The 72,089-nt window shown below is 47.5% G+C and overlaps 1 protein-coding gene across 1 annotated transcript; it reads left to right on the forward strand.

Annotated features, from left to right (window-relative positions):
• The first annotated feature begins 7,599 nt into the window (after window positions 1–7,599).
• On the forward strand, window positions 7,600–55,171 carry LOC141057359 (ubiquitin carboxyl-terminal hydrolase 34-like). The gene is made up of 3 exons (XM_073553943.1): window positions 7,600–8,267; window positions 51,228–51,315; window positions 53,061–55,171. The coding sequence occupies exons 1-3, from the start codon at window positions 8,225–8,227 to the stop codon at window positions 53,518–53,520; spliced, it is 591 nt and encodes a 196-aa protein (XP_073410044.1). The 5' UTR covers window positions 7,600–8,224; the 3' UTR covers window positions 53,521–55,171.
• The last annotated feature ends 16,918 nt before the right edge of the window (window positions 55,172–72,089 follow it).

Consider the following 72,089-nt stretch of genomic DNA (forward strand, 5'->3'; position numbering starts at 1 on the left):
GGAGAAAACAGAGTCCACACCTGCGTGCAGCTGTCCAGAAACAGAGTCCAACAAATGAGTCCAGCTATTCTGCAAAAGAGTCCAACATTTTGAGTACAGGTTTCCGCAACCGAGTCCAGCATCCTGAGTGCAGCTCTACACCATAGCTGCCACTCCACCAAGCAATGCCAGCCCTCCTTGCAGACACCATAGCTGACACTACACCAATCCATGCCAGCCCTCCTTGCAGACACCATAGCTGCTTCTCCAGCACTCTGACTGGGCTGCCAGTGACTCTCCTTCAGCTCCATTATTTACCCAGGCTTGCTTGCAAATGAGGAACTATCACCAACAGTGATTAACACACCTGATACTCTTTTATAGAGCAATCACACCTGTTACATAATCACGTGCACAAACTAAGGTAACCAGAGTGTAATGACCCTAATGGCCACCGGGGGGGAAAACTAACTGAAATCACCACAGTGCAATGACCCTAATGGCCACCGGGGGCAAAACCACCTTTGGCATATAGCCAAAGGAAAAAAAAAAAGGTTACTTTGTGCACTTAATCTGTCAGATCCAACTTAGATCAAGACAGGTGGCAGTGGACAAAGTGGCTACAGCCACTGCAGTAACATCCACAGCTATGGTTGTGCGCTAAAGAGCCGCCAACCTACCCTTCAGCTGCTGGATGTACCACTGTAGTCGCTATTCATCTACCATTACTAGCAGGACCCTGGCGCTAATATAATGTAAGGGCTGGCGGGACGCACCAAATAATAAAGATGATAGTAAGGTTCGCTTGCAGCCCGGGGTCCACCATGCAAAGGTGGCAAACTGCTGCTTGGTAATGGCAGATGCTATATGGCAGGTTACTAGTCACCCGATGTGTACTGGAGCGGACTCTGTTACGTCACAGAGCCGCACTACCGCGGAACATAAATGCCGGAGTCTGTTAGAACTCACAGAGCTCGGCAAGGGAGCCTACAGAATGCGGTCACAGAACTCTGCCCCAAGGACACGGGGTCAGAGTCCCTCTAGACCTTCTGAGCCCCTCTAGACCTTCTGAGCACGCGGCGTTGCACCTGCGGACGCCGCTATACACGCTGACTATGGTGGAGTGTCGAGCAAGTGTACTGTGTTGTGTAGAGCCACCGGTGGACACTGATGCCAGTCTCTGACTCTGCCTCTACCTACACCTAGGTGCTTAACAGGCTAGGCTGCACAACACATGCATACCAAGGGTAGGGGTTTCTTAATGAGTCATTCACCAGAGACATTCATACATGCATACAACACTCACTCCATATGGTCTAATCTTTGTCTATATTTGCGCACGGCCATGCGATCCTTTTAGACGCAGCCTTCCGGAACCATCCTGATAGCCCAATCCGAGCTGCAAAGGACCTGAGCATGTGACCTCCGACCTCCAATGAGAGGTCATCCCACGGGCATGCTCAGTAGGAGAAAAGCAGGACTTAGTCCCAGGAGCGTCTGCTCACCGCTGACTCATGCATGGTACAATAGCTGAGCCTAGAGTGGCAACCAGATGCCTAACATTAGCCTGGGCAAGACGCTGGGACCGACGTCTCTGCTGAGCAGGAACCTCTGTGGCCGTAGAGGAATGGGACACCGCAGAAGACATGGCTTGAGATTCCCCCTGTGCAGTGGGAGAACCTCGGCGCCTAACATTACCCCCCCTCCTTGGGCCTTGCTTTGCTCAAAAGCTACAATGAGCTGAGGAGCACGAATGTGCTCAACAGGTTCCCAGGTCCTGTCCTCTGGGCCATAAGTCTACCAGATAGAACTTTTTACCTCGTACCACCTTGCACCCAACAATGGCGTTCACCTCATAATCGCCCCTAGATGAGCCCGATGTCTCGGCATATGACTCGGAAAACCGGGACATGTGAACGGCTTTTAGGAGGGACACATGAAAAGTGTTGGTGATACTGAGGCGTGGTGGAAGAGGCAGACGGTATACCACAGGGTTAACCTGTTCCAGGACCTTGAAGGGACCTATAAAACGAGGCGCAAACTTAGTGGACTCGACTCACAGCCTGATGTTACGGGTGGAGAGCCACACTAGATCGCTAGGAGCAAAGGTCGGAGCGGGGCGCCGGTGAGCATCGGCGGAAACCCTCATTCTCTCCTTGGAGGCCCGGATGGCATCCTGTATGCGGTCCCAAATGTCACGTGGCTCCACCACCCAGTCTGCCACCCTATAGTCGGTGGAAGACACGGGCATTGGCAGAGGAACCCGCGAATGCTGGCCGTAGTTAATGAGGAATGGGGTTTGTGTTATGATTGGGTCACCGAGGAGGAAAGCAAAACCAAGCTAAGCCACAGAAAACCAGAGAGGTTGGTAACTAAGCGGATTGCAGACCCCTGATCCTATCCACACAACTAGCAGTAGCCGTGGAGCGTACCTACGATGAGTCTAGACGCCTCGACACAGCCGGAGAACTAAATAAGCCTAAAGCAAGAAAGGAGAAATATAAACTGCCTCAGAACAGACCCCAAAGGAATAGATAGCCCCCAAACATATATTGTCGGTGAGACAAGATGAAAACACAAACGCAGGTAGGAAAATAGGCTGAGCAAACAATGGGGCCCAAACTAGACAGGACAGGAAAGACACTGTCTGCAATCACACAAAACTGAAATAGACAAAACCAAATCAAATGTGAACATTAGCAAAAGAACACTTAGCTTGAGCAAGCAGGGACTGAGCTGGAAACTAAAACCTCAGGACGCAGGAAAAAAATCACCAGCAGGGATAGAGGGAGTTGGCTGTCTTAAATCCAATCAAAAGATGTCCAATCATCCTCCTCATTATCAGGTGGCAGACCTCTGTTAATTAGATCAGCTCCATTACCTGCTGTAACCACCAGAGGAAGCCCGGATTGAGAACTCGCGACCCCTCTGTCAATACAACCAGCTCCACTACCTTCACTAGCAACCAGAAGTAGGCCAGAAAGTGAATTCACAACAGGTTTGTCCAGTGGAATCGGCTACGGCGTTGTTTAGCGCCAACTCTGCCCACGGCAGCAAGGACGCCCAGTCATCCTGCCTGGCCGAAACAAAGTGTCGCAGATACGTGACTAGGGTCTGGTTGGCCCTCTCTACCAACCCATTCGTCTCGGGATGGTAAGCTGAAGAGAGATTCAGCTCTGCTAAGCAGACGATAAAGCTCTCTCCAGAACCGAGACGCAAACTGGGGACCCCGGTCATTGACGATTTTGTCAGGCATGCCATGTAGGTGGAAAATGTGCCTAATGAACAACGCCGCCAAGACCCGTGCAGAAGGCACCCACGGAAGAGGCACCAAGTGCACCATTTTGGAGAAATGGTCGGTGACTACATAAATAATGGTGTAGCCACGAGACTTGGGTAAGCCCATCACAAAGTCCATCCCGACCATCTCCCAGGGCCTGTCTGCCACCGGCAGAGGGTAAAGTAACCCAGCAGGCCATTGCCGAGGAGACCGATTCTTGGCGCAGGAAACACACACCCGAATATAGTCTCCGACGTCAAGGGCCATATGCGGCCACCAGTACGTCCTCGCCAGGAGCTCAGATGTATTCTTGGTCCCAAAATGTCCACCCACCCTGGACGAGTGAGCCCAACAGGGAACCTCCGGTCGCAAATTAGGTGGAACAAAAGTCTTGCCCGGGGAAACAGACTCTAGCGAAAACGGGGCCACAGTTCTCAGGCTCTATGAAGGGACAATTAACCGAGGCTCCTCCTCCTCTGATGACACTACGGAGCAAGAGAAAGCATCGGCACAAATGTTCTTCTCCCCAGAAAGAAAGTGGAGGTTGAAGTGGAACTGGGAGAAGAACAAGGACCATCTAGCCTGGCGAGAATTTAACCGCTGGGCTGTTTGTAGGTACACCAGGTTTTTGTGGTCGGTGTAGACTTGGAAGGGATAGCGAGCCCCCTCCAGGAGGTGTCTCCATTCTGAAAAGGACAACACATGCATACCAAGGGTAGGGGTTTCTTAATGAGTCATTCACTAGAGACATTCATGTGGAGTGAGTGTTGTATGCATACAACACTCACTCCACATGACTCGTGCATGGTACAATAGCTGAGCCTAGAGTAGCAACCACACGCCTAACATTAGCCTGGGCAAGACGCTGGGACCGACATCTCTGTTGAGCAGGAACCGCTGTGAGAGGGATGGGAGACCGCAGAGGACATGGCTTGAGATTACCCCTGTGCAGTGGGAGAACCTTGGCACCTTACACAGCATGGGCAAGGTGCTGGAATCTGTGTGGAGCAGTCATCCCAGTGGCTGAGTCTGAATGGGAGACCACAGCACCAGTCAAGGCCTGGCATCTATCCCGTGCAGTGGAAAAATCTCGGCGCCCAACAATTTCTTCCTTTTTAGCATATGTTTAAGTTCAGTGTTCATCCATCCTGGTTTCCTTAAATGCTTTGTATTCTTCCCAATTTTTGGAATTGTTAACAATTGTGCTTTGAGAATCTCATTTTTCAAGATTTCCCATCCTTCCTGGACATTTTTGTCCTTAAGGATATGCAGCCATTGGATGCCACAGACCAGCCCCCCCCCCCCAGGCAGTAGGAGAGGTATGACACAGACCAGTCCCCCCAGGCAGGAGAGGTATAAGCACAGACCAGGCCCCCCAGGTAGTGGGAGAGATATGGCACAGACCAGGCCCCCCAGGCAGTAAGAGATGTATGGCACAGACCAGGTCATCCAGACAGTAGGAGAGGTATAGCACAGACCAGGCCCCCCAGGCAGTAGGAGAGGTATGGCACAGACCTGGCCCCCCCAGGCAGTAGGAGAGGTATGGCACAGACCAGGCCCCCCAGGCAGTAGGAAAGATATGGCACAGACCAGGCACCCCAGGCAGTAAGAGATGTATGCCACAGACCAGGCCCCCCCCAGGCAGTAGGAGAGGTATGGCACAGACCAGGCCCCCCCAGGCAGTAGGAGAGGTATAGCACAGACCAGGCCCCCCCAGGCAGTAGGAGAGATATGGCACAGACCAGGCCCCCCAGGCAGTAAGAGATGTATGGCACAGACCAGGCCATCCAGGCAGTAGGAGAGGTATAGCACAGACCAGGCCCCCCAGGCAGTAGGAGAGGTATGGCACAGATCTGGCCCCCCAGGCAGTAGGAAAGGTATGGCACAGACCAGGCCATCCAGGCAGTAGGAGAGGTATGGCACAGACCAGCCCCCCCAGGCAGTAGGAGAGGTATGGCACAGACCAGGCCCCCCAGGCAGTAGGAAAGGTATGGCACAGACCAGGCCCACACAGGCAGTAGTAGAGGTATGGCACAGACCAGGCCCACACAGGCAGTAGTAGAGGTATGGCACAGACCAGGCCCACACAGGCAGTAGTAGAGGTATGGCACAGACCAGGCCCACACAGGCAGTAGTAGAGGTATGGCACAGACCAGGCCCACACAGGCAGTAGTAGAGGTATGGCACAGACCAGGCCCACACAGGCAGTAGTAGAGGTATGGCACAGACCAGGCCCCCCAGGCAGTAAGAGATGTATGGCACAGACCAGGCCATCCAGGCAGTAGGAGAGGTATAGCACAGACCAGGCCCCCCAGGTAGTAGGAGAGATATGGCACAGACCAGGCCCCCCAGGCAGTAAGATGTATGGCACAGACCAGGCCATCCAGGCAGTAGGAGAGGTATGGCACAGACCAGGCCCCCCAGGCAGTAGGAGAGGTATGGCACAGATCTGGCCCCCCAGGCAGTAGGAAAGGTATGGCACAGACCAGGCCATCCAGGCAGTAGGAGAGGTATGGCACAGACCAGGCCCCCCAGGCAGTAGGAGAGGTATGGCACAGACCAGGCCCCCCAGGCAGTAGGAAAGGTATGGCACAGACCAGGCCCACACAGGCAGTAGTAGAGGTATGGCACAGACCAGGCCCACACAGGCAGTAGTAGAGGTATGGCACAGACCAGGCCCACACAGGCAGTAGTAGAGGTATGGCACAGACCAGGCCCACACAGGCAGTAGTAGAGGTATGGCACAGACCAGGCCCCCCAGGCAGTAAGAGATGTATGGCACAGACCAGGCCATCCAGGCAGTAGGAGAGGTATAGCACAGACCAGGCCCCCCAGGTAGTAGGAGAGATATGGCACAGACCAGGCCCCCCAGGCAGTAAGAGATGTATGGCACAGACCAGGCCATCCAGGCAGTAGGAGAGGTATAGCACAGACCAGGCCCCCCAGGCAGTAGGAAAGGTATGGCACAGACCAGGCCATCCAGGCAGTAGGAGAGGTATGGCACAGACCAGGCCCCCCAGGCAGTAGGAGAGGTATGGCACAGACCAGGCCCCCCAGGCAGTAGGAGAGGTATGGCACAGACCAGGCCCACACAGGCAGTAGGAGAGGTATGGCACAGACCAGGCCCCCCAGGCAGTAGGAGAGGTATGGCACAGACCAGGCCCCCCAGGCAGTAGGAGAGGTATGGCACAGACCAGGCCCACACAGGCAGTAGGAGAGGTATGGCACAGACCAGGCCCACACAGGCAGTAGGAGAGGTATGGCACAGACCAGGCCCACACAGGCAGTAGGAGAGGTATGGCACAGACCAGGCCCCCCAGGCAGTAGGAGAGGTATGGCACAGACCAGGCCCACACAGGCAGTAGGAGAGGTATGGCACAGACCAGGCCCACACAGGCAGTAGTAGAGGTATGGCACAGACCAGGCCCACACAGGCAGTAGTAGAGGTATGGCACAGACCAGGCCCCCCAGGCAGTAAGAGATGTATGGCACAGACCAGGCCATCCAGGCAGTAGGAGAGGTATAGCACAGACCAGGCCCCCCAGGTAGTAGGAGAGATATGGCACAGACCAGGCCCCCCAGGCAGTAAGAGATGTATGGCACAGACTAGGCCATCCAGGCAGTAGGAGAGGTATAGCACAGACCAGGCCCCCCAGGCAGTAGGAGAGGTATCGCACAGATCTGGCCCCCCAGGCAGTAGGAAAGGTATGGCACAGACCAGGCCCCCCAGGCAGTAGGAAAGGTATGGCACAGACCAGGCCCACACAGGCAGTAGTAGAGGTATGGCACAGACCAGGCCCACACAGGCAGTAGTAGAGGTATGGCACAGACCAGGCCCCCCAGGCAGTAGGAGAGGTATGGCACAGACCAGGCCCCCCAGGCAGTAGGAGGTATGGCACAGACCAGGCCCCCCAGGCAGTAGGAAAGGTATGGCACAGACCAGGCCCACACAGGCAGTAGTAGAGGTATGGCACAGACCAGGCCCCCCAGGCAGTAGGAGGTATGGCACAGACCAGGCCATCCAGGCAGTAGGAGAGGTATGGCACAGACCAGGCCCACACAGGCAGTAGGAGAGGTATGGCACAGACCAGGCCATCCAGGCAGTAGGAGAGGTATGGCACAGACCAGGCCCACACAGGCAGTAGGAGAGGTATGGCACAGACCAGGCCTCTACCTTTTGGTAGCTGTTGCCCTAATTTCTCCATTCTGCAAGGAACCACAAACTCCCCTGTACGCAGGAAGTCTGGCACACACCCCTATTCTGTCACAATGGACCAGTCCATCTGTCGCCCCAGGTCTATTGGATGGAGGGAAAGGTGAAGGGAGGGTGCAATACATCAGATGGTCTAAGGCTGTTGCGGACATTTTGCAGGCGGGCAGGTGGAACACGAGAACGGAGAGCTGATCTATGCTGAAATGTTTTCTCTGAAGGGTCACAATGAGACACACGCTATACTATTCAGCAGTAACTCGGGTCGGTCACAGGCCGCGACATAAAGCATTACTGGTCAGTCACAAATCTCCCAGCATGCCTCAGTCTGGGACACGCTGGACGATCCGAGCTCAAAGGCGACAGTCCCCGCTAAGCCCCGCCTCTTTTAATTTGGTCATGTGACCTGAGAGCTTGGCCTTTGGGCGGGATCTCCGAGCCGAACAGCCGAATCACTTCCGGAAACTGCCGAGCTGAACCGAGCATCCCCAACCAAAATGGCGGCGGCTGTGGTGCTGATGGCTCGGTGAGGTAGTGAGTGGCTCCGCTTGTCGCCGCCTCGGTCACATTTGGGGAAAATAAACTCGTCGTTATTCCTTCAACTTCGCCCCTTCTCGTCGTCAACATCCAATCACAGCGCGCCCCTCACGCCTGCTCGTTCCCGGGCCTTTCAGCCACAAGCGGCGCCGAATACACCGGCTGACGGGCCGCGGCAGCACCAGATCCATGCTCGGGAAGCGGCTACTTCATGAACGATGTGTGAAATCTGCGCAGACCTGGTGGAGGTGTTAAATGAGAGTAAGTGACCGAGCCGGGGCTGGAGAGGAGGACCGGGGCCTGGAAGCCGGGGCTGGAGGGGAGGACCGGGGCCTGGAAGCCGGGGCTGGAGGGGAGGACCGGGGCCTGGAAGCCGGGGCTGGAGAGGAGGACCGGGGCCTGGAAGCCGGGGCTGGAGGGGAGGACCGGGGCCTGGAAGCCGGGGCTGGAGGGGAGGACCGGGGCCTGGAAGCCGGGGCTGGAGAGGAGGACCGGGGCCTGGAAGCCGGGGCTGGAGGGGAGGACCGGGGCCTGGAAGCCGGGGCTGGAGGGGAGGACCGGGGCCTGGGAGCCGGGGCTGGAGGGGAGGACCGGGGCCTGGGAGCCGGGGCTGGAGGGGAGGACCGGGGCCTGGGAGCCGGGGCTGGAGGGGAGGACCGGGGCCTGGAAGCCGGGGCTGGAGGGGAGGACCGGGGCCTGGAAGCCGGGGCTGGAGAGGAGGATCGGGGCCTGGAAGCCGGGGCTGGAGAGGAGGACCGGGGCCTGGAAGCCGGGGCTGGAGAGGAGGACCGGGGCCTGGAAGCCGGGGCTGGAGGGGAGGACCGGGGCTGGAGGGGAGGACCGGGGCCTGGGAGCCGGGGCTGGAGGGGAGGACCGGGGCCTGGGAGCCGGGGCTGGAGGGGAGGACCGGGGCCTGGGAGCCGGGGCTGGAGGGGAGGACCGGGGCCTGGGAGCCGGGGCTGGAGGGGAGGACTGGGGCCTGGGCTGGGGAGAAGGACCGGGGTCAAGGATGGAGAGGTCGACGAGGACTGGGGGCTGGAGGGGAGGACCGGGGCCTGGGAGCCGGGGCTGGAGGGGAGGACCGGGGCCTGGGCTGGGGAGAAGGACCGTGGTCAAGGATGGAGAGGTCGACGAGGACTGGGGGCTGGAGGGGAGGAGCGGGGGCCGGGGCTAGAGAGGAGGTGCGGGGGCCGGGGTTGGAGGGGAGGGTGAGGACCGGGAGCCGGGGCTGGAGGGGGAGGACGAGGACGGGGAGGACCGGGGTCAAGGATGGAGAGGACGACGAGGACTGGGGGGCTGGAGGGGAGGGCGAGGACCGGGAGCCGGGGCTGGAGGGGGAGGACGAGGACCGTGGCCTGAGGAGCCTTTGGCTGGTGAGGAGGACTGGGAGTTGGAGGGTTGGACCGGGGCCTGGGATGCTGTAGGCCCGGGTTTTGTGCGGACTGACCCCATAAAATCCCATCCACTATGCTGTAACATCTGGGCGCTGCGGATGTACGCAGTGTCCAATCCGCAGTAAATACGCCAAGTGGAAACATACCCCTAATAGTTCATCTGTTTGCCAACCAAGTCCAATTGTCATCTATAGAAATCTGTGTAACCACAAGCTGAGGTGATGTCTGCAAGGGTCAGGGAGACCCCACCATGCCCCAGAGGGTGCTGGTCTGTGAGTGGGATTACTGTTTTGGCAGCACAAGACCAGTTGATTCCAGTAAGAGTCTGTTCAGTTAGATTGCGGACTGTGGATTCCTGCATCGGCCTATTTGAATGCGGACAGCTGCGTTGAGGATCACAGGCTGTCCTCGGACGTGTGAGTTAAAGGGAATCTGTCACCCCTGGGATGTACATAACCTATTAATGTGGACATACAGGTGATAGAAATGTTACAGCAGTCCTATCTGTATGCCTGATATTTTCTATCTTGGTGAGAAATCCTCTCTTATTTCTCTTTTCTCTATGCTAATGATTTCTTCCAGGCATGGGGCATGCGGTGCCGGCCTCCTGCCTTCATTTGCGTACCAAGCTCCCTCCCATCAGCGTCACAGTGCGCTGTGACGTGTAATGGCCCCGGAAGCGTGATTATACAGTACCTGTTATGTCCTCCTATGGGCATTGGCTTCAGCATTCTTCTGTGCCGGCAAGTCACTGATACTTCCATTGCAGTGACCCCCCGGCGTGCGCAGCAATAAGGTGCTCTCCCCACCATGTATACCTGGTGACAGGGGCATCAGAAATTGTATAGTTCCTATCTATGCAGGGAGAAAGGAAGTGGGAGAGCACCTTATTAATGCACATGCCTGCGCAGAAGAATGCTGGAGCAAACGCCCATAGGACGACAGAATAGGTTCTGTATAATCGTACTATTGCAGGCGCGGGATTCTGGGGCCACCATTACACGTGATAGGGCACTGTGATGCTGATGGGAGGTGGGGTGGTACCCAAATGAAGACAGGAGGTAGAGATTTCTTCCAGGCACTGCAAGCCCCCAGAGCCTGGAAGAAATCATTAGCATAAAGCACTAATATATAATTTCTTAACAAGACTGCAGATATGAGGCATACGGGTAGGACTAGTGTAAAGGTCCCGCTACACTAAACGACGCACCAGCGATCCCGACAAAGATATGTCCTGGTCAGGATTGCTGGTGCGTCGCTACATGATCGCTGATGAGCTCTCAAACAGGCAGATTCACCAGCGATCAGGACCAGCGAGGACGCTGGTATCCAAGGTAAATAGCGGGTAACTAAGCATGCGCTGTTTGACGCCGACGAGCGACCTTGTTGGCGATGCAGAACTCAGGGACGCAGGCGTGAGTCGTCAGAATAGCTGCTGTGACAACGTCCCAACGACCGCCGAGGTCGTTATACAGATCGCCGTATCGTTGCTGCGTCGTTGAATAGATCTGCCTGTTTGACAGCTTACTAGCGACCATGTAGCAACGTTCCAGCGATCCTTACCAGGTCGTATCGTTGTCGGGATTGCTGGAGCGTCGCTATGTGTAACGGAAACCCTTAGAAAAGTCTCCAGCTGTGTATCTGGTCAGACTTTTGCCAATAATGAGCGTCAAACATTGATATGAGAAGTTGATCAGTGCCCATTCATTGTTGTGGCCTGATAGTCTGTATGGGGTTGCAATTAATGCGGTTGTCCATGACGGTGCTATTGATGATACATTTTTGCTATAGCACATCAATATCAGATAGTGGGGGTCTGACAAGCGGCAGCCCTTAATCAGCTGTTACCGCCACTACCAGCTGCCACATGTAAATATTGATCAGAACAGCACAGCTCCATCCATTGTGTAATGGCTGTTCTCAAGTACTACATAATTTCTCTTTGAAGTGAATATTTGGATGACCAATCCTAAGTAATGGTCATATCTTGGGCAGGGAAAACCCTTTTGAATAGTTTGGCCTCTATATTGTCTACTAACAATTTACTAGGAGTTGTGCTACCAAGAACAATTATTTTTAGTGTGTATAAAAGATGCCATCGGCCGATGAATGAGCATTTTCTCATTTATTGTCTGTTCACTGCCATGTTTGTGTGCCAATGAACTGTTGGGTGCTGGCCTGTGTTAAAAATCCTTAAACAGCTCCCACTTTAACCTGGTGATAAGTACCCACTGGGCTGAGCCTGTTCTTGGGTGTGAGGAACCTCAGTATTATTGACTGCTCCTGTCTATAGGTCATGCAGAGAAAGCCTTTTATGGCCTACTTTATGCTCGTCCGCTTTTTTTTTTTTTTTAAAAAAACCTTTTTTTTAAGAAAATGCAATGGTTTTCAAGTGTTTACCTGCTGTTTGTTGCAAGGACAGGACAGAAAAAACCACCACACCCAAGACTTGCTACATATAATAAAAACTAATAACTAAACGCTGTGTATAGACTTTTCTATAACCTGTAGCTGCAATGCTACTTTCACCAAAAAGTTAGAAATACATTGCAAATTTTTTTTAGAGTCTGCTGTGGATCTGCACAAATATTAGCTCCATGGTTTGCTGGTGACCAGAGTGAACATGTTCATTCTTATCATGGATCTGTATGTTTTCTGTGCCGCAGTCTAGAATTTGTCTGGATCTGTATGGCCTGAACCTTACTGTACTTCAGGTACAATATCCTTCACATATAGCAGTTGGCTCTACCATGTGTAAGGTTGCTTGGTTTAGGGCTTTTTCACACAACCGTGTTTTCGGTCTGAGTGCTGTCCATGAGAGAACGGACCACACTTGGACCAATGTTATTCAATGGGGCAGTGCAGATGAGCATTTTTTTTTTTTTTTCCTTATCGAAATTGCATGTGAAAAAAAATTGCAGCATTCACTAGTTTATTCTGTAAATATAAGACCTACGGTATATACTCGTGTATAAGCCGAGATTTTCAGCCCGTTTTTTGGGGGCTGAAAGTCCCCCTCTCGGCTTATACACGAGTCATATACTGGGGGGGATCGATGGGGGAGCGGGGGTGTCAGATCTTACTCGCCCTTCTCTGCAGCCCCCTTGCTTGTTCCATGTTCTTGGCGCCCCCTGTTCTTCCTGCTTCAGCGGTCACGTGGTACCGCTCATTAAACTCATGAATATGTGCATATACATGAGTTTAATGAGCGGTACCACGTGACCGCTGAAGCAGGAAGAGCAGCGCCGAGAACATGGAACAAGCGCGGGGGGCTGCGCTGCAGAGACAAGCGCCAGGACGGGGTTGAGTATGAACGGGGGGGGGAGACATATTCACCTGTCCCTGCACGTCGCTCTGCTGTCTTGCGTCCTCTGCAATGACAATCAGGTCAGAGGGCGCGATCAGGTTGTTTTTTTTTTTTTTTTTTGGTAGGAGGCAGCCGCAGCTACATGATGGGGCCCACACACTGTGCAGCATTATCTGGGGCCCACACACTGTGCAGCATTATCTGGGGCCCACACACTGTGCAGCATTATCTGGGGCCCACACACTGTGCAGCATTATCTGGGGCCACACACTGTGCAGCATTATCTGGGGCCACACACTGTGCACCCTAGGCTTAAAGGCCCTTTTACATTTAGCGATGCACCAGCGATCTGACCCGGTCAGGATCGCTGGTGCATCGCTAAATGATCGCTAGTGAGCTTTCATACAGAAAGATCTCACAGCGATGCAGCAGCGACGCAGCGCACGATACTCACCTTTCACACACGGCGATCCTGCGTCCTCCCGCCCGCGTCCACGCGTCGCTCGTCGTCACAGCAGGAAGCGCCCGACGAGAAATGGAGCCGGACATTCTCGCGCGATCATCGATGGACAGTGGGGGAACCGGTCAGAGGTAAGTATCACACATAGCGATATCGCTAGCAATATCGCTATAACGTCACAAAACCAGTGACGTTTTAGCGATATTGCTAGCGATATCGCTTAGTGTAAAACCCCCTTAAGGTACTGTCACACTTAGCGATGCACCAGCGATCCCGCCAAGCGATATGACGCGGTCAGGATCGCTGGTACATCGCTAAGTGGTCGCTAGTGAGCTGCCACACAGGCAGATCTCACCAGCGACATAGCAGGGGACGGGGGTCGCTACTTACTTGTCAGACGAGGCGATCCTGACGTCCTTCCGCCCGCGTCCACGAGTCTCGTCGGTGCCACAGGAAGCCCAGCAGGAAGCTGACGACGAGAAACAGTCCAGGCCGTTCTCGCGCGATCAGCGATAACCAGCGGGGGAGCCGTCGGTGGTAAGTATCAGACATAGCGATATCGCTAGTAATATCACTATAACGTCACAAAACCAGTGAGGTTATAGCGATATTGCTAGCGATATCGCTTAGCGTGACAGGCCCTTTAAGGCCCTTTTACATTTAGCGATCCGACCAGCGATCCGACCCGGTCAGGATCTCTGGTGCATCGCTAAATGATCGCTAGTGAGCTTTCATACAGAAAGATCTCACAGCGATGCAGCAGCGACGAAGCGCACGATACTCACCTTTCACACACAGCGATCCAGACGTCCTCCCGCCCGCGTCCAGCGTCGCTCGTCTCACACAGGAAGCCCCAGCAGGAAGCAGACGACGAGAAATGGAGCCGGACATTCTCGCGCGATCAGCGATGGACAGCGGGGGAGCCGGTCGTTGGTAAGTATCACACATAGCGATATCGCTAGCAATATCGCTATAACGTCACAAAACCAGTGACGTTTTAGCGATATTGCTAGCGATATCGCTTAGTGTAAAACCCCCTTTATACGCAAGTCAAGTTTTCCCAGTTTATTGTGACAAAATTAGGGGGGTTGGCTTATACATGGGTCGGCTTATACACGAGTATATAGGGTATTTCAAGTTTATGGGTGCCCCCCAAAAATCCATTCAAAGCCACAGTACAACATCGAAGTTTTACAGATACATTGCAATTCTGTAACAAAATAAACTGTAAATAATATTGTAAGAGATTAATAGCGGCTTACTGTAAAAAATGGATTGTCTACAGACTGCACACGGATGATAAGTGAGAAAAAAATTGTTCATCTTTTCTGGATGAAACTTGTTTTTTAAATTTTTATACGTAGGTTAGGTTCACATGAGTGAAAATTACATATCTGTCAGTGATCCCACACCTGATACTTATTTTGAACAAGTTAGTGGTTTGTGTTCATTAACTAGTGACTTTATTTTTTGCTTTCCTGTCATTTTCTTTTATGTTTGCATTAGAAGACTCGCTCTTTGCGAACATTGATATCCTGCTGTTGCTCATTCATTTTAGTCCTGGTTCTTAGTGTTTCTGCTAATGCAAATATATCTGGACATATTTAGAAATCTTTGAATATTTGCTGTGTTCTGGTATAGCCTCTGTTCAGGTCGTGTGTCGCTTTGATGGATACCCACTGCCTCACTCCTGTAATAACCGAAGCTGCCGGTGGCTGATCCGGGTGACACCTGCAGGGGCGACTTTTCCTGGTTACTTCTTGTAGTAACAGTATGTCCTGAACAGGTTTGAGTGGCATTTGATTTGTCCCATGTATTTTCTGGATTGCTGCATTTAATGCCCTTGTCAGTGTAATTATTGACAGCATTGGATGTACTCTTGCTTTAGTCATTCTGATGCAGACGTTGTGAATGGTCTGGTCGTGTGTTTTATAAGATTTCTAAAATGCATCAGTATGTGACTAGTTGTCTTCAGTAGTTTGATAGGGTTACACACTAGGATATCACTATCACCTTATTACTGGTGAGGGTTCACTCTATAGGATCTCACTAAGGCCAAATTCAGATGTCTGTGTATCGCGGTCCGAGTACAGACCATGATGCATGGACTCACCGTAGTTGAGGTTTTATATACGCCTATGATGCTTTTATGTTCAGGCCAGAAGACGCATGGCAGTCTGTTAGACCGTGATAAATGATGTCTGAATTTGGCCTTAGGGTCCGCTCACATTGCCAAGTAGCCAGCTTATAACTTGGACGAGTGCTCTCCGTGACTTTCATTGAAGTTTATAGCAAGTGAGTCTTGGAAACTTAAAAACATTTGTGACTGTGTTGCAGCGCTTGTGGAGCGGTGTCACAGGGGGTGTTCGGTGGTCCGGCGATATGACTCCCATCCCAAGCTGGTGCGGCAGTTCGGTGGCCTTGGGGAAATCCCATCCCAGGCTGGTGCAGCAGGTTCGGCGGTGGTGCTTAGGGCTCCGCCGCCATCTTGTCAAAGCCCGGATGCCCCGCATATCCATTGCTGCAATGCGGTGGCCTTCGGGAGAATGGCTGCCTGGGGCGTCGCATTCTCCGATTGTGATCTTGGCAACGAGATTTCGGGACGAGATCTCGTTGCAGAGATCTCAATCTGAGTATGCGCTACCCCTGGCAGCCATTTTCCCTGAGGCCACCGCATCACAGCAATGAATGTGCAGGCTTTCACAAATTGCCGGCAGAGTTACCCCCCAGTACCACCGCCAAACCTGCCGCACCAGCCTGGGAAGGGAGTGTGATCATCGCCCGGCAGCGTCAGACTGGGACCGCCGCAGAATCGCCCTACTCTTGACACACTGATAGCAACACCGCAGAAGAAGTGCTAGTCTGAGGGGGTCAGATTCCTTGTAGGAATGCTTGGACCTGACACCCATAATGTGGTGGTGCACCATCTTCAGTGCATAAAGAGGGCAACACATCATATAGCAATTTTAGATATCCAGTGGCATTGAGGTTTCCATTGATGAAGAATGGCCCCACTATCTTTTTACCCCATATAACATAGTAACATAGTTTTGAAGGAGACCTTATGTCCATCTAGTTCAGCCTATTTTTAGTGCAGCTGTTCTGCATTGTTGATCCTGGGGAAGGCAAAAAATCATATCATCAATTTTGGGTGTCAGGTCCAAGCATTCCTACATAAAGTTTCCTGGAAAGTGGCTTGGTCGACGTGGGCCAGCTGAATGGCCACCAAGGTCACCCGATCTGACCCCCTTAGACTTTTATTTTTGGGGTCATCTGAAGGCAATTGTCTATGCTGTGAAGGTACAGGATGTGCAGCATCTGAAACAATGGATGCTGGAAGCCTGTGCTAGCATTTCTTCTGTGGTGTTGCTATCAGTGTGTCAAGAGTGGGAGAAGAGGGTTACATTGACCATCCAACACAATGGATATTACACAGAATAAACAGAGTACACGTCCAATATAAATAGAAATACAATTTATTAATCGCATCAAAAATTATTCTGACATAATGTATAAAATACACGAATAAAGGATCCGGTAATAGAAGCTGCTTTTGTCCAAAACAAAATATATTTAAAGTGCTTAGTGCATTCATTAATGATGGGCCGATTATTAAAGCCTCTAAAGTTAGGAGGTCACAAACAGGTGCGCAATCTGGTATGAAAAGACCCCATTATCAAGCGCAATTGTGCTTACCCATCTTCAATCAAGCAGGACAAATGCAGCGCCGCCACCGACGCGCGTTTCGCCTCTTTCTCAAGGTGCGCCTTGACAATACCCCATAGATTCTGTATGGGGTTAAGGTCAGAAGAGTTTACTGGCCAATCAAACACAGTGATACTGTTGTTTTTAAACCAGGTATTGGTACTTTTGGCAGTGTGGTCAGGTGCCAAGTCCTGCTGGAAAATGAAATTTCCATCTCCAAAAAGCTTGTCGGCAGAGGGAAGCATGAAGTTCTCTAAAATTTCCTGGTAGACTGCTGCGCTGACTTTGGTCTTGATAAAACACAGTGGACCTACACCAGCAAATGACATGGTTCCCCTCCCCAAACCATCACTGATTGTGGAAACTTCACACTATTCCTCAAGCAGCTTGGATTATGGCCAAAAAGCTTGTCGGCAGAGGGAAGCATGAAGTTCTCTAAAATTTCCTGGTGGACGGCTGTGCTGACTTTGGTCTTGATAAAACACAGTGGACCTACACCAGCAAATGACATGGTTCCCCTCCCTAAACCATCACTGATTGTGGAAACTTCACACTATTCCTCAAGCAGCTTGGATTGTGGCCTCTCCACTCTTCCTCCGGACTCTGGGACCTTGATTCGAACCCAGGACTCCAGCGCTGCAAGGCTGCAGTGCTATCCCCTGAGCCACCGTGCTGCCCTAATCAGCCATTATCAACATTAACAGAAATAAACACGTGAAATAGATCACTCTGATTATAATAACTCTACATAATGAGTTTCACTTTTTGTATTGAAGACTGAAATAAATTAACTTTTTGATATTCTCATTTACTTAGAAGCACTTGTATCTGTACTCCATGCTGGAATTGGATATCTGCTGCTTTGCATATCATTTACAACTTTACTATGACTTATTCTTAATATGGAAGTACATGTTGTGAAATAGAGTTCCACGTCGGGTGCTACATGTAAGGCTAACCTGACGTATGGCATTAAGCATGCTGCTTTTTTTGTGTGTATTTTTTTATAAATTTGATTCCATGTCTTCCATGTTATTAGGGACCTTTTGATGTATTGAGTATCTGTATCATCAGTATACATAAGGACAGAATCCAGTGTTAATGATATGTATTATGTGTATACTGATGGTCTAATTTGATTTGACATTTTTACCATAGTGAGTTTCTCACATAGGTGGTTGTTTTTGTTGATTTGACATTGGGCTTATCACACTGGGCAGTATCTGGCCATTCAGCTTGTACTTTAAAGAGGTTAACCAGCTTTCGAATGTTTTAAAAATGTCTGGAAATGGTATAAAATAACAAAATATCCATCAATACACATTCTTAACTGCAGATATTGGTCTCAGCCCTTCAGTGTACCATACTACTACTGTCGCCACTCAGTGACGAGTCTTAATGTTGTTAGTACGCCATGTGTCCTCTGCAAGTGACATGCTGACCACTTAGCTAGGCATGGAGGACCGCCGGAGCCTGAGTGCTGACCTGCTGGGGGAAAAAGGTGAATGCTGTTGATTTGCTTAGATAGACTATTTGTCACTTTAAAAATGTGTTATCCAACTTTTTTTTTTTTTTTTTAAAGGGTACAAAAAATTTGAATGCAAAGCGTTGGTATATATTTTACTCTGAATTACTAAAGTGTTAACTTTAGCATAAATTGACACGCTGTGGACTTAAAGGGGTTTTCTGTTTGGCATCAAAATAACATGGTTGGGGCACTGCGCAATTACTACCACAACATTGTCAAAGGAAATTACTTGAAGAAAACGGTTTCAGAATACCCCTCCCCTGGCTACAGATTTTATAAAACAAATATCTAACTTGTTCTTTACTTGTGTCCGAGTTGAGTTTCTCACCACCTGTCCTGGTGTCTATTATCTGCAGCGCTAACATCCCTACCGCTGTGCTGTGGCTAGTCACTACGCTCGGCGGTTTGTGTGATCTATTCTGCTGATCTCTTATTACCTGGAGTGCTGCTGATGATCCCAGACACATGGAGCAATGGTGGAGACTTCATACTGAATCAAGGGAGAGCGAGTGAAGCACCATGTTGTTTTTAACAGATTCACGCATGGTAGATGTTTTTTTTTTTTTTTAATTACCGTCACTGCGTTGTGTGTTTGATATTTTGCAATCTTATCCATTTTGCTCTCGATTACATTCTTCAGATCTTCTGCTCAGAAGGCCATGTGTGAACACACACTTTGGTTTTATTCAGACTTCATTGCCATGTTGTGTATTTTGCCAAAGGGTTCACTTTGTTCTAGCATTTGTTGGGGGGGCCCCTGCAGTTGGACCCCCTGCCATTTCCTATGTGCCAATATTTGCTGAGTTGGGATAACCCCTGTAGATAGTTTGTAGAGGCACCTGTCCTACGACAGGTGCATTGTCTCCATGTCCTTGCTGTAGCAGTCAGTTGTGTTTTTTTTTTTTTTTTTCTGGAGGTAACCGGAGATATATCTTACAAAGTGCTACATCACGAAAGACAAGTGTTTTGGCAATAGTGTTTCACAAGTTCATGGACAGACCTTGTATTTTGGGGCAAAATGAGCTTTAATCTGCCCCCTTTCGTACTGGGTTTCCCCAAAGCTGCACCTTATTCACATCAGTTGAGTAGTTTTCTGGTTGTAGTGACCCAGGGATGTTCTGCAGCTGCACATTGTCATATAACATTGGAAGATGTTTGTGAGCTGTTTATATTCCTAGGAGACTAGAAGAAAACTAATGTGAACCATGCAGTAATGAACAGTGCCCTGGTAAACGAGTCAGGAGAAGATGCGAAGGCTAGGAGGTGCATGAAGAGATTACTGTACATGAGATGGATTTAGTTGAGGAATGTTGACTTCTATAAAAATAAGATTTGGTAAATGCCAAGCTATTGAACCATATGTAGAGAAGTTAACCATGTACAGAGATGTTTAACAATGAAGTTTCCTGGCTTGTGGTGGACATGTGTATGGGGGATTCCTGTGTTTGGTTATGTTCTTTAAAGGGAATCTGTCACCTATTTTTTGGTATATAAGATGTGGCCCCTGATGTAATCTGAAAGAGAAAAAAAACGAGTTATACTCACCCAGGGGCGGTTCGGGTCCGGAGGGTGTCGCGGTCTGGCGCCTCCCATCTTCTTGAGATGATGTCCTCTTTTTTTTTTTTTGCTTCCCATCGCGGCTCCGGCGCACTGCTCTGCCCTGTTGAGGAGGCAGAGCAGAGTACTGCAGTGCGCAGGCGCTGGACCTCTTCTGGCGCCTGCGCACTGCAGTACTCTGCACTGCCCTCAACAGGGTAGAGCAGTGAGCCTGAGCCACGACGGGAAGCAAAGAAGAGGACGTCATCGTTAGAAGGTGGGAGGCGCCGGACTGGACCGCCCCTGGGGGAGTATAATATAACTTGTTTTTCTTCTCTTTCAGGTTACATCGGTGGCTTATCTACAGCATTACAGAATGCTGTAGATAAGCCCCTGATGGCGGTGGCCGCATCTTATATTCTAAAAAATAGGTGATAGATTCCCTTTAACCCCTTTACGACCAATGACGCCACATAGGCGTCATGAAAACTGGTGCAAATCTGACCAGTGACGCCTATGTGGCGTCATGACTTTAAAGCCCCACTGCGGGTCGGGTGAACTAGGTCACTGAAAGGTCACCCGACCCGCAGATACAGGGGGCTTTGTTCCTTAGGGGGTCTAGTTTCCAAAATGGGGTCACTTGTGGGAGGTTTCTATTGTTTAGGCACATCAGTGGCTCTGCAAACGTAACGACGACCGCAGACCATTCCATCAGTCTGCATTTTAAAACGTCACCACTTCCATTCTGAGCCCTTACGTGTGCCCAAACAACGGTTCCCCCAATATATGGGGCACCAGCGTACTCAGGACAAACTGGACAACAGCTTTTGGGGTCTAATTTATCCTGGTACCCTTGTGAAAATAAAAAATTGCGCACTAAAAAATTTTTTGAGGAAAATTTTTTTTTTTTTTTTAATTTTCACGGGTCTGCGTTATAAACTTTTGTGACGCACTTGGGGGGGTTCAAAGTGCTCACTATGCATCTAGATAAGTTCCTTAGGGGGTCTACTTTCCAAAATGGGGTCATTTGTGGGGGAGCTCCAATGTTTAGGCACACAGGGGCTCTCCAAACACGACATGGTGTCCGCTAACGATTAGAAGTAATTTGCATTTCAAAAAGTCAAATGGCGCTCCTTCTCTTCTGAGCCCTGCCGTGTGCCTAAACAGTGGTTCCCCCCCACATATGGGGTACCAGCGTACTCAGGACAAACTGGACAACAACTTTTGGGGTCCAATTTCTCCTGTTAGCCTTGTGAAAATTAAAAAGTGTGCTAAAAATCATTTTTGAGGGAAAAAAAATTATTTTTTATTTTCACTGCTCTGTTATAAACTTTTGTGAAGCACTTGGGGGGGTTCAAAGTGCTCACTACACATCTAGATAAGTTCCTTAGGGGTCTAGTTTCCAAAATGTGGTCACTTGTGGGGGAGCTCCAATGTTTAGGTACACAGGGGCTCTCCAACCGCGACATGGTGTCCGATAACGATTGGAGCTAATTTTCCATTCAAAAAGTCAAATGGTGCTCCTTCCCTTCCGGACCCTGCTGTGCGCTCAAACAGTGGTTTATGACCACATATGAGGTTTTGGTGTACTCAGGAGAAATTTTTTAACAAATTTTAGGATCCATTTTATCCTGTTGCCCATGTGAAAATGAAAAAACTGAGGCTAAAAGAAAATTTTAGTGAAAAAAAAGTACTTTTTTTTTTTTTTTACAGATCAATTTGTGAAGTACCTGGGGGTTCAAAGTGATCACTATGCATCTAGATAAGTTCCTTGGGGGGTCTAGTTTCCAAAATGGGGTCACTTGTGGAGGAGCTCCAGTGTTTATGCACACAGGGGCATGACAACCGCTAAATATTCCAGCATATTTTCCATACAAAAAAAATAAATAAAGCTCCTTCCCTTCTGAGCCCTGCCGTGCGCCCAAACAGTAATTTATGACCACATATGAGGTATCGCTGTACTCAGGAGAAATTGCCCAACAAATTTTAGGATCCATTTTATCCTGTTGCCCATGTGAAAATGAAAAAATTGATGCTAAAAGAAAATTTTTGTTGGAAAAATTGTCCATTTTTTCTTTCCATGTTGCTTTAGTTCCTGTGAAACACCTGAAGGGTTAATAATCTTCTTGAGGCTGTGTGCACACGATGCGTTTTTTTAAGCGTTTCCGCAGCGTTTGAGCCGGCTCAGACGCTGCAGCAACGCTTAAAAGATGCATCAAATTAATTAGCATGCGTTTTTGGCTTTCTGTGCCAATGCATGCGTTTTTAACCACTCAGGAATCGCTTAGCGGCTAAAAACGCAGCATGCTCATTAATTTCCGCATTGCTGAGCGTTTTTAGCCATCCCCAATGATCCCAGAAATCGCGTGTCAAAAAACGCGTCAAAATCGCGTCAAAAATCGTGCAAAAAACAGCGCGGAAAAAGACGCGCGATTTCTGGAAAGGGGATCCTTTTCCTGAGCGTTTAAAAACGCTAGCGTGTGCACATAGCCTGAATGTAGTTTTGAGTAGCTTGAGAGGTGCAGTTTTTAGAATGGTGTCACTTTTGGGTATTTTCTGCCATATAGACCCCTCAGTGACTTCAAATGTAAGGTGGTCCCTAAAAAAAAATGGTTTTGTAAATTTTATTGTAAAAGTGAGAAATCGCTGGTCAACTTTTAACCCTTATAACTTCCTAACAAAAAAATATTTTGTTTACAAAATTGTGCTGATGTAAAGTAGACATGTGGGAAATGTTATTTAGTAACTATTTTGTGTCACATAACTCTCTGGTTTAACAGAATAAAAATTCAAAATTTGAAAATTGCGAAATTTTCTAAATTTTCGCCAAATTTCTGATTTTTTTCACAAACGCAAAAATTATCGACCTAAATTTACCACTAACATGAAGCCCAATATGTCAGGAAAAAACAATCTCAATCGCTAGGATCCGTTGAAGCGTTCCTGAGTTACCTCATAAAGGGACACTGGTCAGAATTGCAAAAAATGGCCTGGTCATTAAGGTCAAAATAGGCTTGGTCATGAAGGGGTTAAGGAAAACATGTTGGCTGATTCATTCTGCCCAAACCACAGGCAACATGAATTAGAGCCTGGCTGCACAATTACAGTCAGGTATGTTTTTCTCTGAAACATTCCATAAAAAATATATTTCTAAGATCTGTCTGGGGAACAGATGAGAATAGTCCGATTCCGCCCCTGGATCACTTTCCCCTGTTTTTCTAGAGGTGATTGATCAGTCTCTCCCATATAGGGAGACCTTTCAATCAATTGGAGCAACGCTGGGAAAGCAGTCCAGGGGCGGTACTGAACTATTTTGGTCTCCGGCCAGATCTTCTAACTATATTTCTTTCTGAAACGCTGGTGTACTGTAGAGAGCAAATGGTGACAGGTCATCGTTTAACAGGCATGCTTGGAGAGCTGAGAGGCCCTCATTAATTAATCCTAGTGCTAGGATCATACAGAGCAACTTGGTTCAGATTTTGGATATTTTTTTTGTGCCTGGAGGACTCTGTTCACAGTTGCAGATTCCATCGTGTGTGCATGCAGCACTTATACTTTGGCTTAAATAAACAACACACAAAAACCTTTGAATTATCTTAAATAGCAACCGGCAGGCAGCTCTAAACAACCGCAGGTCATCAACTTGTGTAGTTTTCAGTTTGTACATCACTTTGTGTCTTGGTTGCCTGGGATTCCCAGCATATTGTGCTCTATTTTCTTTTTCTTATACAACGCGCAGACCAATAGATTGGTACTCTTGTCGATATGGTGGGCATAACAGGTACAGCTGGCAGGCATCCGCTTCATAAACATTGCAGTAGCTTCCGCCTCATTATTAGACATTTGCAAATTGCTTGAACTTTAGACATGCTGTGATTGCTACATAGGACCTCACCCTCATGCTATGAAGGGACACCCAGTCGTTATATTCATATGTTTCTAGGGGGAATAACAAAAGAACAGCAAAATTCAGAATTATGAGAAAAGATGCCCCAGAATTGTTTAGTACAAGTATTTTTACTAAATCAGACTTCTTTACACTTCCATTTATTGGAAACTTGTGATTTTCCCCCCCCCCATTAGGCGAAGTTCACAATGGGCCTTTGTTGCTGCCAATAAAGTCCTTTATTTTAAATAATGACAGTCGTTTATTGAATCTGAATTAAACCATGCTCACCTAAAGCCTAATCCACTGAAGCCAACGTCTCCTGTAACAAAAATAAAGCAATAAACCACAATATTCCTCACCTGTTCGCAGAGACTGTGATCCATATTGTCGCTACGACGATCCTCATGAGTTTGAGAGCAGTTGGCTACACACTGACACAGGAGGTAATCACTCCTGCAGTGTATAGCACTGAGCTGTGGTGAGAGAGTTCACCAGAGGTCATTAGCTCCGGTGATCTCCCTTACGGCACCACTGCTGCGTGAGAAAGTTCTCACACAGCGGTGGTGCCGCAAGTCACGGCAGCTCAGAGATATACACTGTGGGAGTGATGACGCTCCTGACAGTGTGGCCGGTTAAAGCAGTCACATCTCCCGATGTGACTGTTCTACAAGTGAGATAGCCGTGGGACACTCTGGATTATGTGGACTACGGCGGACAGGTGAGTATATGGTGGTTTATTTTTGATTGTTTACAGGAGACATGGGCATTGGGGATTTGCTGGTAGGTGAGTATATTGTTTCGTTTCTTTTATTTGAGTATGTATTGTAAGGTAGCGCTCACTGAGTGTATTGGGGGACACACACTTGGCTGCAGATAAACTAGGTCCGGCACAGGCTTTTCAAATAACATAGTCCATACGGTTTATTGTATACGGCATGAAAAGAAACGATAACAGTCTTACAGCATACCAAACAAATGTTCATAGTGGAGCTCCGCTCTCTTAGCCCTGTGTTCACACAGGCTGTGCTTTGCTTAGCAATCGGGCTCAACAGTTTCTCAGTTAATTCCCACTGTCGGAGTTACCTCTTAGGAGCTCCTGCTCCAGATGCCGACTCGCGGTTAGTCCTTTCTCTCAGGGAAGCGGCCGCACTGGGCTCACCGTTCCGGACAGTGCCTTATTCACTAGGCCGCCTCACGGTTCCAGAACCACAGCCGGGCAGTGGCTCCCCAAACGCAGTCTGTCACAGTCGCTGCTCTCACGTGTGGCCTTCCGGGACCTTTCAGACGGACCAATCAGATCCATGCCCTCTCCCCCATGTGACCTACCCTGGTCACCTTATAGTGTCTGTAGCCACGCCCACCGGATCACATGGCTATGACCTCATCACAGGTCCTATTCAAACACCCAGCCATTCACACACACATACAGCTTTTACTATGGGAGTTCAGACACGCCCCTGGGTGGATTTGTAGGTGACTGGTCCCGCCCATCTCACCAATCCACCTGAAAGCCTTCCCTGATGCATAGTAACAAACACTCAGCATTACCTCTGCTGATTACCACATATTCAAGCTTCCATCCCAGGACCACCCACCCTGGGATACGTAACGGTCATCTACCATCCTATCTCCCTTTCCCCCATGGATATGCCTGTGTGCATGACCCATACAGCGCCCCCTAGCTGTCACAAGGGTCACTGCATCACAGTATTTAATTATTTTACTTGTGTTTTTTTTTTTTTTTGGGGGGGTGTTAACCCCTTAGTGACAGAGCCAAATTTTAAAAATCTGACCAGTGTCACTTTGTGGTAATAACTCTGGAACGCTTCATCAAATTTCAGTGATTTTGAGATTTTTTTTTTGTGACACATTATACTTTATGATAATAGTAAATTTAGATTGATATGTTTTGCTTGTTTATAAAAAATACCAGAAATTTGACAAATGTAAAAAAATTTGCAATTTTCAAACTTTGAATGATTATCCCTTTAATTCAGATAGTCGTACCATAGCAAAACATTAATAAGTAACATTTATCACATGTCTGCTTTACATCAGCATCATTTGTAAAATGTTTTATTTTGTTAGCATTTTAGGAGATTTAAAATTGTAGCAGCAATTTTTCATTTTTGCATGGAAATTAACAAAATTATTTTTTTAGGGACATATCCAGGTTTGCAGTGACTTTGAGTGTCCTACATATTGGAAAACCCCCCAAAAGTGATACCATTTTAAAAATAACACCCCCTGACATTCTGAAAACTACTGTCAGGTAGTTTATTAACCCTTCAGGTGCTTTTCAGGAATTAATACAAAGTGGCATGATAGAAATGAAAAAGTGTATTTTTACCACCTAAATGTCAGTAATTTCTAAACAGACCACTATAGCTGTGAGACTCTAAGGCCATTATTTGGTTATGAATTGCCATGGCAAACATCAGAACTACACAATCATCTCAGGGTGCTGATGGGGATAAAGAGGGAGCCCCCACGCTCTTTTAACCATTTATATGATATAGTCATTATTGACAGCAGCATCGAAGGGGTTAAACAGATATGGACGATGCCAACAATGACCGTGGCTGATACAGCAAGTTGTCAGCTATAGTGTACAGACAACAGCCTCTTGATTGTCACCTGTATGGGGGTGTTATTCTTTTATGTCTCAGGTCAGTTAAAAGACATATCGGCGGTCATTAAGGGGTTACGTGTGAGCATAGGCGTCGGCTGCTGTGAGACTACTTCTCTCATCAGCAGCTCCTGCGATCACGGTCATTAGTGACAGCAGTCGTAGCCTGATGGGAGGATTAGTCTCTCATCAGCTGACGCCTGCTGACGTGCTGTAAACTTTTTACTATGGTTCACAGATACAGGGTCAAAGTAACTCTGCGGGGTCACGCTGCCATCTGACAGCATGACCCTGCAGCGCTCTGACTGGCGGTAGTGTAACCGCCGCTCCAGTGTTTCCCATTCTATCGCACAGATGACAGAGGGAAACACGTAAAAACGCAAACAAAAACTCAGCAAATCTGCAAATATTTTTATACCTGCATTTTTGCTGTGGATTTGACTGACTCAACTGAAGGCAATGGGTGCAAAATGCTAAAAATCCACACAAACAATTGACATGCTGAAGAAATAAAACACCTTCAAATACTCAAAGAAAATTGCTGCTCATGTGCACAGATCTTCAGGATTGTCATTGAATTAATTGGCATAAGGGTTCCATAGCGTTTTTTGGCCAATTTCCTCGTGGAGAAAAAGCACCGCGAAAACACACCAAAAATGGACTTTGTGCTTCCTTTCTGGGTTTGAGGTAAATTTCTGCAGTCACTGGATGTATTACGCACACTGAGGATTCCCCGCAATTGACAGATCGAGCAGCTGGTTATGTGACTGCCAGAATGCAATCTTCATACTGGCAGTCACGTGTGGCGACTAGCTTCTTAAACACTTTTCTCAGAACATTGAAAGAAATGGATGAGTGTCTAGTCGATACAGGACTGTCTGCATGTAGATTGCATTATGGCAGTCGAACAGCTTTCTGCTCAATCTGGCAATTAAGGGAAATCCTGACACTGCAAAATTCTCTGTCAGGATACAACAATCTGCAGTCACATGGCATGACTACAGAAACGCTCCTAAAGCCCAGACCACATTAATAATCATTACTTTTCACTGATATATTGCTGATATTTTCCACATGTATAATGCACAATACTCCCATATTCCAGTCTCTGTGCACTAAGGCTTCAGGAGCTTGATGCGGTTTTTGCTTGTGGCAAATCAACAACGCCTTGGCCCACAAATCTGTGATTAGTCCACCGCAATTTCTGTTACATGCACATTTTGCTGTGTTGCTACGGAAAGAATCGGATGAATGAACAAAATGCATCTTCTGGTGTGATGACTTTTGTCATTGTTATCTGCAGCACATTAACCCCTTAATGACAGTCAATACGTCTTGAGATATAAGAGAATATCATCCTCCTACAGGTGACCATCCAGCATCTGTCAGTTGTGCACTATAGCTGACAACTTGCTGCATCAGCCACGATCAGTGTTGTCACCGTCCATATCTGTTTAACCCCTTAAATGTTGCTGTCAATAGTGACTATTTCATCTAAATGTTTTAAAGAGTGTGGCTTCTCCCTCTTTATCCCATTTGGCACTCTGAGATCATGATTGTGTGGTCCTGATGTTTGCCATGGAAATTCATGAGTAAATAGCGTCCTTAAGGCCCTTTTACATTTAGCGATGCACCAGCGATCCAACCCGGTCAGGATCGCTGGTGCATCGCTAAATGATCGCTAGTGAGCTTTCATACAGAAAGATCTCACAGCGATGCAGCAGCGACGCAGCGCACGATACTTACCATTGACACACAGCGATCCAGACGTCCTCCCGCCCGCCTCCACGCGTCGCTGGACGTCACAGCAGGAAGTCTCAGCAGGAAGCGCCCGACGAGAAATGGAGCCGGACATTCTCGCGCGATCAGCGATGGACAGCGGGGGAGCCGGTCGCTGGTAAGTATCACACATAGCGATATCGCTAGCAATATCGCTATAACGTCACAAAACCAGTGACGTTTTAGCGATATTGCTAGCGATATTGCTTAGTGTAAAACCCCCTTTAGAGTCTGCCAGCTACACTGACCTGTTCAAAAGTCAGCAACATTCAGGTGGTAAAAATCAACTTTTTCATTCCTATCATGCCATTTTGTATTAATTCCTGAAAAGCACCTGAAGGGTTAATAAACTACCTGACCGCAGTTTTCAATAAGTCAAGGGGTGCTGTTTTTAAAATGCTATCACTTTTGGGATTTTTCCAATACATACGACCCCCAAAGTCACTTCAAACCTGGAGAGGTCCCTAAAAAATTTTTTTGTAAATTTCCATGAAAAAAATGAAAAATTACTGCTACATGTTTCAGCCTCCTAAAATGCTAACAAAATAGCATTTTTCAAATGGTGCTGATGTAGAGCAGACGTGGGAAATATTATTTATTAAAGTTTTGCTATGGTATGACTATCTGAATTAAAGGGATAATCATTCAAAGTTTGAAAATTGCTATTTTTTTTTTATATTTTTGTCAAATTTCTGATATTTTTATAAATAAACACAAAACATGTGAACCTAAATTTACCATTTTGCATAATTGGCATAAAGTATAATGTGTCACGAAAACACAATCTCAAAATCCCTGGATTTTGTCAAAGCGTTCCAGAGTTATTACCACATAAAGTGACACTGGTCAGATTTTTAAAATTTGGCTCTCACTAAGGGGTTAAATGTGCTCGTGAATCGAACCTGGCTCCGATGATATGATATTCTATGGGCATGGGATTGGCACATTCTTGTGCCAAGTATTATGAGAGTGAATTAGTTGGATGTCAGCATGTAAGTGATGATTTGTACGTGTTAAAGAAGGATCCTTATCTGGCATGTGAGTGGCTACATTGGGTAAATGTTTACTCTTGAAGGTCATACTAAAACTTGGTGATGTAGTTAACCTTGGACTAAAGATATTGAAGCCCGACTAAAGCCCCCGTCACACACAGCGATCTAGCGAGATCGCTGCTGAGTCAAGTTTTGTGACGCAACAGCGATCTCACCAGCGAGATCGCTGTGTGTGACACTTATCAGCGATCGGCCCCCCTGCCGGCTGTCGCTGATTGTGTTCGAATGGCCTGGACCTTTTTTTGATCGTTGGTCTCCCGCTGGCCAGCATGCATCGCTGCGTGCGGCCGGCGGTTGATCAGCGAGCTGGTAACCAAGGTAAACATTGGGTTCCTAAGCGCCATGCGGCGCTTAGAAACCCGATGTGTACATTAGATACCAGCGCGCTTGTGCAGGGAGCTGATAACCAAGGTACACATCGCTTTGAAACTCGATGTTTACCTTGGTTACCAGCTCCCTGCACCAGCGCGCTGGTATCTTAACGTACACTGCGGGTAACTAAGCAACGTGCGTCGCTTGTTACCCACGTGTCGCTGTCCTGATCGCTGCTGAGATCTGCCTGTTTGGCAACTCACCAGCGATCATGTAGCGACTCACCGGCGATCCTGACAAGTTCATATCGTTGTCGGGATCGCTGGTGAGTCGCTGTGTGTGACGGGGCCCTTAGACTTAAAAAGTTAATGTTTAAATATGGTCAGCCTCTAAATACACATTTCCAAAAGGATGTATAGGGGGTGGATAAGAAGATACAATAAAAACTCTCCAATGTAACAGACTGGGTTATACAGGGGCAGATGTCTGTAGGTTGTACTGTGTTTCACACATCACCTTACATTTTTTTTTTTTTTTTTTTTTTCTTCCCTGAGAATATGCTGTCCATTGTATTGTGAATTCTGCAGGTGTGAACAGAAGTTACCATGCACAAGTGCCTCTTGGGCAGCATTCATACATCCCTTTGTGATCTGTAATAGGTGGACTGGCTGTAGGTCTACCGACCCAATCTTAAAGTGGTTGTCCACTACTCTGAGAAACCCTTCTTAATCACTATATTTCCCCCTTTTAAAATGACAACTATACTTGCCTCTGGTGCCACCACTCTTCCAGAAGTGTCAAGTGATCACTGCTGCCAATCAGTGCTGCATTCACTCTCCCCACCATCCGAAAAATCTTATACATAAGGGGGAATAGAGAGCTTTTGCTCTTTAGCAGCCTATTGAGCATATGAGTCTGAGTTTGGGCCAGGAACCTCGTGGTCGGTCCATGCATCGCGGTGTGAACTCACTGTGACACTAGGATGTGTAAATCCTACCTTAATTATCACCTTCCCTCCCTTCATTAGGCTGCATCACATTTTGTTTTTCTATATAATCGAGAAAGTATCAGGGGCTTCCGTGTGAAACAATGAAAAACTGAATTGAAGCAGGAGTCTTTGTCCTCATAATGGCCTCCCGGCATAATTGGTCATTTTGGGATGGACACAAAAGCCTTGAGCCAAATAATTGTGGTGTTGTGACACAAGATGCCAGATGCCACATTGCAACCTACTGATATTGCGACACTGTCTTGGATTTCTATCACTGGATGTAAGGCTATGTTCACATGTTGTGTTTTATGTTCCGCAGGTAAAACCCACTCTTGGCAGTAAGAATATTGCTTCAAAAAAGCACTTTTTTCTTAGTTTTTGTTTTATTCCTGTGTTTTTGTCAGTGTATATTTGACTCTTGTGCATACTGATAAGTTTAGTTCATAAAAAAATGTGATTGTATTTCATCTGGTTTTGGCACAAAAAATGTAGCAAAGGCTGATACTTGCATTTTTGCACTACCCAGGACCAAGCTGTGTGCATAAGATTTGTGAAATCTCAAACTTTGCTGGTACTAGAAAGTGCAGTTGAAAATTTTGCATGAAAAAAATGCTACGTGTGAACATAGCCTTAGTCACATGACTAATTTGCCATAGATTCCAATGCAAATCACACACGACTGCAACTTATCTGAAACGTGGCTTTTGCTTCCAACAAAATTTCAGCTGTAAAATAGTCTGAACGGTTTTCGTCCTATTCTCATAAGGCCAGTTTCACTCGTCCAGATAATTCCGGTACCGGTAAACATGGTACCGGAGCTATCAGTGTCTGTGTGTCCACGTAGAACATCCGTGTGGCACACATGTGCCATCCGTGTGGCGCATCGGTACCACACGGACGGCTGCCGGGAAGAAGCGCTACAGTAAGCGCTGTTCCCGGCAGTTGGTGTTGAACGTCGCTGTCATTCTGCTCTCCTGCTCTGCTGGCAGCAGCGAGCAGGAGAGCAGAATGAATGAAAACCCGACGTGGGGCCCCCCCCCCTGTTTGTGAACCAACCAGACGAAACTTACAGCTGGGGACTGCAGCCCTCAGCTGTCAGCTTCATCAAGGTTGGTTTTCAAGAATCGAGGGGTCCCAACGCTGTTTTTTTAATTATTTAAATAAAATTAAAAAAAAAAAACGGCGTGGGGTCCCCCCTATTTTTGACAACCAACCTGACTAAAGCCGACAGCTGAGGGCGCTCAGTCATGTCCCGCGTCGTAAATCCATCTCTGGGGTTAATCAGTTTACAGGGGGAGCGCTGCTAACACAGCGGCTCTCTGCTGTAAACTACTGGGGAATGAATGGAAGCAGCTGGCGCAGACTCAATGATGAGCGGTGACGTTACTGAGCATGCGCTGGATGCTTCCATTCTACTGTGGTTGACAGAGCGGCTGTGTTAGCAGCGCTCCTCCTGTAAACTGTTTAACCCCCGAAATGGACTTATGCCATGGGACATGACTGAGCGCTTGACAGGTAAATGTATATTGTTGCTTTTTTTATTTTCACCTTTTATTTTACAGGAGATCTAGGGAGTCGCAATCGAATTAGCAATGTAATTAAGATTCTAAAACTGTGTAGTGTATTCTTTCATTAAAATATTTTGCTCTTATTGTGTGTGTTTAACCCTTTAATTACTATAGGATTAGTAATGGAGAGGTGTCAATAAGATACCTCTCCATTACTAATCCAGGCTTAATGTCTGTCACCTTACAATAGAAAGGTGGCATTAACCCCTTATTACCCAACTTGCCACCACTACAGGGCAAGTGGGAAGAACCTGGCAAAGCTCCAGAATAGGCTCATCAAATAGATGCGCTTTTTCTGGGCAGCTATGGGGGGCCAATATCAATGGCCCCTTACCAGCCTGAGAATATCAGCCCTCAGCTGTCAGCTTTAGTCGGGTTGGTTGTCAAAAATAGGGGGGACCCCATGCTGTTTTTTAAATTATTTATTGAAATAATTAAAAAAGGGCATGGGGACCCCTCTATTCTTGAGAACCAACCTTAATGAAGCCCTCAGCTGTAAGTTTCGTCTGGTTGGTTCACAAACTGACCGGGACCCCACGTCGGGTTTTCATTCATTCTGCTCTCCTGCTCGCTGTTGCCGGAAGAGCTGGAGGGCAGAATGACAGCCGAGTTAAGCACCACATGCTGGGGAACAGCGGCTTACAGTAGCCGCTTCTTCCTGGCAGCCGTCCTGAACACGTAGGACAGTGTGAATTGTTCTCCTTGTGCAGCACGTGTTGCGGGCCTTGTTAAAACGGACAAGTCAGCATATTTTGCACACGGACACACGGTCCGTGAAAACACGCTGACGTGCATAGACCCATTGATTTGGGTCTACTTGTGTCAGTGTCTCTGGTACGTTACGTGAGAAAACTGTCACTACACGTACCGGAGCCACTGACGTGTGAACGAGGCCTAAAAAAAGTTTCTCTGCACTTTAAAAACATCACACAGAATTTTCAGGATTTCACTGTATATTGCCATGTTTTTGCTTGTTTTTTTTTTTTCTTTTCTCCCCAGGTGAAGCACATTGAACCTTTTTTTTTTTTTTTTTTTTTCTTTTTTTGTTCAGCTATGATGGCTGAAAATGGCATTCCAAAACCGCACAAATAATGATACAAAATAAGCAACAAGTGGTTCTATGTTTGTTTGTTTTTTTCTGTGCAGTCAAAACATCTTGAATAAATATATCCTAAAAATGTCTTTCAAACTTGGGATGCATTCACACATTCGTTATCTGAGTAAGACTGTTTAGTTGAAACGCGTAGATCGTTCCTGCTGGTGTGCTCGGTGTTTTTTTAAAAGCACATATATCTATTTTTAAGTTGTCCAATAAAATTTTGTAAAGCTGTAGCTGCCTTGTCCTGAGCTGGATCAGTTTTTTTTTTTTTTTTTTTTTTTCCCCTTTTCCTAAATTCATTGGTTGCTTTAAATTTTTGTGGAAATACAAAAACTGAAAAGTGGGGCGTGCAATATTATTCTGCCCCTTTAACTTAATACTTTGTTGCGCCACCTTTTGCTGCGACTACAGCTGCAAGTTGCTTGGGGTATGTCTCTATCAGTTTTGTACATCAAGAGATTGAAATTCTTACCCATTCTTCCTTGGCAAACAGCTCAAGCTCAGTGAGGTTGGATGGAGATAGTTTGAACAGCAGTTTTCAGCTCTTTCCACAGGTTCTCGATTTGATTCAGGCCTGGACTTTGACTTGGCCATTCTAACACCTGGATATGTTTATTTGTGAACCATTACATTGTAGATTTTGCTTTATGTTTGGGATCATTGTCTTGTTGGAAGACAAATCTCCGTCCCAGTCTCAGGTCTTTTGCAGACTCCCAACAGGTTTTCTTCAAGAATGGTCCTGTAATTGGCTCCATCCATCTTCCCATCAATTTTAACCATCTTCCCTGTCCCTGCTGAAAAAAAGCAGGCCCAAACCATGATGCTGCCACCACCATGTTTTCCGTGGGAATGGTGTTTTCAAGGTGATGAGCTTTGCTGCCTTTACGCCAAACATATCGTTTGGCATTGTTGCCAAAAAGTTCGATTTTGGTTTCATCTGACCTGAGCACCTTCTTCCACATGTTTGGTGTCTCCCAGGTGGCTTGTTGCAAACTTTAAACAACACTTTTTATGGATATCTTGGAGAAATAGCTTGCTTATTGCCACTCTAACATAATGGACAGATTTTGCAGTTTACGACTGATTGCTGTCCTATGGACAGACTGTCCCACCTCAGCTGTAGATCTCTGCAGTTCATCCAGAGTGATCATGGGCCTCTTGGCTGCATCTCTGATCAGTCTTCTTGTTTGAGATGAAAGCTTAGAGGAAAGGCCGGGTCTTGGTAGATTTGCAGTGGTATGATACTCCTTCCATTTCAATATGATCGCTTGCCCAGTGTCTCCTTGGGATGTTTAAAGTTTTGGAAATCATTTTGTATCCAAATCCAGCTTTAAACTTCTCCACAACAGTATCATGGACCTGTCTGTTGTGTTCCTTGGTCTTCATAATGCTCTCTGTGCTTCAAACAGAACCCTGAGACTGTCAACAGAGCAGGTGCCTTTATATGGAGTCTTGATTACACACAGGTGGATTATATTTATCATCATTAGTCATTTAGGACAACATTGGATCATTCAGAGATCCACAATGAACTTCTGGAGTGAGTTTGCTGAACTGAAAGTAAAGGGGCCGAATAATATTGCACTCCCCACTTTTCAGTTTTTGACTTTCCACAAAAATTTAAAATAACCAATAAATTTCGTTCAACTTCACAATTGTGTCCCACTTGTTGATTCTTCACCAAAAATTTACATTTGGTATCTTTATGTTTGAAGCATCATATGTGCAAATAGGTTGAAAAGTTCCAGGGGGCCGAATACTTTCGCAAGGCACTGTATGTGTGTGTTTGATTTTCATTTTTGTTTTATTTTCAATGGGGCTAAAGGGGGGTGATTTGAACTTCTATATTTTTTTTTTTTAATACTTTTTTTTTTTTTCTTTTGCCACGCTTCAATACTTTCCATAGGAGACTAGAAGCTGCCACAACTCGGATCAGCTCAGCTACATAGAGGCGATGAGCAGACCCCCTCTATGTAGCTGAATTACTGACTTGCTATGAGCGCCGACGACTGGGTGGCGCTTAAAGCAATCCGGCACTGACAACCATAGTGGTCTACAGGAGACCTCGGCTTGTCATGCTGACACACCGAAGACAACCCGAGGTGGTTGGCAAGGGTAGTTGCTGATCGAGGAGGCAAGAGTGGAGCGTTGCCGCAGGCTGGGATGAGGGGGTGTTCGGACGTGTGAGGCACCGCTGCGGGTGTCCGGTGCTGCTGCAGGGGCTTTGCTGACATTTTGGGAAAGGCCGAAGCCCCCACAGTGCCATGGTCTCCTATGCGGTGGACTCGGGGAAATTGGCTGCCGGAGGTGGCGCATAAGCCAATGGAAAATTTCGGGAGTTGAGATCTCAGTGCTGAGATCTCATCTCCCGAGATCTTGGTGCTGAGGCCTCCATCTGTGCATGCGCCTCTCCCGGCAGCTGCTGAGATTTCATCTCCCGAGACCTTGGTGGAACTTTGGGGACTCTGGCCTTTTACGAAATGTCGTCAGAGCCCCCTGCAGCAGCACTGGACACCCGCAGTGGCGCGCTGCACATCCGAACACACCCTCATCGCAGCCTGCAGCAACGCTTCACTCTTTCCTCCTCCAGCTGGGACCCAACTCCACCACGGCCGGTAAAGTATATCCGCATTATAAGACGCGCCCCCATTTCATCTTCAAGTGTTCACACTAACAGTAATTTTTTACTAGAGGTCCCAAACTTTTAGATGCCTCTGTACTTATTAACTCCTTGGTGACTGAGACAATTTTGACCTTAATGACCAGCCAATTTTTACATTTCTGCCCACTGTCACTTTGAGGTTATAGCTTTGGAACGCTTCAACAGATCCCATTGATTCTGAGATTTGTTCGTCACATATTGTATTTCATGTTAGTGGTAAAATTTCTTCGATATAACTTGTGTTTATGAAAAAAATCGGAAATTTGTCAAAGTTTGAAAATTTTGCAATTTTCAGGCTTAATTTTTGTGCCCTTAATTCAGTCGTGTGACATAAAATAGTTAATAAATAACATTTCCCACATGTCAACTTTACATCAGCACAATTTTGGAAACAGTTTGTTTTTGTTGGGATATAAGTGTTAAAAGTTGACCGGCGACTTCTCATATTTCCAACAAAATTTACAAAACTTTTTTTTTTTTTGTGACCACCTCGCATGTGAAGTGAGTTGGGGGGCGGGGGGGACAATCAATATGACAGAAAATAGCCCAAAGTTACACCATTCTAAAAACTGCACCGCTCGCAAACAGGTGCGTAAAACCAGTTTAATCCCTTCAGGTGCTTCACGACAACTAAAGCAATGTGGAAGAAAAATGAGCATTTTACTTTTTTCACAAGTAATTTACTTTAGACCCCAACTTTTTTATTTTCACAAGGGTATCATGAGAAAAATGGACCACAAAATTTGTTGTACAACTTCTCCGGAGTACGCCGATGCCCTATATGTGTGGGTAAGCCATTGTTTGGGCGCATGGCAGGGCTCAGAAGGGAGGGAGCACATTTTGACTTTTTGAACGCAAAATTGGCTGGAATAAATGGCAGTCACCATGTTGTGTTTGGAAACCCCCTGATGTACTTAAACAGTAGACACCCCCCAGAATCATAGAATCGTAGAGTTGGAAGGGACCTCCTGGGCCATCTGGTCCAACCCCCTGCTCAAAGCAGGATTCGCTAAATCATCCCAGACAGATATCTGTCTAACCTCTGTTTGAAAACTTCCATTGAAGGAGAACTCGCCACTTCTCGTGGCAGCCTGTTCCACTCATTGATCACTCTAAGGCTGAGTTCACACGTGGCGTTTTTTTCGCGTTTCCGCGGCGGTTTTATCCGCGAAAACGCGAAAAATAAGCATCCCATGCATTCCTATGGGATTCCGCAATGCTGTGCTAATGCTGCAGTTTTTACCGCGGCGGAATCGCTTTGCGGTAAAAAACGCAGCATGCTCATTAATTTGCGGAATCGCGGCGATCCCGCACCCATAGGAATGCATTGTTCTGCTTCCCGCATGTGGCTGTGCACACCATGCGGAAAGTAAGCAGAACAATTGCGGATGGTACCCACGGTCCGGAGGAGAGGAGACTGTCCTCCGGGCTTTGGGTACCATATCCCTGTGAAAAATAGAATTTAAAATAAAAAATATTGTTATTCTCACCTTCCGGCGTCCCGCGCAGCATTCCCGCCTCTCTCCACGCTCCCGTTCCCAGTAATCCTTTGCGAAAATGCCCGCGATGGCGTCCGTTCTCGCGGGATCGCGAAGTCTCGCGGTCATTTGCGCGACGTCATCGCGAATTACCGCGAGACATCGCGATCTCGCGAGAACGGACGTCATCGCAGGCATTTTCGCAAAGGATTACTGGGAACGGATGCGCAAGACGTCGGAAGGTAAGAACACCATTTTTATTTTTTTTACATTCTATCTTTTACTACTGATGCTGCATAGGCGGCCTCAGTAGTAAAAAGTTGGTCACACTTGTCAAACACTATGTTTGACGAGTGTGACCAACCTGTCAATCAGTTCTCCAAGCGATGCTACAGATCGCTTGGAAAACGCTAGCATTTTGCAAGCTAAATACGCTTGCAAAATGCTAGTTTTTCCGCGGGAAAATCGCGGGAATTTAAAATGCGATTTTCCCGCGGAATGGAATTCCGGAATTCTCACGGTAATTTCCGCGAGAGTTCCGGTACGTGTGCACTTAGCTTTACTGTCAAAAAGTTTTTTCTAATATCTAATCTGTGTCTCCTCCCATTCAGTTTCATCCCATTGCTTCTAGTCTTTCCTTGTGCAAATGAGAATAAAGTTGATCCTTCTACAATGTGACAGCCCTTTAGATATTTGTAGACAGCTATTAAGTCTCCTCTCAGTCTTCTCTTTTGCAAACAAAACATTCCCAAATCCTGCAACTTTTCCTCATAAGACAGGGTTTGCAGACCGGTCACCATTCTGGTCGCTCTTTTCTGAACTTGCTCCAGTTTGTTGATGTCTTTTTTAAAATGTGGTGCCCAAAACTGGACACAATATTCCAGATGAGGTCTGACCAAAGAGGAGTAGAGGGAAATAATGACTTCATGTGATCTAGACTGTATGCTTCTGTTAATACATCCTAGAATTGCATTTGCCTTTTTTGCTGCTGCATCACACTGTTGACTCATATTCAGTCTGTGATCTATTAGTATACCCAAGTCTTTTTCACAAGTGCTGTTGCTTAGCCCTATTCCTCCCATTCTGTATATGCTTTTTTCATTTTTATTGCCCAGATGTAGTACTTTGCATTTCTCCCTGTTAAAAACCATTCTGTTAGTTGCTGCCCACTTCTCCAGTTTATTTGTATCTTTTTGAATCCTCTCTCTTCTCTAGTATTTGCTATCCCTCCTAGCTTTGTGTCATCAGCAAATTTAATCAGTTTACCCTCAATTCCTTCATCTAAATCGTTGATAAAGATGATGAACAATACAGGGCCCAGGACAGAGCCCTGTGGTACCCCACTTGAGACATTCTTCCAACTGGATGTGCAGCCACTTACGACCACTCTTTGGGTCCGATCACTAAGCCAGTTATGAATCCACCTAACAGTTGCCTTGTCCATTCCATACTTTGTCATTTTTTCAATAAGGATTGTATGAGAGACTTTGTCAAATGCTTTGCTAAGTCAAGATATACTATATCTACAGCATTTCCTTGATCCACCCAATCAGTGATTCCGTCATAGAAGGAAATTAAGTTAGTCTGACATGACTTATTAGTTACAAACCCATGCTGACTCTGTTTAATCACTTCATTCTTATCCAGGTACTGACATACATGTTGTTTAATAATTTGTTCAAAGACCTTTCCTGGAATAGAAGTCAGACTCACCGGCCTATAGTTGCCTGGGTCCACCTTCTTCCCCTTTTTGAAGATAGGAACAACATTTGCTCTTCTCCAGTCTTCTGGCACTTCTCCTGTTCTCCAAGAATTTTCAAAGATTATGGAGAGGGGTTCAAATATTTCTTCTTCTATCTCCTTCAGTACTCTGGGGTGTAATTCATCTGGACCTGGAGACTTGAATTCATTTAGGTTAGCTAAGTGTTTCCTCACTATCTTTCTGTTTATAGATATCCTGGATTCTTCTATTCCCTTAATAGGACAGTGAAGAACAGTTGATGTTACATTTCCTTCCTGAGAGAAAACAGATGCAAAATAGGAATTTAAAAGTTCAGCCTTCTCAACATCCTGTCTTACCATTTCATTTTCATCCTGTAAAAATCCTATAGCATCTTTGACTTTTCTTTTACTTTTGACATATCCCCAAAATCCTTTATTATTGCTTTTGACATCTCTTGCAAGCCTCCATTCATTTTCAGCTTTAGGTAATCTTATTTGTGCCCTGCAGGTTCTGCAGACAGCATTATATTCTTCTTTAGATATGCCTCCCTCTTTCCATTTTATAAACATTTTTTTCTTCCTTTTTAGCATGTGCTTAAGTTCTGTGTTCATCCATCCTGGTTTCCTTAAATGCTTCCTATTCTTCCCTCTTTTCGGAATTGTTAACAACTGTGCTTTGAGAATTTCATTTTTCAAGATTTCCCATTCTTCCTGGACATTTTTGTCTTTAAGCTTATCCAGCCATTGGATCCCTCCAATTCTCTTTCTGAATCCCTTAAAATCTGCCTTTCTGAAATCTAACCTTGACGTCTGAGTCTTCACAGGTCTTCCGCCTCTAGTTATCCAAAATTCTAAAATAGCATGGTCGCTACCTCCTAGGGTCCCAGCCACTTTTACCTCCTCAACCATTTCCTCCCTGTTTATAAGGATTAGATCCAAGGTAGCAGTTCCCCTTGTTTTCTCCTTTACCTTTTGGAAGATAAAGTTGTCAGCAAGAGAGGATAAGAATTTCCTTGACCTGTTAGTTTTGCCTGAGCGAGATTCCCAACAAATGTCTGGATAGTTGAAATCTCCCATGACAACTGTGTCATATTTTTTGGAGAACTTGGCCATTTGATGCATAAAGAGTTCATCCATATCTTCAGCTTGCACAGGCGGCCTGTAGTAAATGCCTACAATGGTGTCCTTTCCATTGTTCAGTCCTTGTATTCTTACCCAAACAGTTTCCACAGAACTCAGTCTCTGAAGCTTCAATCTCTGTGCAGATATACGCATTTCTAACATACAATGCGACACCTCCTCCTCGTTTATCAAGTCTGTTTCTTGCAAATAAGTTGTATCCTTCTAGTCTTGTATTCCAATCATGTGTATTGTCCCACCAAGTTTCAGTGATTCCAATGACATGATATTTCTTTTCCTGTGTTAGTAGTTCCAATTCTCCTTGTTTGTTGCCCATGCTTTGTGCATTAGTATAGAAACATTTTAGTTTGTGATTGGTTTCTCTTTCTCCAATATTTTTATTAATTAGATTCTTTCGTCTTTGTTCTTCCTTTCCACTTCTAATAGCAGAGTTCTCAATAGCATTTGTCAGGTGTATGGCTTTTTCTGGTCTTTTGCTTCCCATCCCATGTTGTTCTAGTTTAAAGCTTTCCTTACAAGTGTAGCAAGGCGACTTCCAAATACATGCTTTCCAGTCTTCGTAAGGTGCACCCCATCTCTAGCAAGTAGTCCATCGTATAAGTAATTCACTCCGTGATCCAGAAATCCAAATCTTTGCTGACGGCACCATCGACGTAGCCAGTTGTTCACCTGCAGAATCTTATTCCACCTCCTTGTTCCATGGCCATCCACTGGGAGGATGGAAGAGAAGACCACCTGCGCTCCCAGTTCTTTCACTTTCTTGCCTAAGTCTTCAAAGTCTCTGCAGATGGTTTCCAGGTCATTTCTTGCGGTGTCATTTGTCCCTACATGTAGTAGCAGGAATGGGTAGTCATCTGTAGGTCTGAAGAGTCCTGATATCCTGTCAGACACATCTTTAATTTTTGCACCTGGAAGACAGCACATTTCTCTTGAAGTTATATCCGGACTGCAGATAGCGGCCTCTGTTCCTCTCAACAGGGAATCCCCCTTGACCACCACTCTCCGTTTCTTCTTCACAACATTTTTCTTTCTCCATCCAGGAGGACTCTGAAGGTGTACAAGGTTGCGGTTTGTAGGCAAAGTCTTATCCTGATGTATTTCTTCATCGTTTTCCTGCGTGAGAGCCTGGTACTGGTTCCTGAGCAGTATGGGTGCTGACTGCCTCCTGATCCTCCTGCTTCTCTGGGTCACATGTCTCCATTCCTTTGTTTCTTAAGGTGCACTTCGAATTTCTTCTCTTTCTGTAACATGAAGAGATAATTCTGCTCTGACCAAGAACTCTTCACCTTCTTTAATGATCTTCAATGTAGCTAACCTCTCCGAGATTTTGCAACTTTTCCTCCAACAGGGACACAAGCTTGCATTTGTGGCATGTGAAGTTTGGCTTTTCCACTGGTAAGTCTGTGAACATGTAGCATGAAATGCAGCTCACCAAATGGCTCCTGGCCTCTTCCATATTGAGATTTCTTAAAAACGATGAAAGATGATTCTAACTCCAAACCTAACACAGTCCTAACCCCAATCCTAACTGCAAAGAATGGAGAAAAAATACATTTTTTTAGTTTATTTTTTTTACCTAACTAAGGGGGTGATAAAGGGTGGTTTGATTTACTACTTTTTTTATTTTGATCACTGTAATAGGGTCTATCACAAAATTAACAAATACGAGAAACCTATTGTTGCTGGGTACCGTCCGGCAGATCTCTGGGGGTGCACTGCGCATGTTCTCACCATTTTCAGTAAGAAGACGCAGAGGGCCGGGGAATAGAGCAGGTACTGGGGGGCTCGGGGGACCTTTATTTCTCGCTCCTCTGGTATACTAGATCATATCAGAGGAGAGAGATGAATGGGGAAATGGGACTTTTTTAAAAATTTTTTTAATTAGATCGGTGAATAACGGCGATCGCTAGACTAGATGTCTGTAAAAACCGACCCGAATCATGTTCTCCGGGGTTTCAGCTACACCTGCTCACTGCAGAACTCTGCTCTGCCCTCAACAGGGCAGAGCAGTGCGCCTGCGCAGTAGCCACGACATGAAGGAAAGAGTACGGCATCGTATGAAGATGGGAGGCGCCGGACCGGATTGTGACACCCATTGGACCGGATCGCCCCAAACCCCCCGGGTGAGTATAATCTAAAGCAGGGTTCCCCAACTCCAGTCCTCAAGGCCCACCAACAGGTCATGTTTTCAGGATTTCCTTAGTATTGCCCAGGTGATAATTGCTTCACCTGTATAATACAAGGGAAATCCTGAAAACATGACCTGTTGGTGGGCCTTGAGGACTGGAGTTGGGGAACCCTGATCTAAAGGCTCCGTCACAAATGCAGATGCACCAGCGATCCCGACAACGATAAGACCTTGTCAGGATTGCTGGTGCATCGCTACATGATCGCCGGTGAGCTGCCGAACGGGCAGCTTCACTAGTGATCAGCACCAGCGAGGACGCTGGTCTATAAGGTAAATATCGGGTTACTAAGCGGCACGCGTCACTTAGTTACCCGATGTGTACCTTAGAAACCTGCGTTCTCGCGCCGGGAGCTGCCAGCACGCAGGTTTCTAAGGTACACATCGGGTAACTAAGTGACGCGCGCCGCTTAGTAACCTGATATTTACCTTAGAGACCAGCTCCCAGCGCCTGCTTAGAGCGCTGGGAGCCTCACTGATCATTGGCTCCCACTGCCACACGTAGCGATGCCTGCTGGCCAGCGGGAGACCAGCGATCAAAAAATGGCCCAGGCTGATCAAGCACGATCAGCGATACCCGGCGGGGGACCAGTCACTGATCCCCGTCACACAGAGTGATCTCGGTGGCGAGATCGCTGTGTGTGACGGGGCCTTAACGCCTTTTTCTTATCTTTCAGGTTACATCAGGGGCTTATCTACAGCATTACAGAATGCTGTAGATAAGCCCCTGATGTCCGTGCCGGCAGCTAATAGTACAAAAGAAAAGGGTGACAGATTCCCTTTAAGGGTACCGTTACACTTAGCGATGCACCAGCGATCCCGACAACGATATGGATCGCTGTTGCATTGCTAAGTGGTCGCTGGTGAGCTTCCACACAGGCAGATCTCACCAGCGACATAGCAGGGGTCGGGGGGTCGCTACTTACCTGTCAGACGCCGCGATCCTGACGTCCTCCCTCCCGCGTCCACGCGTCGCTCGTCGGCGCCACAGGAAGCGCCCGACGAGAAATGATCTAGGACCTTCTCGCGCGATCAGCGATAACCAGCGGGGCAGCCATCGGAGGTAAGTATCAGACATAGCGATATCGCTAGCAATATCGCTATAACGTCACAAAAACCAGTGACGTTACAGCGATATTGCTAGAGATATCGCTTTGTGTAATGGGGGCTTTAGAAACACTAAAAGAAATCAAGAACAAAAAAATGTGGTAGTCAGTAATAGTTGCTTTTTTAAACCAAGCATAGGGGAAAAAATTATGGAATCACTCAATTCCGAGGGAAAAAACTATCATGGAATCATGAAAAACAAACCAGCAAAAAACAACACATCACTAGTATTTTGTTGCAGTATTTTCAGTGTCAAACAGTACTCTTCATCAATCTGGCTCTAACTTTCTCTGATTGCTGTTGCCAGATCAGCTTTACAGGTTGGAGCCTTGTCATGAACCATTTTCTTCAACTTCCATCAAAGATTTTCAATTGGATTGAGATCCGGACTATTTGCAGGCCATGACATTGACCTTGTCTTTTTTTTCAAGGAATGTTTTTGCTCTATGGCAGGATGCATTATCTTGAAAAATGATTTCATCATCCCCAAACTTCCTTTCATTTGATTGGATAAGAAAAGTGTCCAAAATATCAACATAAACTTGTGCATTTATTGAAGATGTAACGACAGCCATCTCCCCAGTGCCTTTACTTGACATGCAGCCCCATATCATCAATGACTGTGGAAATTTGTATGTTCTCTTCAGGCAGTCATCTTTATAAGGCTAAGTTCACATTGTGTTAATGCACTCCGTTCAACGCATAGCGTTGACGGAGTGCATTAACGCTACCGCTAGTGCAGCTTCCCTGTCTGTGCTAGCGGTGACGGACCCCCGAATGCTACAGCCTGCGTCCTAGGGTCCGTCACAGAATGACGGCACATTGTGAACACCTGCCGATTATGGCATGCGTTAACGATGCACTACATAATGGCGGTCTATGGCTGCGCTAACGCATCCGTTACATAGCGTTAGTGCCACTATGTATCGAATGCCGTCAGCGCATTGCCATTAGCGCAATGTGAACCCAGCCTAAATCTCATTGGAACGGCACCAAACAAACGTTCCAGCATCATCACCTTGCCCAATGCAGATTCGCGATTCATCACTGAATGACTTTCAGGCTACTTTCACACTTGCTTTGTTTTGCAGCGCGTTTTTCCCACAAAAAAACGCATTGAAAAAACGCATACAAAAGCATACAACTGCTGCGTTTTTTTCAAGCATTTTTATGAGCATGCATGAAAAAAACGCAGCGTTTTTATGCGTTTGTATGCGTTTTTTGTGCGTTTTTACCGCGTTTGCGTTTTTTCCAAGCATTAGGTGGCCCCTCACACTAACCCAAACCATGACTTTACTAACCCTAACCCTGACCCTAACCCTAACCCTTAACCAAACCATACCCTAACCCTTAACCAAATCATACCCTGACCCTAACCCTGACCCTAACCCTTAACCAAACCATACTAACCCTAACCCTTAACCAAACCCTAACCTAAACCCTAACTAACCCTAACCCTAAACCCTAACTAACCCTAAACCCCCTTAACTAACCCTAACTCTAACCCAAACCCCTAAATTCCATTGTCTAACTAATGGTAAAAAAAAAAAACGCATGCGCAAAAAAACACATACATAAGCATGGCAATGCGCACCCATAGACTTATAATGTGTGTCTTGCTGTAAAAAAACGCATTGCGCGCGCATGCGTTTTTTTGAGGCAAGCCGGGCGCCCAAAAAATGCAACAGGATGCATTTTGTGCGCCCGAGCGCATACCGCAAAAAAACGCATGCGCGCAAAAACGCATACAAATGCATGTGTATGCGCACATAAGCGCATCCCATGCAAAGTATAGGGAAAAAAAACGCATGCGTTTTTTTAGCGCTAAAATACCGCGAAAAAAAAACGCAAGTGTGAAACCAGCCTCATCCAGTCATCCACAGTCTACGATTGCTTTTCCTTAGCCCATTGTAACCTTGTTTTTTTTTCTGTTTAGGTGTTAATGATGGCTTTCGTTTAGCTTTTCTTTATGTGAATCCCATTTCCTTTAGGTGGCTTCTTACAGTTCGGTCACAGACGTTGACTCCAGTTTCCTCCCATTCATTCCTCATTTGTTTGGTTGTGCATTTCCTGTTTGAGAGACACATTGCTTTGTTTCCGGTCTTGACGCTTTGTCTTCCTTGGTCTACCAGTATGTTTGCCTTTAACAACCTTCCCATGTTGTTTGTATTTGGTCCAGATTTTAGACACAGCTGACTGTGAACAACCAACATCTTTTGCAACATTACGTGATTTACCTTCTTTTAAGAGTTTGATATTCCTCTCCTTTGTTTCAATTCACATCTCTCGTGTTGGAGCCATGATTCATGTCAGTCCACTTGGTGCAACAGCTCTCCAAGGTGTGCTTACTCCTTTTTAGATGCAGACTAATGAGCAGATCTGATTTGTTGCAGGTGTTAGTTTTGGGAATGAAAATTTACATGGTGATTTCATAATTTTTTCCCTCAGAATTGAGTGATTTCATAATTTTTCTCCTTTGCTTGGTTTTAGAAAAGTAACCATTACTGAATACCATATTTTTTGTTCTTGATTTCTTTTAGTCTTTCTTAAAGCCAGAAAGTTGTCATTTGAATTGACTTTACTTTTGTGCCATGTCTGTGATCTGCTTTTTTTTCTACAAAATTAAACTGAATGAACATCCTCCAAGGCCGATGATTCCATAATTTTTGCCAGGGGTTGTACAACTCCCCAGCACTGGTCACTACTGAGCATGTACATAAAGTGCAGCACAGATTCATCTCATCTACAGCTCCCCAGCACTGGTCACTACTGAGCATGTACATAAAGTGCAGCACAGATTCATCTCATCTACAACTCTCCAGCCCTGGTCACTACTGAGCATGTACATAAAGTGCAGCACAGAGTCATCTCATCTACAACTCCACAGTACTGGTCACTACTGAGCATGTGCATAAAGTGCAGCACAGATTCATCTCAGCCAAAAGCTGAGATCCTTACATCAGGAACAGAACAGACGTTTATAGGTCATTTCATAAATTTCCCAAATTCTTATGGAAACATTTACAGCACATCCTGCATTGTACTACTGTACCCAATTTATTATATATTTAAGCAGTCGGTCCATTTTATACAGAGTTCACCAAAATAGACAGACTCCACAGCCCTGGTCTGACAACCCGTACCCCAAGAGGGGGTAGGAGAGTTTCTATGTAAGTTCTACAATGATCATTTAGCATTTGGTATCCATTAGACATCTGTGTATGGCAATTCACAAATTTCAGCTGAAATCGGGCATTCCCCTTTAGAAATTGTCTGAAGACCCTGTTCATTAATAAGCGCCTTTGGTTTTTGGAACTGCTGTCTTGTTCCCTTTTTAGAATGAAAGCAGCCTTAATAAGTTATCAGAAGCAAAGTGACTTGGAGGTCATGTCTGGTTCATGCTGCAATCATTAGTGACTAGCATCTAGGTAGTGGAGAGCCTTCCTTTTTAACCCATCAGCAACTTTATGACCGATCGCAGGGTGGTGATAGCTCACTTTGATTTCAGAGGCCTAACATTGGCCTCTGTGTCATCTAAGTATGGTAGACTTTTAAGCCCTGCTATAAGTAGAGACTAAAGGGCCAGGACAGTGTAAAACTGACAAACTTGATATGCTGTAATACATGGCTATTCAGTATTCAAATCCTGCAATGGGATTAAGTGTAAAAAAACAAACAAAAAAAAAAAAAGAAAGTTTCTGAAAAATTGTACCAGTGTAAAAAGAATAAATTAAAACATTTCCACAATGTGTTTTTTTTTTTTTTTTTTTTTTTTTTTTTTTATCGTTAAATCCCACATTTTTGGGTAAAATGAAACACTTGGTATCTATGGTACCTGAAACGACCCGGACTTTAATACTCACATTATTTAACCCATATAGTGAACATTTATTAAAAGAAAACAAAACAAAAACCTGTTTTTATCTTACCACCTGACATAAAATGGAATTAAATGCAATCAAAAAGTCGCGTGTGTAAGTATAGAAACATGGTATTGCTTAAAACAACTTGCCCTCAGAAAAACAAGTCTCCAATCAAGTGGAAAAATGTAGTTATAGATCTTAGAATATGGGGATACAAAAAGAATATACTGGTATATCATTTTTTGCAGTTTTTCAAGTGTGCAAATGTTACATATATTGCACAGTAGGATGCCGGTCTCCTGACCTGAGCTCAACAGACTCTTAGGGTATGTGCACACGTTCCTGATTCGTGTGCGCATTTTTCCGCGCGGAATCTGCAGAATCCGCAGGTAAAAATGCCTGCATATTTCCTGCGGATATAGTGTGGATTTCGCCTGCGTTTTTACACCTGCGGATTCCTATAATGGAATAGGTGTTAAAAGGCTGCAGAATCAGCACAAAGAATTTACATGCTGCGGAAAACGAACCGCTGTGTTTCTGCGCGAAATTTTCCGCAGCATGTGCACAGCGGTTTTTGTTTTCCATAGGATAACATGGTACTGTACATCACATGGAAAATTGCTGCTGATCCGAAGGCCAAATCCACTGCAGATCTGCAGACGAATCCGCAACGTGTGCGCATACCCTTAGACGTAGGAGGTTGTCGATTTCAGGTCAGGACAGCCATGTCTGGTCTGTGGAGCGGACCACAAAACACAGTTGTGTGAATCCGGTCTTATCCTGTGCACTATGCTGAGCATTTGTCAGGATTTCTGTCTAATTCGCTCTCAAAAAAAAAAAAAAAAAGCACAGTCCAAACCCCTGACAGATCAAATCACTGTGACGAGTCAGATGGAGTCACTTTGGTCTCTGGGTAGCCTCTATTCTGGCGGTTTCTTTTCTTTTTAGACATGCACAAAAGCGTGTAATTTCCATAATGTGGCCGCTTTGGGGGTTTTCTGCTGTTGAACGTTAGGGGTTCTGCAAATAGCGCCCATTAACTATTGCAGCAGAATATGGGCTCCAAAAGTCAAATAGCGCTGGTTCTCTTCCGTGTCCTGTGGCCAAACAGTGGTTTCCGCACACACTCTGGAGAAATTGTGGTACAAATGGCGTGTTTTCATTTTCGGGAAAAAAAAAAAAAAGTTTGAGACAGTAGCAAAATTTTAGTGGAAAAAATTTAATTTCTAATTGCACTTGTGTTAACCCTTCAGGTACTGTACTTGAATTAAAGGGAATCTGTCACCCTTTTTTTGGCCTATGAGCTGCCGGCATCGACATCAGGGGCTTATCTACAGCATTCTGTAGTGCTGTAGATAAGCCCCCGATGTAACCTGAAAGATAAGAAAAAAAAAGTTAGATTATACTCACCCGGGGGGTGGTCCGATCCGATTAGTGTCGCGGTCCGGCGCCTCCCATCTTCTTTCCTTCCTGTCGTGGATCCGGTGCACTGCTCTGCCCTGTTGAGGGCAGAGCAGAATACTGCAGTGCGCAGGCGCCGGACCTCTCTGACCTCTCCCGGCGCCTGCGCACTGCAGGACTCTGCTCTGCCCTCAACAGGGCAGAGCAGTGCGCCTACGCCAGAGCCAGGACAGGAAGGGAGGAAGAGGATGGCATCGTATGAAGATGTCCAAAGGCCCCGTCACACACAGCGATATCGCCAGCGAGATCGCTGATTTTGTGATGCCACAGCGATCTCACCAGCGATATTGCTGTGTGTTACATGGATCAGCAACCGCCTCCCCCTGCTGGGTATCGCTGATCGTGCAGGATCGTCCTTGGGCCGTTTTTTGATCGTTGGTCTCCCGCTGGCCAGCACGCATCGCTGCGTGTGGCAGCGAGAGATCAGCGACGTTGGTTTCCAATTTAAACTGCGGGTATCTAAGAGCCGCGCTTCTCTTGGTTACCCGCTGTTTACCTTGGAAACCAGTGTGCACGCTGGTTTCCAGGGTAAACAGCGGGTATCTAAGAGGCGCGCGGCTCTTAGATACCTGCTGTTTACATTGGAAATCAGCTTGCTCGCTGGTCCTGATTGCTGGAGGGGCTGTCTAACGATGTCCCAGCGATCCCATCCATGTCGGATCGTTGGTGAGATCACTGGGATATCGTAAAGCCCCCGTTACACACTGCGATATCGCTAGCAATATCGCTGTAAAGTCACCGATTTTGTGACTTTGCAGCGATATTGCTAGCGATATCGCTGCATGTGATACTTAACTCCGACCGGCTCCCCCGCTGATTATCGCTGATCGCGCGAGAAGCTGCTGGACCATTCCTCGGCGTCCACTTCCTGCGGCGCTTTCTGCTGTGACGAGGAGCGACGTGTGGAGCCGGGCGGGAGGACGCAGGATCGCCGCGTCTGACAGGTAAGTAGCGACCCCCGTCCCCAGCGATGTCACTGGTGAGATCTGCCTGAGTGGCAGCTCACTAGCAACCACCCAGCGATTCACCAGCGATTCTGACCGCGTCATATCGCTGGTCGGGATCGCTGGTGAGTCGCTAGGTGTAACGGTACCCTTATGTGTAACGGGGCCTTAACTCTTTTTTCTTACCTTACCTTTCAGGTTTCATCGGGGGGCTTATCTACAGCATTACAGAATGCTGTAGATAAGCCCCTGATGTCGATGCCGGCAGCTTATAGGCCAAAAAAAGGTTGACAGATTCCCTTTAGGGTATGTGCACATGTTGCAGATCCGCAGCAGTTCCGCAGACAGTGTACAGTACCATGTAAGTCTATGTGATTTACAATCCGCAGTGCACATGCGTTTTTTTCACTGTGGAAAATCTGCAGTTTTAAATTCTTTCTGCGGATTCCGCTGCGGTTTGCCACCTATTCCATTGTCCAGGTGTCAAACCGCAGGGGAAAACCGCTAGCCAATCCGCAGGTAAAACCGCAGGGCAATTTACCTGCGGATCCGCACGGAAAAATCCGCTGGTGAATCCGCAGCGTGTGCACATAGCCTAAAACTTTCCGAATGTTTTAAGTTCTTTAAGGGGTTGGAGGGGTGCAGGAGAGAGAAGGGTGGGACATTCTGACATGTAGACTTTCTTCAAAAGTGAAATGGTCCCTCAAAACAAAACCTATTTTGTAAATTTGGTTGAGAAAGTTAATATTTGATACTAAACTTTTAACTTTTCTAACATGCTAGCATAATAAGGTGTTTGAAACTGATGCTGCCGTATAGTAGGCGTGTTGTAAATGTTTTGTATTAGATATTTTTTGTGGTATCTGGCTTAAGAGCATGAACCATTTTCCCAAAAAATTATTTTTCAAAGCATCAAACTTCAAATGTTTTTTGCTTTTATTCTTTAAAATAGCGACCTAAATTTACTACTAATATAAAGTGTACAATGTGTCTTGGGGAAAAAGTCTCAATCACTTTGATATGTTGAAGCATCCCAGAGCTGTTTCTACACAATGTGATACAGGTCAGTTGTGAAAAATGGGGCTCATGCAGGAACGTCAGAACCCTCTGACAGACTTATTCCAGGCAGACCGCATTCTTGTTAAATTCACTCCTGTATGTTCTCCATTTCCTCCAAGTGCTCAAAACCATACTGAAAGGTTAATTGGCTCCCTATGTATGCATCTGATATAGGGACCTAGATTAACCCCATAGGGGACAGATGTGACTGGTGAGTGTCTGCACGATACTGTGGTTTGGCTCGGTACGAACCAGTGAAAAATACTTCAGTAATTGGTCTACACTTTAACCTTGCACTGTCTTTTATACCTCTTCATAATAACTTTTTTTTTTTTTTTATATACATTGTAGTATCCGACTCTGATGGCAGTGATGAGTTGCACCTCAAAAAAGAACATGCTCTCAAGATATTTGCTTACATTAATTCCTGGACACAGAGGTAAGTGGTGTGTAATTGTGCAGCGGAAACGATTATGAAGAATGCAAATACTGCTCGTTCTTTTTAGATTTACAATTAATAACTAGTGATGGGCGAGTAGCATTGTTGCTCAGGTCTCCTCGAGCTTGCTCGGGTGATCTCCGAGTATTTTGGTGTGCTCGGAGATTTAGTTTTCGTTGTCTCAGCTGCATGATTTGCGACTTGTAGACAGCTTGAATACATGTGGGAATTCCCTAACAGGCATTTCACACATGTATTCTAGCTTTCTAGCAGTCACAAATCATGCAGCTGAGACAACGAAAACTAAATCTCCAAGCAAGGAGTATACTCGCTCATCGCTGTTAATGTAACGTTTATAAAAGGCAATATGTCGCTTGGGTATATATGACATTTATCTCCACTTGCCTTTTTTAAAAGACATGTCTGAGCAGTATAGAATTGAGACAATTACTGGTCTGCAGCGATCTTCCTAGTGTACAGGAGTTCTCTTAAATGGTTTTTTTTTTTTTTTTTCATTTATATTAAATTTTTGATTGTATGAACTTCATACTACATTTCAAGCCTTGTCTGTATATAAACAGTGTACGGATCAGGGCAAGAGCTTCTGGGTCCTGCAGATCACCTTCCATTAATCTGATAGAGCGGTGGTGTCCCGCGCTGTACACAGTTTACAGCTTTACCACTGTTTTGCGCTGCTTGAGAAGGTAACTGTTGATGAGTGGAACCACCAGGTATCCCCCCCACCTTACTGATCTGATTCCAGAAGTGGAAAATGCCTGTATAGGAAATCTGTCAGCATGGCAGTAGTTGTATGGCCCTAATAAAAACGCTACCTTTTTTGTAGCGATTTGGTGTCGGATGTGAGAAATCTGCCTTAGAAGACAAATGCAAATCGGTGGTAGTGCACTTGGGGGTCCTTGCCCTTTGATGGCTTCTTCCAAGCATATTGACACGCACCAGCCTGATCTGCATATCACTTCTGCACTAAATGTCTCATGACTGTATCCTTTTCACGCGGGTATGTCCCCAGTAAAAACGTGCTGACCAGTTCCCATTAATGCAAGCGAGTAGTGTATGATCAGAACATCTGAATGTCACTGTAGAAAGCGCCTTAAAGGGAATCTGTCATCCTTTTTTTTCGACTGTGAGCTGCCGCCACTGACATCAGGGGCTTATCTACAGCATTCTGTAATGCTGTAGATAAGCCATCGATGTAACCTGAAAGATAAGAAAAAAGAGTTGGATTATACTCACCGGGGGGCAGTCTGGTCTTGGTCCGATGGGTGTTGCGATCCGGCGCCTCCCATCTCCTAACGGTGACGTCCTCTTCTTTCCTTCCTGTCGTGGCTCCGGCGCAGGCGCTCTGCTCTTCCCTGTTGAGGGCAGAGCAGGATACTGCAGTGCTCAGGCGCCAGACCTCTCCCGACGCCTGCGCACTGCAGGACTCTGCTCTGCCCTCAGCAGAGAAGAGCAGTGCGCCTGCGCCTGCGCCACGACAGGAAGGAAAGAAGAGGACGTCACCGTTAGAAGATTGGAGGCGCCGGACCGGACGCCGGGGTGAGTATAATCTAATTCTTTTTTTCTTGTCTTTCAGGTTACATCGGGGGCTTATCTACAGCATTACAGAATGCTGTAGATAAGCCCCTGATGTCAGTGGCGGCAGCTCATAGTCGAAAAAAAGGGTGACAGATTCCCTTTAATTGGATGCACACAGATTTATTTTATTTTTTTACTTCTGTTTTCAGACAGTGTCTGTGCTGCTTTAAGGAGTATAAACATTTGGAGATCTTCAACCAAGTGGTCTGTGCCCTTATTAACTTGGTGATTAGCCAAGTCCAAGCCCTGCGGGACCAGCTTATGAAAATTTGCACTACTAGCCCTGATAAAAACTGGCAGGATGAGACCAACCCATCCGAGGAGCTGCTGAATGTGGAGAAGGAGCCTCAAGAGGAGGAGGGGGAAGAGGGGAAATCGCCACCATGTAAAGCCCCCGAGAAGCCATTAGAAACTGCGAAGACTTGTAACCTGACAGAAGAGGACCCACTGAAAAGCACTGACCCGTTTAGTTTATGGAGCACTGATGAAAAAGAAAAACTGTTATTGTGTGTGGCAAAAATCTTTCAGATCCAATTTCCCCTCTATACAGCATACAAGCATAACACCCATCCCACAATAGAGGTATGTGTACCTTGGTCGGTCCTGTAATGCTGCCAGGGTCCATCTCTTACTAGTAGATAGCTGTAATGCTTCAAAGAATTGTTTTCTTGCACTGAAATTTAGTAATATGCAATCTCCAACAGTTGAGGCCGTAAGTGCCATTTTAGGGACCATGCGAATATTAATGCCCCATGGCCAGTCCCTATATGAGAGCCATTGTACATGGAGTGCCTGTATAGGCTGTAATATGGACATGCTCAAAAAGTTTGTGGTTTGTTGACCTCAGTAAGGACGTTCTTACAGTGTGTTTTTCAGGGTGGCAGTTTTGATCATATATATGGATGTGGACACGCCACTAAAAGTGCATGTAATAGAAAAAAAAAATCTTGAAACGCATGTCTCTAACATTTTATTTTATAATTCACGAAAACAAAGGTAACAGAGGCCCAATTTAGATAGCAGTGCATTTCTGTGCCATCCTTTTAGGCTGTGCCCTCATCGAACAGTTTACAAATAACTACTAGAGATGAATGCATCTATTTGCATGACCCCTGTCCAATGACTATATCAGTACTCTTGTAGGGCTTTCGTTCACCGATGCTTCCTCCTGCAATACTGGCATCTGTGGCTCTTTTGGTTGGAGTGGTGCACTGGCTAAATGTGACCATTTTCTATTGTACTGTTGTAACAATAGTTAAAGGGAACCTGTCATTAAAGGCAGCGTGAATCTGCCATCGGCTGTGCAATTGCAGGCAGGTGTGTTTACGCTTAAAATACTGCATTTCAGAGGGAAAATACTTAGGAAAGCTGCTTGGAGACTCTGTGTTTCAGCTGTCTAGTCTGAGGCAGGTCCCCCCGCTTGCTGTATTTCTACTCCAGTATTTTTATTCGACTACACGACCATTGGATTTTGTCCTCAAGGCTGACACCTAGATATTTGTCTACTTCCAGTGCTGCTGTGCTGGCCTATGTACTGTATCAAATATATGTACACATGGTGAGCATGCGGGCATCCCATGGCCTTTTCTGACGGTAGAGTTGGGATACTCCTATACACAGAGGCTATAGGTTGTTCTGTCTGTTGCATAAGTTTTGTGGAAATCTGGCTGCCACAATTGCTGACTTCAATTATTGGTCAGTTGTATTTTTTATGCACCAGTATGGTAGCAGAGAATGCATCATAATAAAAACAGGAAAATATAATGTTAAGGATTCTGGACACCTGTGAGTTATCCCGTAAGGAGCTTTAAGCTCTTACTGTGAATTACATTACATATGTCTGGTTTCCTTCTTTTGAAGTAAGCTCAGAAACTGAGGCTGCGTTTACCAGCTGATGATGGCTGTGTGATTGAGCCATCATCTGCCTCTAACAATCGCTGGTCGGAGCCAAGCTCTGCCTGATGCTATTAAGTTGTTAAATGTCCCTGTCTGAAAGTGGCATTTACAGTGCACGATGCATTGATTTTAGTACCCATCAACCCCAAGAATACAGCTGCAGGGTGATGTTGTTTTGCCTGGTCAGCCAGTGGTCCTCCTGTAGTGTCTGTCATGACTGTGCTCCCATGAAGCCCAGTTGTATTTTGATTACTATATACTGCAATAGTATGTTATAAGCGATCACAGGTTCAGGAAAAAAATAAAATGTTTAAAAGTTAAAATTATGCCTTTTTTTCACCATTAAAATAAATTAAAAAATAAACATATTTTGTATCACCGTATCCATAAAAAATCTGATCTATCCAAATATAAAATGATAAACCGATCCTTTGAAGGCGTAAAGGGCATGTCACACTAAGAGATATCGCTAGCAATATCGCTATAACCAGGGCTGTGGAGTCGGTAAGCCAAACCTGCGACTCCGACTCCGACTCCTCAATTTCCCTTACACCGACTCCGACTCCACGACTCCGACTCCGACTCCCACACATATTGCTTATATTTAAGTGAAAAATTTATTGTAGTACAATGTGAACCTCAGACATTTAATCATTTTTATGATCCAATAATCAAGATGTTTAGATAGAACAGAATATATATTGGTGTACTACCCGGTTTTCATTCTTTTTGGTACAGATATGATATGGATAGACAGATATGGATATATAGATAGAGCAGATTTCTAATCTGCTTTTGCTATTGAAAACATTATCTATGAGCTCAAAAACCTTTCAGGTGATGCAGTTTTTTAAAAAGATGATCAGCTTTTGCAGCTGAAAAACGTATCCTCAAAAAACACAGGAAAAACGTGTGTGAATGTAGCCTTAGATCAGGAATATAACAGCCATTTCTCGTTCGCCTTATTGGGGGACACAGAGACCATGGGGTGTATGCTGCTGCCACTAGGAGGCTGACACTATGCACAAAAAAAGATAGTTCCTCCTCCGCAGTGTACACCCCACCGACCGGCAGAGAATTCCTCAGTTTAGCTTAGTGTCAGTAGGAGGTGGACACGGGTCTTTTATTAGACCCATATCTACCTCGTCGTGCGTCGTTCCTTTTCAGGTTCTACGGAGGGATACAGAGTGAAAAGTCACATCTGTACTCCCACATGGAGTCTGCAAGTACGGCGTGTACTGCCACCCCGTATCCTTGCAGTTCTCCGCGGCAGGACCAGCCAGACGGACGCCGACACCAAGACGTGCCAGCGACTCCAGGGGTCCTTGTCGCCAGTCTCCCTCCCACTCGCCTACCAGAGCCTGTCGGTTGGATGAGACGCAAGACTTCTTCAGACAGGTAACGGATCGTGGATAGGTGAGTATGAGGCCCCGGCTTCATATTTATTTACCTGCTGCCCATTCCCGACGGTCACCTCTTCAATGGTCACAGGGGTAGGCGCTGCGGTCGCTTGCAGTCGCCACAAGGCTATAGGCAGCTCAATGTTGCTGGGCATCCCCCCCCCTTCCCTCCCCCCTTTCTGGGTACAGGGAGCACAGGGTTATTTCCCATTGGGAGCGACTTGCGACTGCGGCGTCCCACTTTTTCGGACCTCCGCGCCGACCCCCTGCTGACAGGCGGCCGCCGCAACTAATTTAGGCCCCGGCTTCAGTTCGGGCCTACCGCTGCGTCGCGGCCACGCCCCCCGCCCCTTTCTTCTAAGCGGGCTTCTCTCCCGCTCTTCCCAGGCCCTCCCACCGCCTGTCCTTCACCTGCCCAGCCTGCTATTGGCTAGAGGGCGGTGAATTTTAACCCTGCGAGGTGCTCCGCCCTCCCTCCTCTCCTAAGGCGCGCTTTTTCTCAGGACGGCGCCATTTTCCCAGCCTGTTAGCCGGGCACCAGCTCCTCACTGGACAGCATCTTTTCCAGCTGTTTTTTTCAGGAGGTCTGTCGGCCGGATTTCGCTCTGACCTGCATCCATTGACAGGTCGCAGAGCATCGCTTCTGGGGACACCGGACCGTGAGTAGCTCTGCACTGCAGACTGACCCTTCTCCGCCCTCTGTCCCCCAACCTTCCGGCATTACCTCAGCTTTTCACTATGTCTAAGTCTGATCGTACCCGCTCTACCGCCCCCCCCTGCACTTTAGTCAAGTACTTTGCATGTTCTTCGTGCAATCGCAAACTTCCCTCAGGCCAGTCCACTCCCCTCTGCCTGGATTGTAGCAATCCAATTCAGCCTGACGCCGTCCAGGAGCCATCTGCGGCCCCAGGTGAGAGTGAGCCCCCCATGCCTGGCTGGGCCTCCTCGCTATCTCAATCAGTGGCAGACCTCACCAGGGTGTCTCAGTCCCTGGTGGCCGTTCTTGATAAGTTGCCCCTGGACTCTTCAGCAGGGCCAAGCAGGTCCCAAATTGTTCCATCTGAATCAGCCAGCGGTAGTCGCAAAAGACCCAGGCAAGATTCCCAGCCGGAATCCTCTCCTAGTCCCATCTCACCGCATAGCCCTTCTCACCAGTCTCCCTCTCGGGCCTCCTCTCCCGAGTCAGGGGAAGCGCTTTCGGACAGGTCATCTGAGGGGATTTTAGAGCTGGATTCAGACCAGGATGCAAGCATGAAGGTCACAGTGCAGGACCTCATTGCTGCGATCCATCATACCTTCGATATTGCTGACTCCCCTGCGAAATCCTCAGATCAGGAGGTTTCGTTCAGACGGGCAGAAACTCCCTCCAGGGTTTTTCCTTTCCATTCCCAGTTTGGGAAAATTTTTACCAAGGAAAGAGAGGATCCGACCAGACGCTTTCAAAGAGGAAAACGTCTCGGCATACTCTACCCATTTGCTAAGGAGCTCACGGACAACTGGTCGGCCTCTCCCTCGGTCGATCCGCCCGTGTCCAGGCTATCCAATAACACGGTTCTCCCGCTTTCAGGCGTGGCGTCCCTAAAGGATTCTAATGACAGGATTATAGAATCCCTGGCGAAGTCTGCCTTTGAAGCGGCTTCAGCGGCGGTGTGTCCAATCTTTGCTTCATCCTGGACAGCAAAGACCATAGCCACGTGGGCAGACGACCTTCGGCAGGGCATCTTAGATAAGGCGCAACCGGAGCATTTGGCCAATCTCGCCAATCAGATCTCCCAGGCTGGGGACTATCTTCTCTCCCCTTCCTTGGATGCTGCATCCTGTGCAGTTCAGGCATCAAGCAACGTTATTGCAATTCGACGTACACTTTGGCTAAAGGCATGGCAAGCGGACTTGTCTTCTAAAAAGTCCCTCACTAACCTGCCTTTTCAGGGGGTGCGCCTCTTTGGGTCCCAATTGGACCAGATTATTAAGGACGCCACCGGAGGCACGAGTTCACTCCTCCCTCAGTCCAAGCCTCGCAGACCCCCACTAAGGCGTCAGTTTCGACCCTTTCGGACTTTCCGCCGTTTCAATACGGCGGACAACTCCTCCAGCCAACAGAGACCGCAGGCTCGCCAGGAGAGAAGGAAAGTTTCCTTCAGACCCACTCCTTCCTGGCGACCCCACTCCTCCCAGGGCAGACCGTCCAGATCTAGATCTGGACGGTCTACTTCAGCATGACTATCATCGGGCACGCGAAGGGCCTTTCCAATTGGGAGGTCGACTTCTTTCCTTCAGGGACGTTTGGCTGGCCGCCGTGGAGGACACCTGGGTCAAGGAGGTCATATCCTCAGGATACAAGATAGAGTTCGTCTCTCTCCCACGGGATCGTTTCTTCGAATCCCGGCCTCCAAAGGATCCAGCCTTGATCCCGGGGTTCTCTACAGCTATCGCCGCTCTCCTCAGTTCCGGGGTGATTGTGCCCGTTCCCGAATCGGAGCGCTTCACGGGGTTCTACTCGAACCTGTTTGTAGTGCCGAAAAAAGACGGCGCAGTTCGACCCATCTTGGATCTCAAGCTGCTCAACAAGAGGGTCCGCCTTCGCCACTTCCGCATGGAGTCGCTTCGCTCGGTCATCGCCTCCATGGAGGAGCAGGAATTCATGTGCTCGATAGACATCCAAGATGCCTATTTACATGTTCCAATTTTCTCCGGACATCAGAAGTTCCTGCGCTTTGCGATTCGACAGCACCACTACCAGTTTGTCGCACTGCCCTTCGGTCTTGCCACCGCTCCCAGAGTCTTCACGAAGATCATGGCTGCGTTGATGGCTTTGTTGAGAGTCAGAGGCCTCATTCTTTTCCCGTACCTAGACGATATTCTGATCAAGGCTCCCTCATTCCAACAGGCTCACCAAAGTTTGTCAATCGTCCTGGACACTCTTTCCAATTTCGGGTGGATCGTCAACAGGAAAAAGTCCTGTCTGATTCCTACCCAACGCCTGGTCTTTCTAGGTCTTCTGTTCGACACTCGTCGGTCAAGGGTCTTTCTCCCACAAGAAAAGATTCTCTCTCTGCAGCAGGAAGTACGATCGCTGCAGACCTCGCGATTCCCATCCCTCCGTACAGCCATGAGGGTCCTGGGAAAGATGGTCGCGGCGATAGAGGCAGTTCCCTTTGCCCAATTTCACGCCAGACCTCTCCAGCAGGCCATTCTGTCGAAATGGAACAGGTCGCCTCGGTCCCTGGATCGCCCTGTCCATCTTTCTTACCGGATCAAGCGGTCTCTCAACTGGTGGTTGTCGTCACCTCTCATTCTATCGGGTCGATCCTTCCTTCCCATTCACTGGCAGATAGTAACCACAGATGCAAGTCTCCTCGGTTGGGGTGCTGTGTTCCGCAACCACACTGTTCAGGGTCGATGGTCGGATCGGGAATCAGCGCTACCGATCAACGTTCTGGAGATTCGAGCGATCCATCTTGCTCTGGTCCACTGGGACAGGCTCCTCAAGGGACTGCCGGTACGGATTCAGACAGACAACGCCACAGCGGTGGCATATGTCAACCGCCAAGGGGGAACACGGAGTGTTTCAGCCCTGGCGGAGGTGTCCAAGATTCTTCGTTGGGCGGAGATTTCCGTCCCGACAATTTCCGCGGTTCACATTCCCAGCGTAGACAACTGGGCCGCCGATTTTCTCAGCCGCGAGGGTCTCGCGGCGGGAGAATGGTCCCTACATCCGGAAGTGTTTCATCTGCTCTGCCTTCGGTGGGGAACCCCGGATGTAGACCTCATGGCGTCTCGCCTCAACAGGAAAGTCCCACAATTCGTGTCCAGGTCTCGGGACCCTCTGGCAGTGGGCGCCGACGCCCTGGCCGTTCCTTGGTCCCAGTTCGAACTTCCCTACCTGTTCCCTCCTCTGCCTCTTCTTCCCAAGCTGTTGAAGAAGATCAAGGCAGAAGGACTTCCGGTCATTCTCATCGCCCCGAATTGGCCCAGAAGGTCTTGGTTCGCGGACATTGTCAACCTTCTCGCGGACGCCCCCTGGAAGCTTCCAGACAGAACAGATCTGCTGTCTCAGGGTCCGATTTGCCACCCCAATTCTCGGCCGCTCAATTTAACGGCGTGGCTGTTGAGACCGAGGTTCTGAAACAAGCAGGATTTTCCGACCACGTAATTCAGACCATGATCCGAGCCAGAAAGCCATCATCTTCCAAGATTTACTACCGTACTTGGAAGGCCTATTTCACTTGGTGTGAGACCAATGACGTCGCGCCCATGTCCTTTTCGCTCCCTTCAGTCCTAGCGTTTCTTCAGGCAGGATTGGATGCGGGGCTTGCCCTCAGTTCCCTGAAGGGTCAAGTTTCGGCGCTGTCCATTCTGTTTCAGAAAACGTTGGCTTCCCGTCCTCAGGTTAAGACCTTTCTTCAGGGCGTGGCTCACACGGTCCCGCCGTACCGGGCGCCCGTGGATCCATGGGATCTTAATCTGGTTCTTGAGGTTCTGCAAGGTCCGCCCTTTGAACCCCTCAGGGATATTTCCCTTTCTCTCCTTTCTTGGAAGGTAGCCTTTCTGGTGGCCATCACCTCCGTCCGGCGCGTGTCGGAATTGGCAGCTCTTTCGTGCCGCTCTCCCTTTCTGGTTCTCCACCAGGATAAGGTAGTTCTGCGGCCTCCGCCCTCGTTCCTTCCGAAGGTAGTGTCCTCGTTTCACCTCAACGAGGATATCGTGCTCCCGTCCTTTTGTCCGAATCCAACTCATCCCCGAGAGCGGTCCTTGAACAAGCTGGACCTGGTTAGGGCGGTAAGAGTCTATCTGTCTAGGACGACTTCCTTGCGAAAGACAGAGTCTCTTTTCATTATCCCTGATGGAGCGCGGAAAGGTCACCCGGCGTCAAAAGCCACCATTGCTCGCTGGATCAGATCGGCTATCCTGGAAGCCTACCGTGTTAAGCGTCGCGGAGCCCCTCCGGGTATCAGGGCCCACTCTACTCGAGCAGTGGGTGCCTCCTGGGCGGTGCGCCACAGAGCTTCCGCACTGCAGCTTTGCAAAGCTGCAACATGGTCATCGGTTCACACGTTTGTGAAATTCTACAGAGTCCACACCTACGCTTCGGCGGACGCCAGCCTAGGTAGACGGATTCTGCAGGCCGCGGTGGTGAGTCCGCTGGCCTGATGGAAGTTTGTTTCCCACCCCAGGGACTGCTTTGGGACGTCCCATGGTCTCTGTGTCCCCCAATAAGGCGAACGAGAAAACAGGATTTTTGTGTTGCCTACCGTAAAATCTGTTTCTCGGAGCCTTCATTGGGGGACACAGCACCCTCCCATGTTTTACAGCTCCTGTTATTACTTTGGTTGAATGGTTACAGTTGAGTTGTTTATGTTGTCAACCTATTCTGTTACTTCTCCTACTGCTTTCTCACTAACTGAGGAATTCTCTGCCGGTCGGTGGGGTGTACACTGCGGAGGAGGAGCTATCTTTTTTTGTGCATAGTGTCAGCCTCCTAGTGGCAGCAGCATACACCCCATGGTCTCTGTGTCCCCCAATGAAGGCTCCGAGAAACAGATTTTACGGTAAGCAACCCAAAAATCCTGTTTTATAGGACATTTCATAACTTTCTCAAACTCCTATGAAAAAATATTCAGCACATCCTGCATTGAATTACTGTACCCAATTTATTATATATTTTAGGAGTCGGAGTCGGTCCATTTTATACCGACTCCGACTCCAACTCCACGACTCCGACTCCGACTCCACAGCCCTGGCTATAACTTGTGACGTTATAGCGATATTGCTAGCGATATCTCTGTGTCTGATACTTACCAGCGACCCGCTCCCCCGCTGGTTATCGCTGATCGCGCGAGAACGTTCAGGACTGTTTCTCGTCGTCTGCTTCCTGTGGCGCTTCCTGCTGTGAGGACGAGCGACACGTGGAGCCGGGCGGGAGGATGCAGGATCGCCTAGTGTGACAGGTAAGTAGCGATCCCCGTCCCCAGCGATGTCGCTAGTGAGATCTGCCTATGTGGCAGCTCACTAGCGACCACTTAGCGATGTACCAGCGATCCTGACCGCGTCATATCGCTGGTCGGGATCGCTGGTACATCGCTAAGTGTGACAGTACCTTAACAAGAAAAAAAATTGAAGCAGCAGAATATAGTTTTTTCATTCACCGTAACTTTGGAAAAAAAATGCAAGAGTAATCAAAATGTCTAATCTAAAAAACAAAATACAAGCCCTTACATAATGCTGAAAAATGAACATATTACTGGTTGCTGTACATGGTGATGTGAGCAAATTTGTATTAAATTTCCCAATGTTTTTTTCCCCACTTAAAATAAAATATGCACCTTTTTGGTAGCAACATCACTTTATTGACCTGGAAAAACAAATTGACTACTCATTTCTTCTGCACGGTGAACTCTATTTAAAAAAAAAAAAAAATATTTTTTTCTTTGCAAATTTTTACCGCACTTGAATTTTTTTTTTTTTTATATTCCTAATGAATGGTGTCTTATTTGGACGGAAAAATATGAAAGTTATGGGCCTTAAAAGGAGAGGAGGTAGAAAAAATCAAGCCGTAAAATCGCCCGGCTGGGAATGGGTTACGTAGGTGATAGTGAGAGGGCCAGAGAATTGTGTAGCTGCTGCTTCTTCTGGCAGGATAGTGTTTATTTTGTCATAAACTGTGTAATCTAATATTGCTGGGAGCTAAATGTCAAAATCTTTGTCGTAAGGCATTTAATGTGAATAGCACACGTGCTCTACAGTAAGCGATTACATAACCTGAATGCTTAGAAATGCTGTGGACAGGTGAAATGTCTCTAGGCAGGTCTAGATGATAGTGTTTTTTTTCCCCAATGTTTATTTTATGAACATTTTAACAGTTTACATGTATTTGTGGTAGTAGTGGTGGGGAGAAGAGGCAGGAAGACTGAAGCAGTAAAGGTGGGGGGAAGGGGAAAATAGGGAAGGAATAGTAAGGAAGGACAAAAACAAAGGACGTCTAAAGTCCCATCAGGTTCTTTAATAATGTATACAGAGCAGTGTTACATTACACTTTTAAGACATACGAAATATTGATAGATATCATGAGCATTTCAGGAAATGCATATACATTTTACATTTTGAGCGACGGCATAATTGGGTAATTGCTAACTACTCTCTTGTATACTGGGATCAAGGCTGGTTTTACACTTACTGTATTTTTGGGGGCCGATTTTGCGGCCCTAATAGATTTCTATGGGGCCGCAAAATCGGCCCGTAAAAATTCCATGGTGCGCAATGTGCCGTACAGTCGTGAGGGCTGTTTTTGCGGCTGTGACAAAAGATCGAGCTTTCTCGATCTTTTGTACAGCGTACAGAGGACACGGCCCCCATTGTAACCAATGGGGCCGCAAAAACGGAAGTTTGTTTTTTCGGTGCACCGTCACTTCCAGTTTTGTGGAACGCCGTTTTTCCCCCCATTACTATTTCCGTAGTATTGGGGAAAAAAAAGGCTATTCACAAACTTTTTTGATGCCCATTATTGTGGTACACCACAAAAAATGCGGCGATACGGCTCTCAAAAAAAAATGTGGTACGTGTAAAAGTAGCCTAAGTGTAGAATTCCATCCATCTAGCCCATTTTTGAGCGTATTTATTAAAATAGTTGTTGCAAATTTGTATTCGTATAGTCTATGCTTAGAGATTGCATCTACTATGTCTGAAAATGCGGGTGGTTTTGGGTTTTTCCAATGACATGCTATAGAGAGCTCTTAATGACTAAGGATATGTGAATTAAAATCGGTCTTATGGCCGTATTAATATTTTCCAATTCTAGTGATAAAAGTGCTGTTTGTGGGGTGATTTCAATTTCTTTATCGCCTTATTGGGGGACACAGAATACCATGGGGGTGTATGCTGCTGCTGCTAGGAGGCTGACACTATGCAAAAACAATAAAATTAGCTCCTCCCCGGCAGTATACACCCACCGACAGGCACCAAGCACCTCAGTTTGTGCTTAGTGTCTGTAGGAGGCGGACCGGGATCTCCCCAGATCCGCATTTTTCTTTTCAGGTTTAGTTTGAACTTTTTAATTTTTCCTCTTTTGTCTTTTAGGTTCTTTTCCATCGGGAAACAGGGTGTAGTTGTCACCCTGATTTCCCATATCATGCGGCTGAGCGAGCAGTGTGGTGTCATCCACATCGCAACTCTCAGTACCGCAGGCAGGACTTTTCCGTTTCGCCTTCCGGTGATAAGGGTTGTGGACAGGTGGCTAGTCCTTGCCGAATCCCCCTCCTCACCCCTCTCTCGGGACAGGGCTGAGAGGAAGACGGCGATCGCAGGTGTTTCAAGCCGTCTTCTGCAGGTTTCGGGTACAGAGGACTCCCTTCCCCCCAGCGGCCTGCCGTTTCCCCGTGGGCCCCTGTGGTCATCCTCTTCAGGGACGTCAGGTAAGTGCCTGTACGTTCCCTCCGTCCCCGCATAACCTCCGTGAATGGCAGAAGTTGTACCTTTGTGATTTCAGGTCCACAATTTTTGAATTTCCCGCCCTCTCTGCCTGCCGCGCGCTCACGCCTCTTGTTTCTCACTCCCAGGGAGACACTGGGGATTCCTCCACACACAGCGTCACAAGCAGGGGAGGCAGACTTCCCAGGGCCACTGTCAGATCAGCTCCGTTATGTCGGCGCTGGCATGGGGCTGCGGCGTCTTCACTTTCACTTTCACTTTCCCTCACAGTCTCCTCATCGCTGTGCTCCCTCCTCCCTTCCTGAGCGCGCTCTTTTCAGCGCGCCTTTACTAGCCCATCACAGGGCTCCTTTTTGTTTCATATGCCAGCCTCCTCCTTCGGCCATGCCCTCTCCTTCGCTGTTAACCAGTCATGGAGCGGCCGCTAAGCTCCGCCCCCAGCCTCCAGCACAAGGATTTCCTGGTTGTCTCACTCCTGCCTGCGCTGTTTGGGGGACACTTCAGCGTTTTCTGCTGCTCACAGAATCTCGGTAGGCTCTGCTCTGAGGCAAAGATTAGCTCTCCTCGGCAGTTATTCCTTAAATCCTGCGGCCATTCAGTGCAGTCTACTTATGCCCAACCCTTCAGGGGATCTCTGCTTCAGGCCCACCGCTATCTATTACGCCTGTGCGCGCTGTAAAAAGAAGTGGGCATCGGGTCAGTCGTCTCCATTCTGCCCCCCCTGCAGTCCTTCCAATATGTCAGCATCTCAGGAGCGCACAGAGTCCCGGGCGGAGGGCGCTCTTCCCTCCCCCGGAGTGGGCCGTTACAATGTCACAGTCTGTTTCTGACTTGACAAAAGTATCACAGTCGCTGGTCCAGGTTTTAGAACGATTACCTCAGCTATCCTCAGCCACCTCTGCCCCGACCACCTCTCGGGGTGAGTCGTCCGCACCTGACCGCGACCTTCAGAGAGACAGACGGGGAAGGTCTTCTAGGAAGCGGGCTCTGTCCACTTCGTCCTCGAGCTCGCAGGGCCCTTCCGCTCCCAGGCCTCCTTCTCCTTCCTCAGATGACAGCCTTCAGTCAGGCGATGATTCTCATTCGGAAGCTAGCTCTGAGGGGAACAGCGTTTCTAAAACGCGGGACATGGTCGATAGTCTGCTTGCAGCTATCTTCCAAACACTAAAACTTAAACAGGATGAGGCTCCAGCTCAGGAAAGCTCGGTTGTCCTTAGACGAGCCAGACCTCCGTCCCGAACCTTTCCCAATCACAACGATTTCAATACTACCTTAGCCAAACACTGGGAGCGCCCTGAACAACGTTTCTCAGGCCGCAAATATTTGGACGTTCTGTACCCCTTTGACGCAGAACTGCTCTCAAAGTGGTCCAAGGCTCCAGAGGTAGATCCTCCAGTATCCCGGATAGCCTCTAAAACGGTGCTCTCTCTGCCAGACGGGGCGTCGCTCAAAGATCCTACTGACAGGCAGATTGAATCTCTGGCTAAGTCTATCTTTGAGGCATCTGGCGCCTCTCTCTGCCCTATTTTCGCATCCGCCTGGGTGGCGAAGGTCATTTCCGCTTGGGCAAAAATCCTTCGCAGAGGCATCTTAGCGTCAGCTCCTCAAGACGAATTGGCAGATCTTGCAGATCAGATTAACCAGGCGGGAAAATACCTTTTGGCCGCCTCCTTGGACGCGGCCGGCTGCGTAGCAAGGGCTAACAGCAACATAGTAGCTGTACGCCGAGTCCTTTGGCTAAAGTCATGGAATGCGGACACTACTTCGAAAAAGTCGCTTACCAATCTGCCATTCCATGGCTCTAGGCTCTTTGGAGCAAAGCTGGATCAGATAATTTCCGATGCCACTGGAGGCAAAAGTACTTCGCTTCCCCAGTCTCGACCAAAACGTCCCTTCAACAGAAGGGGGTTTCGACCATTCAGGCCTTTTCGTCCCTTCTCTGCCACGGAGAGAGCCACTCAACAGGATCGGCCGCCTGCCACCAGGGAGCGGGATCAGAGGAAACCTGCCTACAAACCCGCTCCTCGCTGGAGATCTAGAGGACAATATTCCAGATCTGCAGGAGCCAATTCCGGCAGATTTTCGTCTAAGTGACGGGTCACCCCCACCTGGAATTTCTTCCAGGGTGGGCGGCAGACTTTCCTTTTTCACGGATGCCTGGCTGTCCGTTGTAGACGACGCTTGGGTCAGAGAACTCGTCGCATCCGGTTACAAAATCGAATTTGCTTCACTCCCGAACAGACGGTTTTTCCGGTCTCGGCCTCCGCGACAGCGGGCCCAGATTCCGGGTTTTCTGCAGGCCATTTCCTCCCTTCTTTCCGCCGGAGTCATTGTTCCCGTTCCCTCAGACGAACGGTTTTCCGGGTTCTACTCCAATCTCTTTGTAGTCCCGAAGAAAGACGGCTCTCTTCGTCCTATTCTGGACCTCAAATTGCTCAATCGCCGCGTGAAGATTCTTCATTTCAGGATGGAGTCTCTTCGGTCGGTGATTGCTTCCATGGAGCCCGGGGAATTTCTCTGCTCGGTGGACATTCGGGATGCCTATCTCCACATTCCAATATGTGTGCAACATCAGAAGTATCTTCGATTTGCGTTTCAGGGAGAACACTTTCAGTTCACAGCTCTTCCTTTCGGCCTGGCTTCAGCGCCCCGGGTTTTCACGAAGGTGATGGCGACTGTGATGGCCATCCTTCGCTCCAGAGGGATCCTCATCATCCCTTATCTGGACGATCTTTTGATCAAGGGTTCGTCTCGCCAGGACTGTCTCCGGAGCCTTCAGATAACCCTGGACACTCTCAGCCGCCTAGGTTGGCTAGTCAACAAGGAGAAGTCCATTCTGGTCCCCACCCAGCGTCTGACCTTTCTGGGTATGGAATTCGACACGGAGCTAGCCCGTGTTTTTCTTCCAAAGGAAAAATTTACAACTCTGTCCAAGTGCATCAAAACTCTCAAGAGGCCTGCTCCCATTCCCATTCGGTTCGGCATGAAGGTCCTGGGGAAGATGGTGGCCTCCATGGAGGCAGTGCCCTTTGCGCAGTATCACCTTCGCCCTCTCCAGCTGTCTCTGCTTTCAGCCTGGGACAAGACCACGATGTCCTTGGACCGTCCTATTCGGCTTCCTCTCAGAGTGAGGCAGTCTCTCACTTGGTGGCTACGGCCAGCATCAGTTCTCCAAGGGAGGTCCTTCCTTCCGCCTCAGTGGCAAATCATCACCACCGATGCAAGCCTTCTAGGATGGGGAGCCGTGTTCCATCAGAAAGCGGCCCAAGGACGCTGGAAGCCACAGGAGTCTCTCCTTCCAATCAATCTTTTGGAGATCAGGGCGATTTTCCTGGCCCTTCTTCACTGGCAGCCCCTCCTTTCCGGCAAGCCGGTCTGCATTCAGTCGGACAACGCCACGGCCGTGGCGTACATAAACCATCAGGGGGGTACGCGCAGCAAACAGGTAATGTCAGAAGTGGCCAAGATATTCCGCTGGGCAGAACGTTACGTTCCGACAATCTCCGCCGTCCATATTCCAGGGGTGGAAAATTGGGCAGCCGACTTTGAGTCGCCAGGGCCTAGCGTCCGGCGAATGGTCCCTGCACCCCGCGGTTTTCTCTCAGATATGCGACCGTTGGGGCACCCCGGATGTCGATCTCATGGCATCTCGGATGAACCACAAGGTGCCGCAGTTCGTAGCCAGGTCCAGGGACCCTCTAGCCGTCGCATGCGACGCACTGGTGACTCCGTGGTCCCAGTTTCAACTTCCGTATCTGTTCCCGCCTCTGGCATTGATCCCTCGGGTGGTCAAAAAGATAAAATCGGAAGGCGTACCAGTGATTCTAGTTGCTCCAGATTGGCCAAGACGGCCTTGGTACGCGGAACTGGTCAACATGCTCGCGGACGTTCCCTGGAGGCTTCCGGACCGTCCAGACCTTCTCTCGCAAGGCCCCCTTTTTCACGAGAATTCTCAGTCTCTGAGTTTGACGGCATGGCCATTGAGACCGCAATTCTAAAGGAATCAGGTCTGTCCAGTCAGGTTATTCAAACTATGATCAGAGCCAGGAAACCAGCCTCTTCCCGCATTTACTATAGGTACTGGAAGGCTTTTTTCCGTTGGTGCGATGATAGAAGAGTCTTCCCAATGTCGTTTTCTATCCCGTCTATCCTAGGGTTTCTTCAAGCTGGGTTAGACGCGGGTCTGTCCCTCAGTACGCTCAAGGGCCAGGTTTCCGCTCTCTCTATCCTCTTCCAAAGAGAGCTAGCTTCTCTACCACAGGTCAAGACCTTTCTACAAGGGGTTTCCCACGTGGCTCCCCCTCATCATTCGCCAATAGACCCGTGGGATCTCAACCTCGTTCTTAGCGCGCTCCAGAAGGCGCCGTTCGAGCCTCTCCAGGACATTCCTTTGTCCCTTCTCTCTTGGAAGGTCACCTTTTTGATCGCCATTTCCTCCATCAGAAGAGTTTCTGAATTGGCGGCCTTGTCATGTCGTTCCCCTTACCTCATTCTCCATCAGGACAAAGCCGTCCTCAGGCCCGTTCCTTCTTTTCTTCCAAAGGTGGTTTCCGCTTTCCATATCAATGAGGATATCGTCCTTCCTTCTTTTTGTCCGGCTCCATCTCATCCTCTTGAGAAGTCTCTCCACAAACTGGACGTAGTTAGAGCCCTGCGTGTCTATCTTGCCAGGACCTCTTCCTTCCGTCTGTCCGATTCCTTGCTAATCATCTCTGAAGGTCGCCAGAAGGGCCTTCCGGCTTCCAAATCCACGATCGCTCGCTGGATTCGTTCTACCATTCTGGAAGCGTATCGTCTTCAGGAAAAGCGGCCCCCTCCGGGAGTAAGAGCTCATTCCACCCGGGCTGTGGCGGCTTCGTGGGCTGCTCGTCACCAGGCCTCGGCCATGCAAATTTGCAAGGCTGCTACCTGGTCATCTTTGCACACCTTCACGAGGTTCTACAGGGTTCATACCCAGGCCTCGTCTGATGCTGTGGTTGGTAGGAAGGTTCTGCAGGCGGCGCTCGCTCACCGGCCGACCTGAGCCTTTCGGTTACTTTCGTTCCTTTTTGCTGTTCCCACCCTTGGGACTGCTTTGGGACGTCCCATGGTATTCTGTGTCCCCCAATAAGGCGATAAAGAAAGATGGATTTTTGGTTCTTACCGTAAAATCTCTTTCTTGGAGCCTTCATTGGGGGACACAGCACCCTCCCTGTTTCAGTTGTACCGTGTTGGGTCTTAGAGTCCCCTGTTGGGTTGGTACATATGGTTCGAGTTTTTTCTCGTTGCTTCTCCTACTGCTTTTTCACCAACTGAGGTGCTTGGTGCCTGTCGGTGGGTGTATACTGCCGGGGAGGAGCTAATTTTATTGTTTTTGCATAGTGTCAGCCTCCTAGCAGCAGCAGCATACACCCCCATGGTATTCTGTGTCCCCCAATGAAGGCTCCAAGAAAGAGATTTTACGGTAAGAACCAAAAATCCATCTATCACTGCCGTGTAACTCGTTTACAAAGTTAAAGGTCTGCGCTCATAAAGGTTTGATTTTGGGACTTTTCCAGAACGTATGGAGAAGGTCTCCGTAATGTCCACAGTTTCTGCAGCACAAAAGGGAATTGCTTGGATTTATATGGGATAGTCTGGCAGGTGTGTAATACCACCTGGATAGGAGTTATAGATAGTTTTTAAGAATCTCTATCGCTCTATAGCGCTTAACTGCTTTATGGCAGAGGTCAGTAATCTGTGGTACTCCAGCTGTTATGAAAATTCAACTCCTAGATAACTTTCATGGTATGCTGGGATTTATAGTTACACAACAGATTGTATGTGGCAGGAAAATGCTTTTTAAAATACATACAGTACATTTTTCATTCATTTGGGTAAAAAATGCTGCAAAAACATTGAAAGAATTGAATTGCTGCAGATTAGAAAAATGCTTTGAATCTTATGTTCACACGATGAGTTTTCGGTGAGTTTTTTACACTGAAAAAATACAATTTGTTCTTAATGGGAACAAAGCTGAAAGTTCAAACCTGTGTAGCAAAAAAAGTGACAAAACTGCCACATGTGAACAAGTCCTAAAGAAGCGCTGCCGACCCCCCCCCCCCCCCCTCCCCATTTTTATATTCCTTCTGCCCCCGCAGCTTCTAGTACCGCTCTCAAACGAGTAGTCATTTGGGGTAGGCACTGGTGTCACTGCTTCTATCTGCCCCCCTAACATCTTGTTTCACAGAACATGCGGCAGTGTAGATAAAAGCAGAAAGCTGGTGCTGGGCTATACTGTCGCGCAGTGTCTTATCACCCATGAAGCAGGACATCTTCAGAGGGTGGCGATGCAAGAAACTAGTAATTGCAGCGCTGCACCCTATGACTGATGTCCTGTTACAGGAGGGGGAATGAATGCTGCCCCCCGTGACGTCCTGATACAGGAGAGTGGCTGGACACTGCTACAGTGAGTGCAGCGCTGCCTCCTGTGACGTCCTGTTACAGTGGGGGGAAGGACACTGCTCCAATGAGTGCAGTGCTGCCTCCTGTGACGTCCTGTTACAGTGAAGGGGGATGGACATTGCTCCAGTGAGTGCAGAGCTGCCTCCCGTGACGTCCTGTTACAGTGGGGGGGGGGGGGGGAGGACATTGCTCTAGTGAGTGCAGCGCTGCCTCCTGTGACGTCCTGTTACAGGTGGGGGGGGGGGGGGACACATTGCTCTAGTGAGTGCACCGCTGCCTCCTGTGACGTCCCGTTCAAGGCTGTGGAGTCTAAGTCTTTGTCTGATTTTGGTGGTCTGTATAAAATGGACCGACTTTTAGAATATATAATAAATTAGCTAAAGAGCCCGGCGTTGCCCGGGCATAGTAACCAACTGTGGTTAGTTATAACAAATTATAATGATTATATTGCACATAAAAATCATGCATCTAATCCTATCCTGTGTGATACTGTCTGCTGAGCCGTGTATCTAATACTATTCTGTGTGATACTGTCTGCTGAGCTGCGTATCTAATCCTCTCCTGTGATACTGACTGCTGAGCTGTGTATCTAATCCTATCGTGTGATACTGACTGCTGAGCTGTGTATCTAATCCTATCCTGTGTGATACTGACTGCTGAGCCGTGTATCTAATCCTATCCTGTGTGATACTGCCTGCTGAGCCATGTGTCTAATCCACTCCTGTGTGATACTGACTGCTGAGCTGTGTATCTAGTCCTATTCTGTGTGATACTGACTGCTGATCTGTGTATCTAATCCTATCCTGTGTGATACTGCCTGCTGAGCCGTGTGTCTAATCCTCTCCTGTGTGATACTGACTGCTGAGCTGTGTATCTAATCCTATCCTGTGTGATACTGACTGCTGAGCTGTGTATCTAATCCTCTCCTGTGTGATACTGACTGCTGAGCTGTGTATCTAATCCTATCCTGTGTGATACTGACTGCTGAGCTGTGTATCTAATCCTCTCCTGTGTGATACTGTGCTCCCCCTGCAG

Source organism: Dendrobates tinctorius, unplaced genomic scaffold (genome assembly GCF_039654945.1).
Source record: "Dendrobates tinctorius isolate UK_male_01 unplaced genomic scaffold, ASM3965494v1 ptg000203l, whole genome shotgun sequence".
NCBI lineage: Eukaryota > Metazoa > Chordata > Amphibia > Anura > Dendrobatidae > Dendrobates > Dendrobates tinctorius.

Excerpts from the sequence above, each read along its gene's own strand:
- LOC141057359 (XM_073553943.1), top strand. The coding sequence starts at position 8,225 with ATGTGTGAAATCTGCGCAGACCTGGTGGAGGTGTTAAATGAGA. Across the intron at positions 8,268-51,227 it reads GGTGGAGGTGTTAAATGAGA|TATCCGACTCTGATGGCAGT; the intron begins GTAAGTGACCGA and ends TATACATTGTAG. Across the intron at positions 51,316-53,060 it reads ATTAATTCCTGGACACAGAG|ACAGTGTCTGTGCTGCTTTA; the intron begins GTAAGTGGTGTG and ends TTCTGTTTTCAG.